The sequence below is a fragment of the Lotus japonicus genome, chromosome 4, assembly GCF_012489685.1.
Source record: "Lotus japonicus ecotype B-129 chromosome 4, LjGifu_v1.2".
NCBI classification, from domain to species: Eukaryota; Viridiplantae; Streptophyta; class Magnoliopsida; order Fabales; family Fabaceae; genus Lotus; species Lotus japonicus.
Window position 1 is genome coordinate 62257615 of NC_080044.1, and position 72089 is coordinate 62329703.

General features: G+C 40.6%; 2 protein-coding genes across 2 annotated transcripts; both read left to right on the top strand.

Moving 5' to 3' along the window:
- Positions 1-30427: 30427 nt before the first annotated feature.
- On the top strand, positions 30428-39126 carry LOC130713121 (uncharacterized). Its single transcript, XM_057562920.1, has 6 exons — positions 30428-30764; positions 31212-31324; positions 32280-32350; positions 36430-37687; positions 37835-38962; positions 39060-39126. The coding sequence occupies exons 4-6, from the start codon at positions 36438-36440 to the stop codon at positions 39124-39126; spliced, it is 2445 nt and encodes an 814-aa protein (XP_057418903.1). The 5' UTR covers positions 30428-30764; positions 31212-31324; positions 32280-32350; positions 36430-36437.
- A 78-nt stretch (positions 39127-39204) lies between these two features.
- Positions 39205-42444, top strand: LOC130713122 (uncharacterized). The gene is made up of 7 exons (XM_057562921.1): positions 39205-40201; positions 40305-40552; positions 40636-40839; positions 40915-41007; positions 41102-41209; positions 41283-41630; positions 42035-42444. Exons 1-7 carry the CDS (start codon positions 39205-39207, stop codon positions 42116-42118), a joined length of 2082 nt encoding a protein of 693 aa, XP_057418904.1. The 3' UTR covers positions 42119-42444.
- Positions 42445-72089: the final 29645 nt, after the last annotated feature.

The following is a 72089-nucleotide window of genomic DNA, read 5'->3' on the forward strand; positions in this document are numbered from 1 at the left end:
AATCTTCTAAATGTCTATTGCTTGGTTACTCTGATCGATCTAAAGGTTTCAGATTTTATAATATTGATGCTAAAATTATTGAAGAATCTATTCATGTTAGATTTGATGATAAGCTTGACTCTGATCAGTCAAAGCTAGTTGAAAAGTTTGCAGATTTGAGTATAAATGTTCCTGATAAAGGCAAAGTTCCAGAGGAAGCTGAGCCAGAGGAAGATGAACCAGAAGAAGCTGGTCCCTCTGATTCACAACCTCAGAAGAAGAGCAGAATCACTACGTCTCATCCTAAGGAATTGATTCTGGGTAACAAAGATGAACCAGTCAGAACCAGATCAGCCTTCAGACCCTCTGAAGAGACTCTGCTCAGTCTGAAAGGATTGGTGTCCTTAATTGAACCTAAGTCAATTGATGAAGCTCTTCAAGACAAGGACTGGATTCAGGCTATGGAAGAAGAACTTAATCAATTCTCCAAGAATGATGTTTGGAGCCTAGTGAAGAAACCTCAAAGCGTTCACGTGATTGGAACCAAATGGGTTTTTAGAAACAAGCTGAATGAGAAAGGAGATGTAGTCAGGTACAAGGCAAGGCTAGTTGTTCAAGGCTACAGTCAGCAAGAAGGAATAGACTATACTGAAACATTTGCTCCGGTAGCAAGACTGGAAGCTATCAGACTACTGATCTCATTCTCAGTGATTCTTCATCAGATGGATGTTAAGAGTGCATTCCTAAATGGTTACATCTCAGAGGAAGTCTATGTTCATCAACCTCCAGGTTTTGAAGATGAGAAGAAACCTGACCATGTTTATAAATTGAAGAAATCTCTCTATGGTCTGAAGCAAGCTCCCAGAGCATGGTATGAGAGACTCAGCTCATTCCTTCTGGAAAATAAGTTTGTTAGGGGTAAAGTAGATACAACTCTCTTTTGCAGAACTTACAAAGATGATATCTTAATTGTGCAAATTTAAGTTGATGATATTATATTTGGATCTGCTAATTCATCTTTATGCAAAGAGTTTTCTGAGATGATGCAGGCTGAATTTGAAATGAGTATGATGGGAGAACTCAAGTACTTTCTGGGTATACAAGTTGATCAAACACCAGAAGGAACTTACATCCATCAGAGCAAGTACACTAAAGAACTTCTGAAGAAGTTCATCATGACAAAATCTACAATTTCTAAGACTCCAATGCATCCTACATGCATCCTGGAGAAAGAAGAAGCAAGTGGTAAAGTTTGTCAGAAGCTCTATCGTGGTATGATAGGATCACTTCTATACTTAACTGCATCTAGGCCAGATATTCTGTTTAGTGTTCATCTATGCGCTCATTTCCAATCAGATCCGAGGGAAACCCACTTAACTGCTGTTAAGAGGATCCTGAGATATCTGAAAGGTACCACTAACCTTGGCTTGATGTATAAGAAACATCAGAGTATAAGCTTTCAGGTTACTGTGATGCTGATTATGTTGGAGATAGAGCTGAGAGAAAAAGCACTTCTGGAAATTGTCAATTTCAGGGAAGTAACTTAGTCTCATGGGCAAGCAAGAGGCAATCAACCATTGCACTATCCACTGCAGAGGCAGAATATATCTCAGCAGCCATTTGCAGCACTCAGATGCTCTGGATGAAACATCAGCTAGAGGATTATCAAATCCTTGAGAGCAACATCTCAATATATTGTGATAACACTGCTGCAATTTCACTGAGTAAGAATCCTATCTTACACTCAAGGGCAAAACACATTGAGGTAAAGTATCATTTTATTAGAGATTATGTTCAGAAGGGCGTACTTCTTCTGAAGTTTGTTGATACTGACCATCAATGGGCAGATATCTTTACAAAGCCCTTAGCAGAGGATAGATTTAATTTCATTCTGATAAATCTGAATATGGACTTTTGTCCAGCATGAAGATGGATCAGAACCTCTGGCTACGATGCTTCTCTATCAGAAGATGTCTAGTTCAGAAGGTAACTCTATCAGAGATTAAGTACCCATTGGTGCTTACTCTGAAGCTGAGACAGTAAACGTGTGTCAGTTGCTATGATACATCGTTCCTTGTGCCCGTGCTGACAATTTGTTGTAATGAGTGTAGATGTGCTTCTCTCCACCGTGTGATATGTGTATTAACTGTTTGTAATGATGTCTTTAATTTTTAACCGTTGATTTTACTTTGCTTTTTAATCAACAACGGTTACCTTCTAAAACCATTACGCACACACGTTTCCCATCACTTTCAGTTTTACTTTCTCTCTCCTGCTTTTGCAAAACCCTTATCTTCTTCAATTCTCTCTCGCTTTCAACTTCTTCTCTTCTACCGAAACCTTCATCCTATGGTGAATCAAGAAAGAGCTGACTCTAGTGATAAGTCTGATTCCGCCGATGGAAGAGTTTTTCCCAAAATGGTTGTGGGTCTTCCAACAGGGCAAGTGGGTCCTGTTCTGCGTCCTCGTTCAACTGAGAGTTCTCAACATGAAGTGCAAGACGCTGGAGATGTTGTACCACTTTCTCAGAGACAATGTGTGGTTACCTGCTGCTTTGCTACTGAAGAACTCCAGGTTCTTACTGAATGGAGATTTGATTTTGATGTCATTGCTGCAAATGGGTTTGAACTGCGTCTTGAGATTCAAGCACAAGGCTGGGAAGGGTATTTTCAAAGGATCAGCGGTCCTGTGTATGATAAGCTTGTGAAGGAATTCTGGAAACACGCAGATTGCAATGAGCACCTAGTGGTATCCTTCATTCTGGGAAAAAGGATCATCATAACTGAGAAAACAATTGCAAGGCTTCTGGGTACAAAATCGAGCAAGGGCTACAGGTTTCAGTTGCAAGAATCAAAGGTCTCAACCAACACCAAGGAGAAAGTCAACATGGCTGTCTACTCTACATGGAAGCTAGGAAAGAATGATTGCAAGACCAAGGAGCTTCACCCTGATTTGAGAATCTGGCACAAGATTCTTCTGCACTGCATCAACCAGAGACCAAAGGGAAGCTCTCCTGATTACATCAACTTCACCCATAAGGTGTTGTTGTTCTTCGTCAAGGACCACAAAAAGGTGTGCCTGCCTTACTTCATCTTTTCTTATCTGAAGGAGTGCATCAAGAAGTCCAGAACCACCTCTTCACCAAAATCTGCCATAAAATACATACCTTTTGGTAGTTTGCTTTCTGACTTCTTTGTGGAAAGCAAATTGGTGCATGCCCTGCGAAGGTTGGGATGTTCTGAAGACTCGACAACAATGGCTGGAGATACTTTCAATGCCACATCCTTGAAAAGAATGGGCATGATCGAAACTAAAGCTGAATCCAGCACTGCTGAAGAAAGGCCAAGGAAAAGGATTCCTCTAAAGGGCTATCCTCTATGGTCCAAGGCTGATGAGCCAGAGGCAATCAGATACTATCTTGAGGATCTGAAGCAGCAAGGCCTTGAGATTGATGTGAACAAATTCTTCAGAAATCTCCCAGAGCCTCCGGACTTTGAGTCCCCAAGGAAGAAGAAGACCAAGAGGAAACAAGTTGAAGCATCTGAGGAGAAGGATCCCTCTGATGGTGATGACAATGATGATGATGATGCTCCACCGCCTAAGAAGAAGGCTAAGAAGGTCAGGATTGCACCTCAAGTAGTTATCATGGAAACTACTCAGGAACAAGCTAGACCTGCACCCTCCATCAGAATCACGAGATCTGCAGCAAGAGCTTCAAGTAAGTTTGCTGCCCTTTCTAATGATGATTTAAATTTGCTTGATGCAACCCTTGATGCAACCAATCCTGAACCATCACCAATTCATCAACAAACCTCTCACCCTTCACCCCCTAGAGACTGTAACACCCCGATTTCCGGGTGTCACTTTAGTAACCAAAAATAAACTTTACGCGGAAAACAGGTAATTTTTTTTCCGCTTGATTCCTTTAAATTAAAGAGATAAAGAAATAAAGACATAACCCATCAACTAAACTAACCGATATACAATATATACACATGTACAGCCTCAGCTGCACTCCACGTCACGCGAACCCGTAGTGACTCCAAAGTAATATGCCCGTAGGCAAATATGTACAACACCAGTAATGTACGCAAAAGTATCAAAATACAATCATCCAAGAGAAATGTCGGCACCCAAAAATGGCCTGAACTAAAGACCCCTATACTCCGACAGACTCTCTGTGATTCCTCATCAAAAGAACCACACAAAAAGCCACACATCGGGAACCTACCCTGTCTCAAAAAGTAAGACGATCAGTGCTCTACACAAAAAATGACGCTAGCCTAACCTACCCTCCCAGCTCATAGCTCCTCCTCCTCCTCATCGCTGCTCGGCGAGTAGCTGTCCCCACTGCTCTCGGAGTCAGAGTCGGAATCCACCGTAATCATCTCGGTGTCCAAGTCCATGACCTCCCTCCTAACTGTCCTGCGCACCGTCCTAGTCGAGCTGGTCTCAACATCCACCTCTCCTGTAAGAACATCCTCCTCCACCACCCAAGGGGTCCACACGGTAGCCGTGCGGTGAAGAGAAAGAAAAGAGACGTGAGGCAGATGGGACTACAGACTCCCTCTTTGGCCGCACAAGCCTAGAGGACGACGCCACGTCGGTAGGATCAATGGCAGTAGCAGGAGGTGACGCAACAGGTGTAGCAGCAGCAGGCTCGATCTCCGCTGGGTCCTCGTCATCAGAAGATGAAGCCGGAGGTGGTGCAGGTGGTCCTCGACCAGTACCTGGTCCACAGTGAACTGAGGGCGGCAAGTCAAAGCTCAGCTCCATACGTCGTAGTACTCCTCTCGTCAAGCGTCCACGCTCATCAGTCCGGTCCTCCATGACCCTTCCCCTGTACGTCGCTCGGTGACCAGCCACATCGATGACCCAAGCGGTGGGGGCATCACGATCCACCAACTCATACCTGATCCCCCCCGAGGGAGAGACCATCGAGAACCAGTCGGCCATCGACATCTGGCAGCAGGCCGACCGCCCAAACACAAACATGAAACCAAAACCAAGGCGCTAGGGTCAACTCACGGAAATAAGTAGATATACACTCAACATGTGACAGGGTATAGATATATATGTTGTTATATATATACGTATAAATAATCCTAGCATGTTATTGGCTCTAACAATGCTTCAATAAATCAAGCAGCATACAACTCCACTCAGAATGAATGTATGCGTGAAATGCAATCAATATGATCCGGATAATTGTGACGCGTTCCCGTTCGCCACAGGTGAAGCATTCCCGTTCTTCACTAGTGAAGCATTCTCGTTCTTCACTCTTGGTGAACCATTCCCGTTATTCACCGTATGATGAACCATTCCCATTATTCATCAATAATGCATTGGTGAACCATTCCCGTTATTCACCAAATGATGCAATGGTGAACCATTCCCGTTATTCACCATATGATGCAATATGGTTAGCCAAACATCGAATCGTCCTCACAACACAAGTGTTTAGCTCAAACCCAATATCAAAACAGACCCAAGAGTTAGTGTCTGTCAATACAACACAACTCGGAGTTAGTGTCGGTCAATACAACACAACTCCAACAACCATAGAACCCAAGGGTTTAGTGTTGGTCAATACAACACAACCCCAACAACAAGAGCACTAAGTGTCGGTCAATACAACACAGCTCCAACAACAAGAGTACTAAGGTACTCGGTGACTTTCAATCATCACCGTGGTTCACCCCCCCGTGGTGTCCACCAAAAATCTCCCAAAACCCACATCAAAAGTCGACTTTTCCCCGTCCTTCAAAATTATTTTCCCCTTTAGTTTTCCTATGCTTAAACGTTAATAAAAATTATTTCGATTCAAATTAGTCAAATTATGATTTTATTTCTCAAAGTCTAAGTTTCCCAAAGTTTCTATTTTTCGAAAGTCTAATCATTCTAAGTTTCCAAAGACCAACCACCCAAAAGAAATTTCCCGGGGAAAGTCTAAGAATACGAACAAATGGCTAAGTCTCAAAGCCCACATTTGAACTTGCCTAGGGTTGTTTATCCAACCCGAAATACCAACTTCAATCAGTTCAGAGGTTCCCCACTCCGAAGTCGCGTCAAAAAGCACAATCCAACAATATCACAAGTTATGGAAAACATCATAACATCACTCATCATCATAATCAACATCAGATAAAGCATAAGTCGAATTTATCGACGCCTATCATGCAATCATAGCTAATAGTAAGTTGCCCTAACCTCGAGCTGCTCCAGTCTCGTGGTTCAAATATCCTTCACACGAATGCTCTGAAGATCCCAAAGTTCCTTCAACTGAACCTCGGAGAAAAGCAAAGCAGAATCCAAACAAAATCGATCAGTTCGATCACAATACAACTCATAAACGATAGACAAAGCATTAAAGCTTCAGAATACATCAGTCGGATGCGAAAAGACAAGTTTTCGAAAACGAAAACTCCCCCCCCCCTCACAACATAGCTCTCGGCCATAAAGGAAAAAGAGCTCCGGCTCTTTTTCTTCGATCTAATCAGTTTACAAGGTAGTTTTAGGGTAAAGCTAAGGCAAAGAAACTGTCGGAAAAATTTTCGGACGATCGGATCGAATTACGGCTATTCAGGGGCGTTTTGGTCCAAAATAAAAGCTCAAAACCTCAAAGTTATCACTTCGGAAAACAAATTTGACAGCAATGATCCTAACGACATCCGTAGCAACAAATCATAAAGGTACGAAGTCAGATTACGACTTTTCGACAGTAAAGTTTCGAAATGTGCGACAAAAGGGGTTTTGAATCAGTTTTTCAGATCCTTGACAACTCGATCCATAACGGCGAATACTGACGAAGGTTTTAGGCTCTTGGGCACGTAGGGAAGATAACCCAACATAGAAATCAGGAAAAACGGACAGTTTTACAAAAAGCTCAAAACTTTGCGCACAGAAACGACTACAGAAATGTAGTAGAAATAGTGATCAGAGGTAAGAATCAAGCTAATTACCTCGATACCTTGAAGTAGGAACGAACTGCACGAAGATCGGTCAAGTTTCGGCGAAAATCTTTTCTCTCCTCTTCTCCCCTAAACTCGCGGCCCCAAGAGAAAGAAATGAGAAGATATTTTGAAATTTTGGCTATTTATAGGAAAGTGAAATCGCGGAAAAATGAAAATTTCGCGATTCCGATTTTTGCAGCACGTTCACCGAAGAATTCTAAGAGAGATTCTGGCATCAGAATTCCAGAACTCAAAACAAATCTCAGACATTTGGGAAAAACGATATCTAAAATCCCAAAAGCGGTGTATGTTAATCTGTCCCGAAAAACTACTTTTTGCTGTGATGGTCAGACGACAAAACTTTGTTCTGGAGAAAGATTGGAAATGTCGAAACAAATCTGGCATCGCGAACGGAAACTTCGTTAGAAGTCCCGAATAGAAAAAGTCTTCATCCAGCGCTTGAATTTAGGGTTTCGAAGCAAAGAAATTAGCGTCGTCGAACATCCGAAAAGTGAATACTATTGTACGTACAGTCCAGGGTTCCGAAATGAAACGCTGGTCGAAGGAAAAATAAAGAGAACCTTTAAATTTTCCAAGGATTCGAAATCTCACCTAATACGTTGCTCTAAAAGCGAAATTAGCCTATTCTGGACACTCTCGCCATAAGGCAGGTGTGCAGACGACTCGCACTAATTCCTACAGTGACTACACAACATTCCTCAAGCAATTCCTGAACTTTCTTCTTCATTAATCTTTCTCAAACAGCAAACTCCTGTCACGCTTACACTGATTCTGCGCGTGAGTCGGAAATTAACTTGTTCTGTAAATCCAGGTCTTACAATACTCCCCTCCAAAAAGAAAGTTTCGTCCTCGAAACTCAGAGTTCTGCGAAAAGTCTGGGGTACAGTTCCTTGATCTTGTCTTCCAATTCCCATGTAGCGTCTCCCGTATCATTATTCCATATCACCTTCACTAACGCAATCTGCTTCCCTCTAAGCTGTTTCACTCTTCTATCCCCAATACTCACTGGCGGTGCCTCAAAAGTCAAATCATCCTTCAGCTCAACGTTGTCTGGCTCGATTACATGAGTTGGGTCTGGAATGTACTTCCTCAACTGGGACACATGAAATACATCATGAATGTTGGAAAGAAACGGTGGTAGTGCAATCTGATATGCAACTGGTCCAACACGTCGAGTGATTTGATAAGGCCCAATAAACTTTGGCGTGAGCTTCCTTGACTTAATAGCTCGTCCAACCCCCGTAGTCTGAGTAACTCGTAGGAACACATGATCGCCCTCTTCAAACTCTAGAGTTCTACGTCTCTGATCAGCATAACTCTTCTGTCTGCTCTGTGAAGCCCTCATCTTCTCTCTGATCTGCTTAACCTTCTCAGTCGTCTGTTGCAGCAATTCTGGCCCAATCAACAAACTCTCCCCATCTTGATACCAACACAACGGTGTCCTACACTTTCGACCATACAAAGCTTCATACGGTGCCATCCCAATGCTCGCATAAAAACTATTGTTGTATGTAAACTCGATCAATGGCAGAAGATCATCCCAGCTTCCTCTGTTATCTAACACACAAGCACGTAGTAGATCCTCTAGCGACTGAATAGTTCTCTCTGTTTGCCCATCAGTTTGTGGATGATACGCCGAACTCAATCTCAGCTTGGTTCCTAACGCGTCATGAAGAGCTCCCCAGAAGTGCGAAGTAAACTTTGGATCCCGATCAGACACAATACTCGTCGGAACTCCATGTAGTCTCACAATCTCCGCCACATAAATCTCAGCCAACTTTTCCACATTGTAGGTAGTCCTCACTGGTAGAAAATGCGCTGACTTAGTCAAACGATCCACAATCACCCAAATCGAATCGTGTCGTTTCTGTGTTCTTGGCAAAGCTACCACAAAATCCATGGATATACTATCCCATTTCCATTCTTCCACGTCTAGACTCTGTAGCATACTAGCAGGTCTTTGATGCTCTACCTTAGCCTTCTGACAAGTCAAACATGCAGCTACATACTCGGCCACTTGTTTCTTTATTCCCGGCCACCAGAAATTCAGTTTCAAGTCTTGATACATCTTTGTCATTCCCGGATGAATACTCCATTTGCTCTTGTGCCCTTCATCCATGATTAGCCTTCTCAATTCTGAATTATTGGGTACACACACTCTGTCCTTGCATCTTAAGATATCATCAGTTCCGATCTTGAATTCCGGGTCTTTCCCTTGAATTACTAAGTTCCTCTTCTCCAGCAGAAACGCATCTTGCAGTTGTTGCTCTCTAATCTCTTCCATCTGTCCACTGGCGATTCTGATCATTCCGAATCTCAACTTTCCCTCAGACGGTGTCACACCTAAACTCATATCTCGAAATTGTTCCAGCAACTCCAACTCTTTAACCATCATTGACGAGACATGCATCTTTCTACTCAAGGCATCAGCAACTACATTCGCCTTTCCAGGGTGATATTGCAGCGTAAACTCATAGTCTTTGATAAACTCCATCCACCATCGTTGCCTCATGTTCAGCTCCTTCTGATCAAACAAGTATTTAAGACTCTTGTGATCGCTAAATATCGTGAAAGTACAACCATAGAGATAATGCCTCCAGATTTTCAGCGAAAACACAATGGCAGCTAACTCCAAATCGTGAGTCGGGTAGTTCTTCTCATGAGTCTTCAATTGTCTCGAAGCATAAGCCACCACCTTTCGATGTTGCATCAGCACACATCCCAAGCCTTGATACGAAGCATCACAATAAACTTCATAAGGTTCCTTGTAAGACCCAAGTTTTTAAGTTATGTCAAGTGAATAAAATCCTATTCACGATTAGGGTTGATGTATCGTGAAGGGAAACCTGAACAAGAGTTGACCAAATGAAATAAATTTATGAAGGAGAAAGTTCAGGAAAAGTCTAAGGATTGTATCAAAATTGATAAAAGGTATAGCACGATCGATTCGCTTAAACCTAGGACAAGAACCTTAGGAAAAGACTAAGTTCCACCCTTGGAACACTATAGGAATAATTCCAAAAATCTTCAAGAGGAATATAAGACTTTCTCTTATTCCTTTTTATAACAATCGTTTCAAGGCGAAACTCTAGGATGTACGAACGTCCGATTCCAATCCTCGGAAGTTTGCCGAAACTAAAACCCTAATAGTTCAAGAACCCTAGAATCAACCGACGATGAAGACTTTTTCTATTCGGAGCTTCAAATGAAGATTCCACCCGCGTACACCCATTTCTCTTGATGATTTCAATCTTTCTTCAGAAGGAAGTTTTCTATTCCGACATTCGATGCAAAATGTAACTTATCGGATAAAATAGTTTTACACCGACTTTGCATTAGTCGCCTAAAATACAAGGAGACCTCTTTTTAGTTTTGGAATTCTTTCGCCAAAACCTATCTTAGAATTCACGGAGAATGAAGCCGGAAAAATCGGAATCGCGAAACTTTCATTTTCCCGCGTTTTTCCATCCTCTATATATAGCAAGAAAGATGAGAAAAATCACAAAATCTTACCCATTTTCTCTCTTGAACCCGCGAGCTTTGGAGGAGGAGGAGGAGAAGATATTTTCTTCATTTCTTGCTTGATCGTTGATTCAACAGTTGCTACTTGAAGGTATCGAGGTATAGTCGCTAATCCTTACCTCTGATCGTCTTTTCCGTAGCTTTTCACTATGTCTTTCTGTGCTCATAGTTTTGATGTTTTTGCAAAACTATCCTGAATACTTCATTTTTCTATCAAAACATCTTCCCTACGTGCTCTTGAGCGTGTTTAGCAAATAATATTACGCCGATCCTCGAAAAACTACCGTCGAGTTTCAATTCTGCTTAAAATACCCATTTTGGGGCAAAGTTCCGTCCTTTGGGCTGAAAACTATCGCCTTAGCTTAGTGCTAGTAGGATTAGTCGTCATAAACGTCGTTGGTGACGTCCCCATCCTATTTGTTTTTCGAAATTTCAGTTTTGAAATTCTGAGCTAAAAATATTGACCAAAATACCCCTGCGACAGTTTTTGATCCGATAATTTTTCCGAGTTTAGAATACCCTTAGTTACGACTAATGATAACCTAGGAACCAAGTTTGATCGAAGAAAAATCGACCCACCTAATTACCAATAGTGGCCGAGAGCTATAGAGGAGGAGGAGGAAAATTTCTTTTTCAAAAACTTGTCCTTTCGCGCTAGATTATCGTACCTCACAGTATGTACTACTTCGTGAAACCTTAGTGAGTATTGATAGCTTAGTTTCCGATAGATTTTGATGGAATTCTGTGGTTTTACTCTAAAGGTTCATTTGAAGAATTTCCCGAGGAACAAGGCTTTGCTTGTGAAGAAGAGTTAGAGGAGAACCCTGGAGAATCTACAGGTGAGGGCTACTCACTGAATCCTTAGTTAATGCTTAGGTGTCGATGCTTTCGACTTGATTTACTGTTTATGCACTTGCTTGTGTTTGACTGGAAAATGTTTTCTGAGGCTTCGGCTGACAATGTAGATGATTCATCTACTGACTGTTTTTGAGATTGACTTACATGCTATGTGCTAAGTGGTTAATCTAGGATGTGTGATATTTGCTTATATGCTAAGTGCTAAGTGGTTATGTTAGGATGTGTTGATATATATATGACTTGTTGATTGACTGTGCTGATTTAACTATGCTTTTTCATATATACTGTGGTTCTGAGGAGTGAGAATAGCGGGCAGGTCATGCCGATTTTTATGAGTGTTTTGAGAGAGTTTGACAGGACGAACGAGGATTCGGGCCTAGTTTTGTTTTAATGGATCGAGACATTCTCTGGGAGTGATTTGGGATTAGGAGATCCTGAAAATTTATAAGATTTGCGATAAGACAAAATGGAATCTATTTTATAAGGAAAACTCATAAGACATTAAACAACCTCTAAATCTTTAAATAATGATAACAATCTCGAAGGAAAGTTTAGGAGTAAAATCTTAGTTTTGGAAAACGAGAAGTGTCGTCGGATCCAAGTGTTGAGAAAAGTATAAGTTTTGAGTATGTCGGTACTCTTGTGCTCTGGGAGCAGTTGTGTTGTTGGGCTATCTGAGAGATAAGCCGGGAAACAGGTAGTTTCCGAGTATGTTGATACTCTTTGCTCGTTGAGAAGTTTTGACCATCGGATGGAGATGAGTCGGATGATTTGGAGATCATCATGAGAGAATGTGTGTTGTTGAAAGAAGTGTCTTTTGTCGCAGGATCGACGTTACCTTAGGGTAAGCTTTTAGAGACAATAACTTAGCTAGAACACGTGGCGACGTGTCGAGTGAGGTCGGAGACGTTGTTTGGCTAATCATTTCGCATTCATGCACCATTAATGAGGTATTAACACGAGACGGACTTCGGACCTCGGTGGATTCCAAAATGGTCATAAGACCCGGATTTCCGCGTAAGAGCGCTTGTAGGCGACTCTTAGTAGCAGACCGAAATTACAGACCTTCGGGTTTACTGCTGATCTGACTACCGTTGTTGTTGGAGTAAGAGGCACGCGAGCCGAAATGGTCCCACCGTGGCTGGTGTTAGGGCTGATCCGTTGATGTCCATCCGTTCCGGAATGCATTTGGTTAACTGGGTTAACCGTCATCTGCATTTCATGCAACATGCATACTGACTTAGTTGCTGAGTGTGATTGATAATTGTTAATCCTATTTGAAGCATGTTAATTGTTATTACTGTCGTTTATATTTATTGTAGAATATACAACCCTAGGATGCTATCTCTAGCTATAAGCCTAAGCGGCTATTCTCTTATCTGTATCTATTGGTGATATTACCTACATAATTCTTTGGAGTTGACCCTCACGTCTTCTGTGTGTGTTTTGGCAGACTACGCCTATTGTCAGATGTCTTTAGCGGATTGGTTCACGATGGTCCACCCTTCGGGGGGGACTAGATATGAGATGATAGATCAGGATGACCCCGGCGTCTGGGTGGTTGACCCCGCTAGCCATCGAGCGACGTACTCGGGGAGGGTCATGGAGGACACTTGATGGAGGGAGTGCTGAGGAGGTGCACTGTCAGTTTCAACTTGCCGCCCGGAGTGCACTGCGGACCAGGTTTAGGAGCACCACCACCACCGTCATCTTCTGATGATGAGGACCCCTCAGAGGAGGAGCCTGTGGGAGTGACTTCTTCAGAGTCCAGTTCACCCACGGTTGCTATCATTGATGATCATGGTTCGGGCCCTAAGCCCGAGAGGCCAGCACCGGAGCGCATCGCGGTTGCGAGAGGAGGACGGGTAGTGTACCTAGACTTGATCGTTCTGGATTCGGATTTAGACGATGATCACGCTAGCATGTAGGATTGAGTGTTAGTGTGAGCTCCTCGAGATAGGATTAGTGTAGGAGTAGAGTCTTAGCTCTGACTGTCATTTGTTTCTTTGGGGACAGGGTAGTTTCCCACCTATAGTTTGTGTGGTTCCTTTACGGGGATCACAGAGAGTTGGTTGGACTTAGGAGGTCTTGTTTCAGGCCGTTGGGCCAACTTATTCTCATTTTTGAAGGTGTGTGTGTTGCGGACACTCAACCTTTCCTTATTGTTTGTACATATTGCCTACGGGCGTTACACTTTTCTACTTTCCGTCACTGGAGGTTACTCCTGACGAGGTTGCTACTTACAGCGGGGCTGTAATTTTATATTGTATATTAGTTCTGATTATCTTTTATTGTTGAGTTTCATTTCTTTCAGTTTATTACTCCTTTATCGAAAAAAAAATATTCACGTTTTTCCGCTTAAGTTTCTTTTTGGTTACTAAAGTGACGCCACCGAAATCGGGGTGTTACATTCCTCCGGTTGTGGCAAAATAAGCACAGGTGACGTCGTCAAACGTTCCTTCAGAGTCTGAAAACTTGATTCACACGCCTCAGTCCATGCAAAAGGTTGATCTTTCCTCGTCAGTTGAGTCAAAGGTCCAACAATCTTGGCAAATCCCTCAATAAAGCGTCTATAATATCCAGCTAAACCCACAAAACTTCTGATTTCTGTCACTGTCTTCGGTTGCTCCCAAGCCAAAACAGTCTCCACTTTCGCTAGATCCACAGCTATGCCTTCCTTGGAGATAACATGGCCTAAGAAATTAACTTCCTCCAGCCAGAATTCACACTTGGAAGGGTTCGCATACAGCTTTTTCTCCCTCAACACTTGTAAAACTTGGCGCAAATGTCCTTCATGTTCCTTCGCGTCCTTTGAATAGATCAGTATGTCATCAATAAACACCACCACAAACCGATCTAAGAATTCATGAAAGATGTGGTTCATGTAATCCATGAAAATAGCAGGTGCATTTGTCACTCCAAACGGCATCACTAGGTACTCGTAGTGTCCGTAACGTGTTCTGAATGCAGTCTTTGGTATATCCTCAGTCTTCACCCTGATCTGATGATAGCCTGACTTCAAGTCTATCTTCGAAAATACGGCAGCCCCTCGTAACTGATCCATCAAATCATCTATCCTCGGCAACGGGTATCGGTTCTTGATCCTCGCCTTGTTCAGTTGTCGATAATCCACACACAATCTCGACCTTCCGTCTTTCTTCTTAACTAAAAGCACTGGCGCTCCCCACGGTGAAACACTTGGTCATATGAATCCTTTTGCCGAAAGATCCTCCAACTGAGATTTCAACTCTACTAACTCCGCAGGTTCCATACGGTAAGGTGCAATCGAAATCGGTCCGGTTCCAGGTACAATGTCGATCACAAACTCTACATCGCGTACAGGCGGTAGTCCAGGTACATCTCCAGGAAAAACATCCGCAAAATCTCGAACCATTGGAACACCATGAATATCCGATTCCTTCTTCCCCTCCAGACTTAGCAATGAAAAGTACCTCTGAGTGCCCTCGTTCAACGATGCACTAATGTGATTAATAGAAAGATACTCGAAAAGATCCGAGTCTGGGAACACCACTTTCTTTCGACTGTGTCCAAAAGACAATGGTAGTGGGATAACCAATCCATCCCTAGGATTACATCTAGGTTTTTAAGGGGTAGACATACTAGGTTGGCATGAAAAGTTCTATCTCTATATACTACTGAACAGTGCATGCATGCGACATTAGCAATTAGGGTCCTAGCAGGTGTAGTTACCATAAGATCAAAACTCAAAGTAGTAATAGGCAGATGCAGTCTTGATACGCAATCCTTAGAGACAAATGAATGAGTTGCACCAGAATCAAAGAGTACGGTTAGAAGATTACCGTCAATTTCACATTCTCCTCTGATTAATCCATCCGCTCCTTCAGCCTCTTCACCATCCATTGTATACACTCTTCCCTTCGCCACTGGGCGCTTCCCACTAACAGCATTCACAGACGGTTCCGCCTTTGGTGCCTTGCAATCCATAGCCAGATGCCCAGATTTATTGCAGTTGTAGCATCTTGGTGGCAACGTGCAATTGTTTGCATAGTGTCCGACCCCTCCACATCGGAAACAAGTCACCTCATGGTTTTGGGTACGGCTTCCCGACCCTCCAGAAGTAGCAGCAGCAGCCATCGATTTGTAAGATCCCGGGGTGAACCCTCTCCCTGCAGGACGTTGATATGGCTTCCTCGCCTGAAACCTTCCCCTACCCTGAAAATTCTGTGGTGTCGACCTCACTGGTCCTCCTGTTCAATCTTCGATTCTTCATCAACTCCACCTCTGTTGCTTTCTCAACCAATGCTTGAAACCTCATGATCCCCAACGGTCTCACTGAGTCCTCAATATCAGGTCTCAGTCCCCTCACAAATCTGTAAGATCAAGGTTTGATCAGTGGTTGCATCTCTATATTTTGATGATTACAATTAAGGTTTGTAATGATGAACAATTGTGGTACCCTAACGTTTGTCATTTTAAGATGTGACAAACATGTTCTGAATCTGACCCAAGCCTATTCGTTCAGAAGAAGAAGAACCAAGGGTTACTAAAAAGAGAGCTCTTTAACCTACCATGTTCGTTCTGAACAGTGGCAAACGTCAGAAGCTCTGAAGATGGGAGCTCTCAAGAAGCTCTGAAGAACTCAAGTCAGAAGTTCTGAAGACCAGATGTTCCAGTGGAACGGTCCAGAAGCAGAAGACTCAAGTTCTGAAGACGTGCAAGAAGTTGGTTCTGAAGACCCAAGCTATTCTAGCTCTGACGATCAGAAGTTCTGAGGAACGTGTTCAGAAGTAGAAGTTGCAAGGTCAGAAGAATCCAAGCTTCAATCTGACGATGATCAGCAGCTTCACCAACGTTCATCTGAAGCTCCTTGATCCCAAGTCAACTGGTGAAAGGACAGGTCGCTATCACAGTACAACGTCGTACATGTCTCAGTCTGTCCGCCACCTACCTTGTATAGCCTAGCAGTCTGATATCACAGAATTGCCACTCCAACGGATAAAACCCTAGCAACGGCTACATCACAAGTCTTGGAGTATATAAAGGCTGAAGAAAGAAGAAAGAAGCTAAGAAACTTTGCTGAAAACATTCAACATATACGAACCATTCTCTTAGCATTATTTCTTCACTGTTCTTAAACATCTGAGTTTACTATTCGCTTGTTAGAAGCACTTATTGTAAACCCGAAACCTTTTACATCACATTGTAAAGTTTATCAAGAGACCAAGGTTGGTCGGATCTTGAGAGGACTGAATCAAGGCTGATTCAGTATTTAGCTAGTCTTAAGAGGATCGGAAGATCAGCTTCTTAAGAGGATACTAGTGAGAAAATCAGTGTATTGTTAGTCACTTAGCAGGTTGCAAAGTGCAGTTGTAACACTCATTGATTTTAGTGGATTGCCTTCATCAGAAGAAGGAAGAAATCACCTTCACATGTGGACTGGATTAGCTTGAGCTTTTATCTCAACTGAACCAGGATAAAATACTTGCGTGCTTTACTTCCTATCATTCAGCACTTAGTTTTTATCTTTGAGTTTTGAAAAAGCTAAAAAGTATACCCGTGATTCAAAAACTCTATTCAAACCCCCCCTTTTCTAGTGTTTTTCGCACCTTCAATTGGCATCAGAGCTCCGGTTCTGATTTTAACACCTAACAGTGTTCAGTGATCCATGTAAGATCAAGTTTTGATCTAGTAGTACAACTCTATGTTTTGATGATTACAAGTTAACCTTTTGATATGAACAATTGTGGTACTCTAACGTGTTTTTCTGAGTGTGCTATTTACAGGCTCTGACCTCAACTCAATCTCACACAAATCAGAAGCACTGTGTATAAAGAGCGACCCAAGCAACGCTTTCGCATTCACCATGTTCAGTATGAACAGTGGAAAAGCTTTAGAAGTTCTGAAGTTATACAAACTCTGATGTGGACTCAGTCACTAGAAGTTCTGAAGATCCAGAAAGTCTGATAACCAAGAAACACTGAAGGCTCAGATATTCTGATGGTGTAGAAGACTCTGAAGATCCAGAAGCTGATTAGTGAAACTCTGATGTCCAGAAGCAAGATACTCTGAAGACCATGTTCTTCCCTCTGAGTTCAGAATCAGAAGAAACAATGGTCAGAGGATCTGAGCTTTCCCTCTGACTCTGATCAACCGGCTTCACAAGTTCCAATATGAAGTATTCCCCTGATCAGAAGTCTCCTAGGTTTAAAGGTCAAGTCGCTATCCAAGTACAAAAGCAACTGTACCTTCCTGACGACCTACCTAACAGTCTCAGACACAGCAGAAGCTGGATTTTCCAGAACTGCCCTCCAACGGTAGCATTTCCCATGCAACGCTCAACCCTAATCCTTGGAGTATATAAAGAGGCTGAAGACTGAAAGAAGCGGCTAGAAGCATTCACATACGCGCAAGACAAATTTAAATTCTTCTAAGCTTTCTTTCATCTGAAATTCATTGAGTTTACTATTAGCTTTTTAGAAGCAAATCTCTTGTAAACAATTCTTTGATAAACAGTTTGTTTAGTTCCTTTAGGAGATCAAGGCTGATCGGATCCTAGAGAAGACTAAGAGAGTGAATCTTAGTGTGAGCTAAGTCAGTGTAATTGTTAGTCACTTGTAGGTTTCAAGTGCAGTTGTAACTCTTACCTGATTAGTGGTGCCTTCATTCTAAGAAGGAAGAAATCACCTTAACGGGTGGACTGGAGTAGCTTGAGTGATTTATCAAGTGAACCAGGATAAAATCCTTGTGTGCTTTTCTATCTCTTATCTTTAGCACTTAAAGTTCTCGAAAGATTTGTCAAAATATTTAAGGTGGAAGCTTTATACTGAAAACGTTATTCAAACCCCCCCTTTCTACCGTTTTTCTTACCTTCAATTGGTATCAGAGCGCAAGTTCTGATTACCACACCTAACAGTGTTCAGTGATCCGGGCCGGTGTGAAAAACAATGGCTGCCACCACCAGTGAAACTCAAAGAGATGGTTACAATGCAAAGCCTCCTATGTTCGACGGTCAAAGGTTCGAATATTGGAAAGATAGACTGGAAAGTTTCTTTCTGGGTTTCGATGCAGATCTCTGGGATATTATTGTGGATGGCTACGAGCGTCCAGTTGATGCAGATGGCAAGAAGATCCCAAGGTCAGAGATGACTGCAGATCAAAAGAAGCTGTGCTCACAACATCACAAAGCAAGAGCAATTCTTCTAAGTGCTATTTCCTATGAAGAGTACCAGAAGATTACAGATCGTGAGTTTGCGAAAGGCATTTTCGAATCTCTGAAGATGTCTCATGAAGGAAACAAGAAAGTCAAAGAATCAAAGGCATTGTCTTTGATCCAAAAGTATGAATCCTTCATCATGGAGCCAAATGAGTCCATTGAAGAAATGTTCTCCAGATTTCAGTTGCTTGTAGCTGGCATACGACCTCTCACCAAGAGCTACACAACAAAAAAACATGTCATAAGGGTCATCAGGTGTCTTCCTGAAAGTTGGATGCCTTTAGTGACTTCAATAGAGCTCACGAGAGACGTTGAGAATATGAGTTTAGAAGAACTCATCAGCATTTTGAAATGCCATGAGCTGAAGCGCTCAGAGATGCAAGATCTGAGGAAAAAGTCCATAGCCTTGAAATCTAAATCTGAAAAGGCTAAGGTTGAGAAGTCAAAAGCTCTTCAAGCTGAAGAAGAGGAATCTGAAGAAGCATCAGAAGATTCTGATGAAGAAGAGCTGACTCTGATCTCCAAGAGACTCAATCGCATCTGGAAGCACAGGCAGAGCAAATACAAAGGCTCTGGAAAGGCAAAAGGAAAGTCTGAATCCTCAGGTCAGAAGAAGTCCTCACTTAAGGAAGTCACATGCTTTGAGTGCAAAGAATCAGGGCACTACAAAAGTGACTGTCCAAAATTGAAGAAGGACAAGAAGCCAAAGAAGCACTTCAAGACAAAGAAGAGTCTGATGGTGACATTTGATGAATCAGAGTCAGAGGATGTTGACTCTGATGGTGAAGTCCAAGGACTCATGGCTATTGTCAAAGACAAGGAAGCAGAGTCAAAGGGAGCTGTTGACTCTGACTCAGAATCAGAAGGAAATCCTAACTCAGACGATGAAAATGAGGTATTCGCTTCTTTCTCTACCTCTGAACTGAAACATGCATTGTCTGATATCATGGATAAGTATAACTCCTTATTGTCTAAGCATAAAAAGCTGAAAAAGAACTTATCTGCTGTTTTCAAGACTCCTTCTGAACATGAGAAAATTATTTCTGATTTGAAAAATGATAATCATGCCTTGATCAATTCTAACTCTGTGCTTAAGAACCAGATTGCTAAGTTAGAAGAAATTGTTGCCTGTGATGCCTCTGATTGTAGAAATGAATCTAAGTATGAAAAGTCTTTTCAAAGATTCCTAGCTAAAAGCGTGGATAGAAGCTTAATGGCTTCAATGATCTATGGCGTAAGCAGAAATGGAATGCATGGCATTGGCTATTCTAAACCAATTAGAAATGAGCCCTCTGTGTCTAAAGCTAAATCCTTGTATGAATGCTTTGTTCCCTCTGGTACCATATTGCCTGATCCTGTACCTGCTAAAGTTGCTAAAAACCCTCTTAAAAAGGGATCCTTCTCTATGACTAAATATCATGCAAATATTCCTTTAAAATATCATGTTGAGACACCCAAGGTGATCAGAACCTCTGGGGTAACTAACAAGAGAGGACCCAGAAAGTGGGTACCTAAGGACAAGATTATCTATGTTGCAGATATCCTTGATAGCTCCACTGAAACACCAATCATGGTATCTGGACAGTGGATGCTCGCGTCACATGACGGGAGAAAGGCGTATGTTCCGAGAGCTGAAACTTAAGCCTGGAGGCGAAGTTGGCTTTGGAGGAAATGAAAAGGGTAAAATTTTTGGTACTGGTACTATTTGTGTAGATAGTAGTCCATGCATTGATAATGTGTTATTGGTAGACGGCTTAACACATAACTTATTGTCTATAAGCCAATTAGCTGACAAGGGCTATGATGTTATATTCAATCAAAAGTCCTGCCGGGCTGTAAGTCAAATCGATGGCTCTGTTCTGTTTAACAGCAAGAGGAAGAACAACATTTATAAGATCAGATTATCTGAGTTGGAGGCTCAGAATGTGAAGTGCCTTCTGTCTGTTAATGAAGAGCAGTGGGTATGGCATAGACGGTTAGGGCATGCCAGTATGAGAAAGATTTCTCAGCTGAGCAAGCTAAACCTTGTCAGGGGCTTACCCAATCTGAAGTTCGCTTCAGACGCTCTTTGTGAAGCATGTTAGAAAGGCAAATTCACAAAAGTCCCTTTCAAGGCAAAGAATGTTGTCTCAACCTCAAGGCCGTTGGAACTTCTGCATATCGACCTTTTTGGACCAGTGAAAACTGAGTCTATAGGTGGCAAGAGATATGGGATGGTTATCGTTGATGACTATAGCCGCTGGACATGGGTAAAGTTTCTAACCCGCAAGGATGAGTCTCATGCTGTGTTCTCTACCTTCATTGCTCAAGTGCAAAACGAGAAGGCTTGTAGGATTGTGCGTGTCAGAAGTGACCATGGTGGAGAGTTTGAGAATGACAAATTTGAGAGTCTGTTTGATTCCTATGGAATTGCACATGATTTCTCTTGTCCCAGAACTCCTCAACAAAATGGTGTTGTTGAGAGGAAGAACAGAACTCTTCAGGAGATGGCTAGAACCATGCTCCAAGAAACTGGCATGGCTAAGCACTTTTGGGCAGAGGCAGTAAATACAGCATGTTACATTCGGAACAGAATCTCTGTGAGACCAATTCTGAATAAGACTCCTTATGAATTGTGGAAGAACATAAAACCCAACATTTCTTATTTTCATCCTTTTGGCTGTGTTTGTTATGTTCTCAATACTAAGGATAGATTGCATAAATTTGATGCTAAGTCTTCTAAGTGTCTATTACTCGGTTACTCTGAGAGATCTAAAGGTTTTAGATTTTATAATACTGATGCTAAGACTATTGAAGAATCTATTCATGTTAGATTTTACGATAAGCTTGACTCTGACCAGTCAAAGCTAGTTGAAAAGTTTGCAGATTTAAGCATTAATGTTTCTGACAAAGGCAAAGCCCCAGAGGAAGTTGAGCCAGAGGAAGATGAACCAGAGGAAGAAGCTGGTCCCTCTAACTCACAAACTCTGAAGAAGAGCAGAATCACTGCAGCTCACCCTAAGGAATTGATTTTGGGCAACAAAGACGAACCAGTCAGAACCAGATCTGCCTTCAGACCCTCTGAAGAGACCTTGCTCAGTCTGAAAGGATTGGTGTCCTTAATTGAACCCAAGTCCATAGATGAAGCTCTTCAGGACAAGGATTGGATTCTGGCCATGGAAGAAGAATTGAATCAATTCTCCAAGAACGATGTTTGGAGCTTAGTGAAGAAGCCTGAGAGTGTCCATGTAATTGGAACAAAATGGGTATTCAGAAACAAGCTGAATGAGAAAGGAGATGTAGTCAGAAACAAGGCAAGGCTAGTTGCTCAAGGCTACAGCCAGCAGGAAGGAATAGACTACACTGAAACATTTGCTCCAGTAGCAAGACTGGAGGCAATCAGACTGTTGATCTCTTTCTCAGTAAATCACAACATAGTTCTACATCAGATGGACGTGAAGAGTGCCTTCCTAAATGGTTATATTTCAGAGGAAGTCTATGTTCATCAACCCCCAGGTTTTGAAGATGAGAAGAAACCGGACCATGTGTTCAAATTGAAGAAATCACTCTACGGTCTGAAGCAAGCTCCCAGAGCATGGTATGAGAGACTCAGCTCATTCCTTCTGGAGAATGAGTTTGTAAGGGGTAAAGTAGATACAACTCTTTTTTGCAAGACTTATAAAGATGATATCTTAATTGTGCAAATTTATGTTGATGATATTATATTTGGTTCTGCTAATCAATCTCTATGCAAAGAATTTTCTGAGATGATGCAGGCTGAATTTGAGATGAGTATGATGGGAGAATTAAAGTACTTTCTGGGAATACAAGTTGATCAGACACCAGAAGGAACATATATCCATCAGAGCAAGTACACTAAAGAACTTCTGAAGAAGTTCAATATGCTGGAATCTACAGTGGCCAAGACTCCAATGCATCCTACATGTATTCTGGAGAAAGAAGATAAAAGTGGTAAAATATGTCAGAAGCTCTATCGTGGCATGATAGGTTCACTTCTATACTTAACTGCATCTAGGCCAGACATACTATTTAGTGTTCATTTATGTGCTCGTTTCCAATCAGATCCAAGGGAAACCCACTTAACTGCTGTTAAGAGGATCCTAAGGTATCTGAAAGGCACCACTAACCTTGGCTTGATGTATAAGAAAACATCAGAGTATAAGCTTTCAGGTTACTGTGATGCTGATTATGCTGGAGATAGAACAGAGAGAAAAAGTACTTCTGGAAATTGTCAATTTCTGGGAAGCAATCTAGTCTCATGGGCAAGCAAGAGGCAATCAACCATTGCACTATCAACTGCAGAGGCAGAATATATCTCAGCAGCAATATGCAGCACTCAGATGCTCTGGATGAAACATCAGCTGGAGGATTATCAGATCCTTGAGAGCAATATCCCAATCTATTGTGATAACACTGCTGCAATCTCATTGAGTAAGAATCCTATCTTGCATTCAAGGGCAAAGCACATTGAGGTAAAGTATCACTTTATTAGAGACTATGTACAGAAGGGCGTACTTCTTCTGAAGTTTGTTGATACTGACCATCAATGGGCAGATATCTTTACAAAGCCCTTAGCAGAGGATAGATTTAATTTTATTCTGAAAAATCTGAACATGGACTTTTGTCCAGAGTGAAGATGGATCAGAACCTCTGACTATGATACTTCTTGATCAGAAGATGTCTAGTCCAGAAGGTAACTCAATCAGAGTGTGTGTACCCACTGGTAATGATTCTGAAGCTGAGACAGCAACACGTGTGTCAGTATTTCTGATGCATAGTTCCTTGTGCCCGTGTGACAGTCTGTTATGATTGCGTGTAGATGTGCTTCTCTCCTGTGTGTGATTTGTGTATTTACTGTTACTATCTATCTTTAATTTTCAACCGTTGATCTTAAATTGCTTTTTGAATCAACAACGGTTATTTGTCAAAACCCACTATACACACACGATCTCTTTCACTTCCGGTTTTTACTCTCTCTCTCTCTGCTATTTCAAAACCGCTTATCCTCGTTTTCTCTCTCGATCTCTCTTCATCTTTCAACCTTCATCTTCTACCTCAAACCTCCAACCGCTTCAAAAATGGTGAGTCAAACCAGAAGAGCTAATGCAGATGCAACCCAGTTCCCTCACATGGTAGTTGGTCTAGCAACGGGTCAAAGGGGCCCTGAGAATCCGACACAAGATCAAGGTCAAGCTCAAGAGCAGATTATTCCAATTGCAGAACGGGGCTGTGCCGTTCATTGCGTTTATGCTCCTGAGGAACTTCAAGTCCTGGTAGAATGGAGATTCGACCTCGACAACCTAGCTACAAATGGGTATGATCTCCGTCCTGAAGTCCAAGTTCAAGGTTGGGGAAATTACTTCAACAGGCTTCGAGGACCGGTGTATGATAAACTGATCAAGGAATTCTGGAAGCACGCCGACTGCGATGATACTCAGGTGGTATCTCACATTCTTGGAAGAAAGATCATCATCACAGAGAAGTCTTTCGTGAATTTGCTGGGTGCAGACACTGCTTTTGGGTATCGTTTCCAATTCACGGAATCGAAGCTGAAACCCAAGACGAAGGATGAGATCAACAAGGCCCTGTACACCAATTACAAACCGGGCAAGACGAATTACAAGGTGATGGACCTTCATCCCAAGCTCAGGATCTGGCACAAAATTTTGCTCCACTGCATAAACCAGAGACCAAAGGGCAGTTCCCCAGACTACATCAACTTCAACCAGAAGGTGATGTTGTTCTTCATCCAAGACCAGAAGAAGATCTGCCTTCCCTACTTCCTGTTCTCCTACTTGAAGGAATGTATCCGGAAGTCTCGTACCACTGCCTCCATCAAGTCAGCGATCAAGTATATTCCCTTCGGGAGACTTTTGTCTGATCTCTTCATTGAGAGTGGCCTCATTCAAGATCTGATAAATGCTGGATGCACAGAGGATCTGACCACCATTGTCAGTGATGTCTTCACTGCAAATTCTCTAAAGAAGATGGGCCTAATCAAGAAGAAGATTGCTCCTTCCCATGAAGACACATCTTCTGAGATCAGAAGTAGAAGGATGCCTCTGAATGACTACCCTCTGTGGACACAGGCAGACAATCCTGACGCCATTAGGTGCTATGTTGAAGACCTAAGGGCTCAAGGATTCGAAATTGATCTCGATGATTTCTTCAGCAGACTGCCGCCAGCTCCAGAGTTTCCTTCTCCTCCCAAGAAGAAAGTTTAGAGGAAGATGATCCTAGAAGAATCTTCTGAGGAATCAGATGTCCCTCTGATCAAAAAGAAGAAGGCTGGTCAATCCAAGAGAAAGCAAGATGAAACCAGCAAGCCCGATGATGGTGATGATGGTGATGATGGTGATAATGAGGATGGTCCTCCTAAGAAGAAGAAGAAGCAGGTCAGAATCGTGGTGAAGCCTACTCGGGTGGAACCAGCTGCTGAAGTGGTCAGAAGGATTGAAACTCCTGCCAGAGTGACAAGATCACCAGCACATTCAAGTAAGTCTGCAATTGCTTCTGATGATGATTTGAATTTATTTGATGCACTCCCCATATCTGCCATGCTCAAACACTCTTCAAATCCCCTCACTCCTATTCCTGAATCCCAACCAGCTGCACAAACCACCTCTCCACCACATTCCCTAAGATCTTCGTTCTTTCAACCTTCCCCTACTGAAGCACCTCTCTGGAATTTGCTCCAGAACCAACCCTCTAGGTCAGAAGAACCAACCTCTCCCATTACCATTCCGTACAACCCATTAACTTCTGAACCCATCATTCATGAACAACCAGAGCCTACCCACACAGAACCTGGACCCAGAACCTCTGATCACTCTGTCCCAAGAGCATCAGAACGACTGGCTCTCAGACCCACGGATACAGACTCTTCCACAGCCCTTACACCTGTATCCTTCCCAACCAATGTTGCTGACTCTTCTCCCTCCAATAACTCTGAATCCATTAGAAAATTCATGGAGGTCAGAAAAGAAAAGGTGTCTACCTTAGAAGAGTATTATCTCACTTGTCCAAGCCCTAGGAGATATCCTGGCCCTAGACCTGAACGTCTAGTTGACCCAGATGAACCTATCTTGGCCAATCCTTTACATGAGGCAGACCCTTTGGCTCAACAAGCTCACCCTGCCCCTGACCAACAAGAGCCTATTCAACCAGAACCTGAACCAGAACAATCTGTGTCTAACCAATCCTCGGTTAGATCACCCCATCCTCTGGTTGAAACTTCAGAACCTCACCTTGGAACCTCTGAACCCCATGCTCAAATGTTTAACATTGGCTCTCCACAAGGTGCCTCTGAAGCTCACAGCAGCAATCACCCAGCCTCTCCTGAAACAAACCTCTCCATAATTCCTTACACTCACCTCCGACCCACATCTCTCTCTGAGTGCATCAATATTTTCTATCATGAAGCCTCTTTGATGCTACGCAATGTGCACGGTCAGACTGACCTAAGTGAGAATGCTGAACATGTGGCTGATGAGTGGAACAATCTGGGCACTTGGCTAGTGGCTCAAGTTCCAATTATGATGCAGCTCCTGCATGCAGAAGGAAGTCAGAGGATTGAGGCTGCAAAGCAAAGGTTTGCTCGAAGGATGGCTCTTCATGAACAAGAACAGAGACATAAGCTTCTTGAAGCTATTGAAGAAGCTAAGAGAAAGAAAGCTCAAGCAGAAGAAGCTGCACGTCAAGCAGCAGCTCAAGCTGAACAAGCCAGATTAGAGGCAGAACGAATTGAAGCTGAGGCTGAAGCTCTTAGATGCCAAGCACTTGCACCAGTAGTGTTTACTTCTGCTGCTTCTGCTTCCATTCCAGCTCCTCAATCTGCTCAGAATGTTCCTTCCGGTTCTACTCAGTCAAGCTCGTCCAGACTCGACATCATGGAACAGCGTCTTGACACTCATGAATCCATGCTAATTGAAATGAAGCACATGATGATGGAACTTCTGCGTCGAACTGATAAACCCTATTTTTAGGATCTCTATGCTTTTCTTTTTCTTTAACGTTGTTTTATTTTTGTTAACTTCTGTTTCTTTTTATTTAATTATTCTACTTTGTTCGTTTGTGGTTATCTATGCATATCTATATATATTTTTGTCACATATGTTTGCAAAAATCTTTTTATTCATAATCTCTTTATGTTTACATCATACATTCTTTCCCTCAAGTCTAGAATGGAGGATCCCTCCTCATTCTTCTGCACTCCTGGCGCTGCTCTGACCTATCCTTCTCCAGACGCTCCAGTACATGCTGGATGTTGTTGAGCCTGTCTTTTAGCTCATCCCTCTCCAGAATCTCTTCTGCAGTCTTGAGCTTCTCTTCCAAGATCTCTTTTTCTTCCAGCAGCTTGAGTTCAAGCCGGCTGAGTTCTTGCACCTCCTCCACGAAGGCAAGAAATTCCCTCAGGTCTCTCTTCAACTCTGGACGCAGGTCCTCCTCCAGCAGTGTCCGTGTCAGCTCCGAGATGGTCGTTGTACCCTCTGGATGCCTGATGTTCAGGAACAAGTCCTCCTCGAAGGCCTTCTTCCTCAGCTCTTCTAGTGCTACGATGTATGATGCCATTTTCTCCTTTCTGAAAATTGTTCGAGTTGTGCAGCTTACCTCTCTCTCTCCCACTCTTTATATAGGCTTCACTTTCTCTCTGAAAGTTAATGCTCCTACAGTTTCTCGAGATTAAATTCTTGGTAACTGACCCTTCTCTTTACTCCCTTGACCGGTGGTAAACGTTCTTCTCTTGCATTAACTCTTCTATTCATTTCGCCTAACTCTGATTCTTGCATCGTTTTCATTTTCTTTAAACTTAGACCTTCTCTAAGGGGGAGTACCTTGTACTTCAAGCTAAGTTTTTCACACCCCAAGCTTTTTGCTTATGACAAAAAGGGGGAGTAAACCCAGTTTTTGATGTGTAAGATGTGTTAGTGTGATTTATTTTTCTTTTGGAGAATTTAAGAGTTCCACCTTCATGACCATAGATGTGTCACTGGGCAAATACAAGGAATACATTTCACTTCTTCTGAAGTGATTCTAAGTTGACTCTGATACCCAAGACTCTGATACCTTGTCCGTGACTCTGATTACTTATGCGCTCTGATTACTCGATTTTCATCTATGTCATAAGTTTTTCACTCTGAACTCTTATATCATTTAGCTCAGAATCTAGACTTTACTAACGTTTTCATCAAGTATTAGATTCAGGGGGAGCTAAGCTCAGAATCAAGCAGTGACTTGAATTCAGAATGAGCAAGATAAACTATTCACATCAGGATAAGTCTTATTCTATATCTCTAAACTCTGAGTGAATTCAGTTTAATGTTTAAGAATTGTTCATCAAAAATCTTAGTTTTGTCATCATCAAAAAGGGGGAGATTGTAAGATCAAGTTTTGATCTAGTAGTACAACTCTATGTTTTGATGATTACAAGTTAACCTTTTGATATGAACAATTGTGGTACTCTAACGTGTTTTTCTGAGTGTGCTATTTACAGGCTCTGACCTCAACTCAATCTCACACAAATCAGAAGCACTGTGTATAAAGAGCGACCCAAGCAACGCTTTCGCATTCACCATGTTCAGTATGAACAGTGGAAAAGCTTCAGAAGTTCTGAAGTTATACAAACTCTGATGTGGACTCAGTCACTAGAAGTTCTGAAGATCCAGAAAGTCTGATAACCAAGAAACACTGAAGGCTCAGATATTCTGATGGTGTAGAAGACTCTGAAGATCCAGAAGCTGATTAGTGAAACTCTGATGTCCAGAAGCAAGATACTCTGAAGACCATGTTCTTCCCTCTGAGTTCAGAATCAGAAGAAACAATGGTCAGAGGATCTGGGCTTTCCCTCTGACTCTGATCAACCGGCTTCACAAGTTCCAATATGAAGTATTCCCCTGATCAGAAGTCTCCTAGGTTTAAAGGTCAAGTCGCTATCCAAGTACAAAAGCAACTGTACCTTCCTGACGACCTACCTAACAGTCTCAGACACAGCAGAAGCTGGATTTTCCAGAACTGCCCTCCAACGGTAGCATTTCCCATGCAACGCTCAACCCTAATCCTTGGAGTATATAAAGAGGCTGAAGACTGAAAGAAGCGGCTAGAAGCATTCACATACGCGCAAGACAAATTTAAATTCTTCTAAGCTTTCTTTCATCTGAAATTCATTGAGTTTACTATTAGCTTTTTAGAAGCAAATCTCTTGTAAACAATTCTTTGATAAACAGTTTGTTTAGTTCCTTTAGGAGATCAAGGCTGATCGGATCCTAGAGAAGACTAAGAGAGTGAATCTTAGTGTGAGCTAAGTCAGTGTAATTGTTAGTCACTTGTAGGTTTCAAGTGCAGTTGTAACTCTTACCTGATTAGTGGATTGCCTTCATTCTAAGAAGGAAGAAATCACCTTAACGGGTGGACTGGAGTAGCTTGAGTGATTTATCAAGTGAACCAGGATAAAATCCTTGTGTGCTTTTCTATCTCTTATCTTTAGCACTTAAAGTTCTCGAAAGATTTGTCAAAATCTTTAAGGTGGAAGCTTTATACTGAAAACGTTATTCAAACCCCCCCTTTCTACCGTTTTTCTTACCTTCAATCCAGAACCTTGGTAAAAAACAAACAATGGCCTAAGCCAATACTTCCGCTGACAACAACAACAACAACAACCAACTCAGAGCACCAATCTTTGATGGTGAAAAGTTTGAGTACTGGAATGATAGAATAGAGTGTTATTTCCTTGGCACTGACCCAGATCTCTGGGATATGGTCATTGAAGGCTATACTGATCCAGTAGATGCTTCAGGAGTGAAGATCCCCCGTTCTGAAATGACTGACGCTCAGAAGAAGCGTTTCAAGGATCATCACAAGGAGAAGTCTATGCTATTCAGCTCAATATCATATATTGAGTATGAGAAGATCTCTGACGAAGAAACTGCTAAATCCATCTTTGACTCCTTGGTCATGACGCATGAAGGAAATGAAGAGGTCAAGGAAACCAAGGCTCTTGCTCTCATACAACAATATGAGCAGTTTAAGATGGAATCTGGTGAAACCATTGAGGAGATGTACTCAAGGTTTCAAACTCTGATTGCTGGAATCAGAGTCTAAACAAGGGCTACTCTACTGGTGATCATGTCAAGAAGATTATCAGAAGTTTGCCTAAGGAGTGGAGAGCGTTTGTCACTTCCCTAAAACTCTCCAGGAATTTGAACTCGTTGAAGTTAGAAGAACTCGTGAGTCATCTCAGAAGCCATGAGATTGAACTCAAAGGGGACAAGCCTCAGAAGAAAGACAAGTCTATTGCTCTTAAGTCAAAGTCTGACAAAGCGAAAGCTTATCAGGAAGAAGAAGAAGATTCCTCTGAAGAGCTATCAGATGCGTCTGGTGATGAAGAACTATCTCTTTTCACAAAGAGGTTAAGCAAACTCTGGAAGAACAGACACAACAAAGGCAAAGGACCAAAGAAAAGTTCAATAAGATATGAATCTTCATCTGGTCAGAAGAAATCATCTGGAAAGGAAGTCACTTGCTTCGAGTGCAAGGAATCTGGACACTACAAGAGTGACTGTCCCAAGTTAAAGAAGGACAAGAGACCAAGAAAAGTTTTCAAGAAGAAGGCTCTTATAACCTTTGATGCAACTGATTCTGATGAAGCTGAGTCAGAAGAAGATGAAGCTTCAGAAGATGACTCAGACTCTGACAATGACGATGAGGTATTCTCTAACTTTTCTACACTACAGCATTTTTCACTTTAGGCCACGCTAATTTCTTCGACGGAGAAAAAACCGTGGCTGAATTAGAGTATAGGCCATGGTTCAAAAGTTGTGAACACATGAAGACCACGACTGAAGAAAACCGTGGCATCTACGTTTTCTACCACGCTTCAATAATTGTGGACGGTTCATGGCTACAACTTTCCAACCGTGGCAACCTAATCCCACAAATATAACCGCGGCATAAAAAAGTCCTAATACTAAAAAATTCCCTTCCGCCAAAATTTTGTGAACCCCGCGCGTGTTTAGAGTTTTGGCACAACTAAAGGATTAATTTTCATTAAAAAAACCTTAAAACTAATTAAAAAATAGAAACCCCCAAACCCCTAACACTACTACACAGTACGTACTATCAGAGAAAGGATTTTGAACCCTAACTTTCTCCTTGGCTGAACATCGTAACCCTCCTCATCTCGGCGACCTCCTCTCTCCGCCGGCGACGGCTTGTACGACCCTCCTCTCTACGCTGCTTAGGTATGTTATTCATATATATTTGCTTGTTCCTATCATATCAAATTTGTGTTCTTGGCCCTTCTTGTTTCATGTGTTATACTATTATGCGACCCTCCTCTCTACGTTGATTACCCATTGGATGGTGCTATCCCTTTGTAGTTGGTTTTCGGTTCTCTTTGGTTCTGTCTTTCTCTGTTTCTGTTCTGTTTCTTCTTTGTTCCTCTCTTTTCCTTTCTATCTTGTTATGTCTTGTTTTCTTGTGAAAAGTTGAAATTTTACTCAAAAGTGATTACTTAGGAAAATTGATTTTTGAAAGGAAAAACTTTGATCCATGGTATCTTGGACTAGATCAATTTTGTCTGTAACTTGTTTTTGAAAGAAAAGTGGTCCTTAACCAATATAATTGTGTGGCCGACTGACTGATCTTCTCTTTTTTGTATGCATATGAAATTCCAATTGTTACTTCAGAACTTTGAGCAGAGGTATCCACATCTTTTTCAACCACTGACCGAGAGCAAGGAGCAAGAAGATTAAGAGAAGGGAACCAGTAGCATCAAGCAAAAATCAGTTTTCTTCAACTGGTACTTCTCTCTTTGTTTATTTCAATCATTAATTGTCTTTTTGCACTTGCTTTCTTATTTATCTGTCAGAATGTGATCTGCAAAAATGAGATGAATTCTATGTTGAGTTTAAATGTTTATAGTAGTGCTGTTCCGTGGGGTGCTGTTGTGACTATCTTGCTGTCCTTTACTTTGTTTTTTCTGTGCGCTGGGGGTATCCTTGCTTCTGAGATTGGACTTGGCAATTCTCAATTTGGTTGGCTTGCTCCCCTTGGATTTGCATTCGTGGACAGTAGCTACAGGACATATTTGTATATCAACAGATTGCTAGGAATTGAACTATTATGTATTGCTAAACCATTTATTATATCTGTGTACATGAGATTTTTAGAACCCTTATTGCTAAACCATTTACTATATTCTTTTTGGCCTTTCAAAAACAATAGTTGCTACCTTTGTGCTACCTTATGCTTGTACTCTTATCTTTCTTTTTCCTGTTTCTGTGTTGAACATGCTCACTTGGGAGGGTCTTTGGTTCCAAGAGTTATTCTATCTATATATATTTCAACTTTCACAAAAAAATGTTTATAGTATCTTATTCTCATTTTGAAAAAAAGACACATTTATCTGTCAGAATGTTTATAGTCCCCAACTGTGATTGTATTATTTTTCTAATATTCATTCCTATTAAGCTATGTTGCTCATGACATGGAACATGCTTGATGAACCAAAATGGACCAGGCCCAGGATGATACCCTTGTGTGAGAGGAAGCTGATCTAGTGGGTATTAACAAACCCAAGAAGCAGCCTAGTGATTTGCTTTTTTGCTCTCTTTTTATGTGATTTCTCCTTGTGCTTTTTATGTTTGGAAGTGAGCTCACTTTTTCATCAGTTATGTGGCTATACTGCTATAGTGATATATATTTGACTTATATTATATGTGAGTTTTAAACTGGTTTCTAATTTTTATTTTCAGGAAGGTTTAGTTTGGGAGTACAAGGGAGATCAAACAAAATTAAGTTTAATTACTCCAACAAATCTTGAGGGGTAAGTTACTCTACTACTTGATTTTGTTTATGCTTAAGTTTGGAACATGACATGGGGTTACATATGCTTTGATCAATATTTGATTGCTTTCTGTAAGACCTGGATTTTCAGAACAAGTTAAGTTTCCGACTCACACGTAGAATCAGTGTAAGCGTGACAGGAGTTTGACATTTGAGAAAGATTAATGAAGAAGAAAGTTCAGGAATTGCTTGAGGAATGTTGCATAGTTGTTTTCGGAGTTAGTGCGAGTCGTCTGCACACCTGCCTTATGGCGAGCGTGTCCAGAATAGGCTATTTCGCTCTTAAAGCAACGTTTTGAGTGAGATTTCGAACTCTCGGAAAATTTCAAGATTCTCTTTATTTTTCCATCGACCAGCGTTTCATTTCGGAACTCTGGACTGTACGCACGATAGGTTTCACTTTTCGGATGTCCGCCGACGCTAATTTCTTTGCTTCGAAACCCTATTTTCGAGCAATGGATGAAGACTTTTTCTATTCGGGACTTCTAACGAAGATTCCGTCCGCGTTGCCAGATTTGTTTCGACGTTTCCAATCTTTCTTCAGTAGGAAGTTTTGTCGTTTGAGCATCACAGCAAAAAGTAGTTTTTCGGGACAGACTAACTTACACCGCTTTTGGCGTTTTGGATATCGTTTTTCCCAAATCCTAGATATTTGTTTTGAGTTCTGGAATTATGATGCCAGAATCTCTCTTAGAATTTCTTGGTGATCGTGCTGCAAAAATCGGAATCGCGAAATTTTCATTTTCCCGCGATTTCGCCCGCCTATAAATAGCGCGAAAAAGCAAAATCCTCCCATTTTGCACCATTGGAGCCGCGAGTTCTTGGGAGAGAAGGGAGGAGAAGATTTTCGCGAAACCTTGACCAATCTTCGTGCAGTTCGTCCCTACTTCTAGGTATCGAGGTAACTAACACGATTCCTACCTCTGATTGTTGTTTCTGTTGCGTTTCTGAAGTCGTTTCTGTGCTCTAAGTTTTGAGCTTTTTCTAAAATTGTCCGATTTCTCTGATTTCTCGCTTGGGTTATGTTCCTTATGTTCCCCTGAGTCTAAAACCTCTGTCAGTAAACTCTGATTGCGATTCAGTTGTCCAGGATCTGAAAAATTGACTCAAAACTCTTTTTGTCTCACATTTCGAAACTTTATTGTCGTAAAGCTATAATCTGACTTCGTGCCTTTAGGATTTGTTGTCACGGATGTCATGAGGATCGTTGCTGTCAAATCTGTTTTCAGAACTGATAACTTTGAAGTTTTGAGCCTTTATTTTGGACCAAAATGCCCCTGGATAGTCGTATTTCGGCCCGATTGTCCGAAAATTGTTCCGGCAGTTTCTTTGCCTTAGTTTTACCCTAAAACTACCTTGTGAATTGACTTGGTCAAAGAAAAAGAGCCGAAGCCCTTTTTCCTTTGTGGCCGTGACCTTGTAGTGTTGGGGAGGGAGTTTTCGTTTTCGAAAACTTGTGTTTTCGTACCCGATTGTCGTCTTCTGAAGCTTTAATGCTTTGTCTATCGTTTATGTGTTGTTTTGCGATCGAACTAATCGATTTTGTTTGAATTCTGCTTTGTTTTTCTCCGAGGTTCAGTTGAAGGAACTTTGGAATATTCAGAGCAACTGTTTGAGGACAACCTTGATTTCGAAGCTGGAACAGCTCGAGGTTAGGGCAACTTACTATTAGCTATGACTGCATGATAGGCGTCGATAAATTCGACTTATGCTTTACTTTGATATTGATTATGATGATGGTTTATTGTTATGAATGTTTTCATAATTTATGATGTTGATGTTGTGTTGGATTGAGCGTTTTGACGCGACTTCGGAGTGGAGATTCATTGATCTTGTGATCTTTGACATTTCGGGTTGGATGAACAACCCTAGGCAAGTCCAAACGAGGGGTTTGAGGCTTAGCCATTTGTTGGGATTCGTTTGAATACTTAGACTTTCCCCGGGAAACTTCTTTTGGAGGGTTTTTGGAAAACTTAGAATGATTAGAATTTCGAAAACTAGAGACTCTGGGAGACTTAGACTTTGAGAAGTAAACTCATAACTTGACTAATTCAATTCGAAACGTTTTTACTAAACGAATAATCATAGGAGAATTAAAGGGGAAAATATTTACGAAAGACGGGGAAAAGTCGGCTTTTGTTGTGGGTTTGGAGAGTTTTGGAATTGGGGAAAGCCACTAAGGTGAGCTATGGTGATGATTGAAAGTCACCGAGTACTCTAGTACTCTTGGGAGTGTTGTTCGAGTCGTGCTGTATTGACCGGCACAGACTCTGGGCTTTGTTTGTGGGTTTTGTGGTGGGAGTTGTGTTGTATTGACCGACACTTACTCCGAGTTGTGTTGTATTGACCGACACTAACTCATGGGTTTGTTGAGATTGGGTTGTGAGCTAAACACTTCCGTGGTAAGGGCGATTCGTTGTTTGGCTAACCATATTGCATCAATCGGGTGAATAACGGGAATGGTTCACCTGTGCATATCATATAGTGAATAACGGGAATGGTTCACCAAGGATGAATAACGGGAATGGTTCATCCAGGATGGATAACGGGAATGGTCCATCCATAGTGAAGAACGGGAAGCTTCACTGAGGCGTGAGACTTCGTGAAAGCATGGAACTTCACTGAAGCGTGAGACTTCGTGAAAGTGAGTAAGCTTCACTGAGGCGTGAGACTTCGTGAAAGCAGAAACTTCACTGAGGCGGGAGACCTCGTGGAGACGGGAACCTTCGCTGAAGCGGGAGACTTTGCGGAGGCGTACACCTTTGCTGAAGCGGGAGACTTTGCGGAGGCGTGCAACTTCACTAAAGCGTGAGACTTCGTGAAGGTGTGGAACTTCATTGAAGCGGGAGACTTCATGAAGGCGCGAAACTTCACTGAAGCGTGAGACTTCGTGAATGCGTGAAAATTCACTGAAGCGTGAGACTTCGTGAATGTGTGAGATTTCACTGAAGCGTGAGACTTTGTGAAAGCGTAAGACCCCATTGAAGCGTGAGACTTCATGGAAGCGTGAGATTTCATCGTCGTTTACCCTAGGGCAACGACAGGGAACATTGGTTTAGTTGGATACGTGTGTGTTGGGAGGACGATACATTGTTTGACTAACCTTATCACCTAACTTCATATGTTGAGATTATGATGATTTGATGTTGATGAACATCGTTAGGTAGTAATGATTGAACTGTGTAGGAGATTCGAGAACATGCTATGTATATACCTTAGAGTAGGCAATACATAACTTATATGTATATATATACAACATATGTATATATCCCCTTTATCACAAGTTGATTGTATATCTATTGTATTCTGTAAGTTGACCCTAGCGCCTTGGCTTTGTTTGTATGTTTGTGTTTGGGCGGTCGGCCTGCTGCCAGGCGTCTGTCAGCCGGTTCGTGATGATTCGTTGTGCGGGAAAGACCCGGAGCGGAACGACTATTACTGAAGCTTTCGACGAGGACCCGGACTTCATGCCTGATCGAGGGAGGGTCGATGATAGTAGTGTGGGGTATGGGTGGTTAGAGTCTTTTGGAGTTGGTTGTTACTGTAATAGCTCTGATTCGTTTTGCTTTTGGGACAGGGTAAGTTCCCGATGCATGGCTTTTTGTGTGGTTCTCTTACGGAGGGATCACAGTGAGTCAGTCGGACCATAGGGGTCTTTGCTTAGGCCATTTTGAGGCCGACTTTCTCCTAGTGGTTTGTAATTATACTTTTTCTCACTCACACTTCTGGATCTGTAAATATTTGCCTACGGGCACACTACTTTGGAGTCACTGCGAGTGTGTGTGACGTGGAAGTGCAGCTGAGGCTGTACATGTTTATATTTGATGTATATCGGTTAGTTTAGTAGTTGGGTTTTGTCTTTACTTCCTTATCGTTTTGATTTAAAGGAAAGAAAACGAAAAAAAATTACCTGTTTTCCGCGTAAAGATTATTTTTGGTTACTAAAGTGACACCTGGAAATCGGGGTGTTACACTTTCGAATTCAAAAGTTGAATTTTATTTAGTGATAGGATGTTAGTCATGCCACTTTTTTATATATTATTTAATTTATTTCATTAGATTAAAAAATGAAGGACAAAGAGTGGACCAAACTTCCAAGGTTTTGTCCAGAGTATATCATGGGCGTTCGTCGATTTTTAGACTTTGCCTACACTAAAGGAAGACCTCAAGGAGATGAGATTTTATGTCCTTGTGCCAAGTGTAGAAATCACTGTTGGACAAAAAGAAATGTGATATTGGATCATTTGGTAGCTAACGGCTTTCTAAAGGGATATGATGTTTGGGTCCACCATGGGGAGCAAATAGAAAGGCCAATGGAAGTTGATGATATTATTGCAGATCAAGAGGACTCACATGACGACATTGGTGGCTTGTTGCACGACACATTTCGAAATGTGGTAGAAGCAGAAGTTAGTGAGGGTCCTAATGAGGATGCTAGAAAGTTCTTCAACTTGGTTAATGAGGCAAAGCAGGAGCTATACCCAGGGTGCAAGGACTTCTCCACCTTGTCATTCATGATTCGACTGTATTTGTTGAAGTGTCTTCATGGGTGGAGCAATGCCTCATTCACCGCCCTCTTAGAACTATTGAAAGAAGCGATGCCTAATTTAAACATTCCTTCATCTTTTAACAAGGCAAAGTCCATGATTAAGGATTTGGGCCTTGATTATAAAAAAATTGATGCATGTCCGAATGATTGCATGTTATATTGGAAAGAGCATGCCAATGACAACTTTTGTTGTGTTTGTGGAGATTCACGGTGGAAGGAAGTTTCCCAAGCAGATTGTGGGTCCGAGCAAACAAAAGATGATTATAAAGTTCCTGCAAAAATTTTGAGACATTTTCTGTTGATTCCTAGACTTCAAAGGTTGTTTATGTGTTCAACGACAGCCGAGTCAATGAGATGGCATGAAGAGGAGCGCTCAAAGGATGGGAAATTGAGACATCCTGCTGATGGTCAAGCATGGAAGGACTTTGATCAGCATCATCTTGATTTTGCTTCAGAGCCTCGCAATGTAAGACTTGGCTTAACCAGTGATGGATTCAATACTATGAGCATAGCTCACAGTACGTGGCCTGTCATGATGATGGTATACAACACTCCACCTTGGCTCTCTATGAAATCTGAGTATACAATGCTTTCATTATTGATTCCTGGACCAAAATCACCAGGAAATGATATTGATGTATACCTTCAGCCACTGATAGAAGAGCTAAAGGAATTGTGGGAGTATGGAGTGCAGACATATGATTCCTCAAAAAATGAAACATTTCAAATGCGTGCAGCTCTTTTGTGGACAATCAGTGATTATCCTGGGTATGCTATGTTGTCAGGTTGGAGCACCAAAGGAAAATTGGCATGTGCATGTTGTAATTACAACACCAATTCAGTCTACCTCAGACACAGTCATAAGATGTGTTATATGAACCACTGTGTGTTTTTGCCAACGCTTCATCCTTGAAGAGATGATGAGAAGTCCTTTAATGGAGAAAAAGAACTTAGGACTCCACCACCCAAGCTAGAAGGTGAAGAAATCCAAGAAATCTTAAAAAAATTCCCAAATGAGTTCGGGAAAAAGAAAAAGAAGAAAGTTGATGGCCCGTGGAAGAAGAGGTCGATATTTTTTGAGTTGCCTTATTGGGCTCAAAATACATTACGTCATAATCTAGATGTAATGCATATTGAAAAAAACATTTGTGATAGTATTCTTGGGACTCTTTTGGACATTCCAGGGAAGACAAAGGATCATGTTAATGCTCGTTACGATCTACAAGATATGGGAATTAGAAAAGAACTACATCCAAGGGAGATTGGTGGAGGTCGTTCAGAGTTTACAAAAGCATGTTTTTCAATGACTTCGGAAGAAAAGTCCATTTTCTGTGGAGTTATAAAGGCTGCTAAATTACCAGATGGGAGTGCATCAAATATTTCGAAGTGTGTGCACATTGTTGATAAGAAAATATCTGGTTACAAGAGTCATGATGCACATTTCATGTTGCATTACTTGTTGCAAATAGCAGTAAGAAGCACAATGCCGAATGCGGTGGCCACACCTCTAATTCGTCTTGGTTCCTTTTTCCGTGCTATATGTCAGAAAGTTATCCAAGTGCAAGATTTGGATTACTTAGAAGCGGAGATTGTAGAGGTGCTTTGTCAGTTGGAGATGATTTTTCCTCCTAGTTTCTTTGACATAATGGTTCACTTACCTATGCATTTGGTTAATGAAGTCAGATACGGTGGTCCCGTTCAATTTAGATGGATGTACCCCACGGAAAGGTACTTGTGTAAACCTAAGACATATGTTCGTAATAGAGCTTATCCAGAAGGTTCTATTGCCGAGGGGTATTTGGCTGAAGAAGTTTTAACTTTTTGCTCAAGATATTTAAATAAAAGTGTAGAGACAAGGTTGAACAAGAAGGGTCGAAATTATGATAATAGTGATTCATGTGAAGTAGATTTTGATGATTACTTTTCAAGTATTGGTCGTCCTTTAGGAGGGGCAGGTAAACCATTTTCTCTAGATTTAAGAACGAAGGCTGATGCACATCGATATCTCTTATTCAACTGCGATGAAGTTCAAAATTACATCAGGTATTTGAATATCTTTTTGTTAGCCTTGATTGCAATTATTATAAAGTAGGTTAAGTTCCTCAATTTCTACTAAATTACATTACATGTTTCTTGACAGCATTTTAGAATTTCATAATGAACTTAAAAGATACACCAACCAAATTAGTATGACAATTAGCATATAGACACATCTTATCTCATCCTTGTTTCTGAAATTTATATTATATAAATACTAATCTACTTTTTTTTATTCTCAACAGAAAATGAATAAACAAGTGAGCTTAATGAAGAGGAAGATGAATGCTATAGACAAGGGTGCAAAAAGTACTTCCAGTTTTCATTTACCGGAAGTGAGATCAAGTGCTGAGCTGCTTAAGCAATTTCGAGTCAAGCAAGAGAAGATAAGTAGTAATCGTGGAGGAGCCAATATGACTTCACCTGAAGTACAAAGTAAGAACCAGAATGAAGAAAAAGGAAGCAACCAGCCTTTATTTGTGCATGGATCACAAGAACAGTTCAAGTTATCCAACTTTGCAGCTAGTGGTTCAGTAAGTTTAAATTCAAATAAGGTGATTCATCCAACTAAAAAGAGGAGTGGTATAGCAGTGATTGAAGGTGATGATTCAAGAAAAAAGCAGCAACTTGTGAAAAATACACTTCCTGCAAATGATGATTCCAAGGCAAAGCAACAACCATTCACAAGGACAGTGGCTGCAAACTGCAATTTAGGGTCAAATCAGCAACCTATGAAAAATGTAGTGCTTTTAAATGACAATTCCAAGGCAAATCAGCAACTCTTTACAAAGACAAAAGCTGCAAATGACAATTCAGGGTCAAGGCAACAACCTATGAAAAAAGTAGCGGCTGAAGGCGAAGATTCAAGGAAGACGCAGCAGCAGCCTATGAAAAATACAGCTCTTGCAAATGACAATTCCAAGGCAAAACAACAGCCTATGAAAAAGCAGCAGCCTATGAAAAATATAGTGATCGGAATTGACAATTCTAAGGAAAAAGAGCAGCATATGGATGGGGTAGTGGCTGAAGATGTTGAGTCAGGAACAATGCAAGAAAGTGCTAGGAAGAAGACCAGAAAAACCCCAATGTGTAGAGCAACCTCAATTGATGAGTTTCTTAAAGAAAATGGAGAAGAAGAAGAAGAAGAAGAAGAAGAAGAGCCAAGAGATGAAAGTTCTGATGATGAAGAATATATCATGAGACAAGAAGAAAATGCACAAGAAGAAGAAGGTGGCGAGACAAATGGTAATAAAATTTGTTTGACTTATAATAATTGTATTGATTTGTTATTCAAGTTATGTATTCCTCTTTTTGTATATTATCTAATAAAAACTTTATGTCAAAATAGGGACAAGTAAGAAAAGAACAAGAGGGCCAACACAAAAGTTAAAAATTCATGCAAGAAATATTGATGATCGTGAAGAAGTTGTCCTCGATAATGATGGAGAGCCAATTGGACCCAATGATCAAACTGTGTTTGACTTGAGTAATTTCCTTGGCACCATTGCAAGGAATTCAGACTTGTGTCCTTTGATTTTTACAAACTTCAAAGTGTTGGTCAAAGAAAATGGAGGTCGTATATGGGATTATGTTAATGTATGACAAATGTAATTTCATTTTAATTTTAACCGATACATAATTATTTATGAAAATTATGAGTAATTCCTTCTTTTTTGCAGGATAAATACATCATTCCAGAAAAAGGAAGAAAAGCCGTATTTTCTCGCATCAATGATGCTTGGAGGCGTTACAAGAGAAATCTCAAAAGGAGCTGTTTTCTAAAGTATTCTACGATGAGGGACAGATTAAAAAACCGCCCCATGGATGTACCTGAAGCTCATTTCAAGAAATTAATAGCTTATTGGAAAAATAGTACTGTTCAGGTAAGATAATTATGTGGTTTATTCTTTTGAACATTCATATTTTACTCTCTAACTTTGTACTTCTACACAATGCAGAGAATTAGCCAAATAAATGCTGCAAATAGAGCAAAGAAAAAGTATATGCATCGTACAGGACCAGTAAATTTTGCTAGGATTCGAGCACAATTGGTAGATTATTTACACATGTTTATGTGTACTATTGTTTATTTTCAGTTTCACAAGCTATAAATGTATCTTAGTGTTTGATATCTAATTATTGTAGCGTGCAAAAAAGGAAAATGATGATGATGTTAGCCAAGCTGAAATGTTCATTATGACCCGTCAAAGCCGAAAAGGAAAACAAGTGGATGAGGAAACACAAACTGCAATTGTATGTTTTTGACATTTTTCTGTTAATTGGGCTAAGCTTCATCTTGAGTTTGACATTTGTTTCTTTTAATTAGGCTATTCTTCAAGATTCCATTCAGAACTCAAATGAATCTGAGACGTTTAAGTCTTTGTTTGGGAAGGAAAAATCTGGTCGAGTTCGCTGCTACGGAAGAACATTAACACCATCCATGATGAAAAAGAATGAAGAAATTTCTGCAATTAAGAAGCAGCATAAAGATGAAGTGAGTGGTATGAAGAGACAAATGGATGGATTGACATTACTTGTAAGGAACATGCTGAAGCTACAACACCCAGATTTAGATGAAGAAGAGATCTCTAATATGATGGAAGCTGCTCTAGGCAATGAAAATAGTGTAGCTCCGCATTCATCTGCATCCACCTATGTTCCCCCTCATGAAAAGGTATACTTGTTTAATTTGCTAAAATTCCTGTTGTTGTTTGCAACGGAACTTTGTTGTGCTTGCTTATTAAGCTTTACTTAATTGTACCATGTTGCAACCCTGCTGTGTTTTGCTCTCTATGCTTGGCAACCTTGTGACTCTCTTTAGAAAATCAGGTCTGTGTTGTAATGTGTTAAATGCTGCTGTTTGGTTCAAGACTGTTTTGTTGTCGCTGCTTCTTTTTTACTGGTTTCTCTGATCTTAGCTTAAGCTCTCGATGCGGTTTGCTGGTATTTTGCTGGTTTTTCTCTGCATTTGTTGGGTTGTCTCATCATGTTGCAAAGGGCTGCCTATATAGTTGTTTCTTTAATTTTGTATGTGTTTCTTTGCCTTCATGCTTTTCTTTTTTTCTTTTTTTGTACTAGCAGAATGGGGAGAATGATGATTTTCATGAAGGAGATGGAGATGAAGGTAGAGAAGGAGAAGGAGAAGGAGAAGAAGAAGATTGATTGCTTTTGGAAGAAATAATAATATTTTGTTATTTTGAAAGGTTGTTTGGAACTTAGGATGACATCTTGAGATTTTATTTTGTTGCTGTTTATAATGAATTGAACATTGGCATGAATTGACTAGAAGCTGTCAAGTTGGACAGGATTAGGCATTGCCATATTTTGGTAGTAGTTTTATAATTTTCTTAGTGTTCTAAATACAATATTCATGTTAATTAAGATTTGGTTTTTGTTTCATTTGAATTAATCAACTTGAAAAAAAGTTGATTGTAGTTATTTTAATTGATGTGTGCATTTGTTATTGTTATAATACTTTATTAAAATAATTATGGAAGCAAACAGATGGTTCCAAAAATGTGGTATAGGTGCAAAATAGTGGCTAAAAAAACATGACAACATTTAATAACCGTGGCATAAAATAAACCGTGGTTTTAAGCTTCTGGAACAACCGTGGCTATAGCTATTGGCCACAGTTAAGAACGAGTGGTGTTAATATAACCGTGGTTCTAGATTTTATGAAAACCCGTGGCAGAAAGATATAAGCCGCGGTTACAAATGGGTGGAGAGAACATAACCGTGGCATTAGGGTTTATGAAAATTCGTGGCAGAACTATATAGGCTGCGGTTACAAATGGGTGGTGAGAACAAAACTGTGGCATTCGAATAGTGTGTAAACTGCGGCTAACATGTCTAATACTACGGTTTATGACACGCGGTATTACATAAACCGTGGCCTTCCATTTTTTAATTAACCGTGGATTAAACTTGGCGGAACCGTGGCACATGAACTTGGCCACGGCCGCATACACTGCGACAAGGAAACCGTGGCAGAACCGTGGCCTAAGCTTTTCGCCACGGTTTTTTCGCATTAGCCCGCGGTTTGCCGTCCGCGGTGGAAGGCCAAAAGTGCTGTAGTGCTATATCTGAGCTAAGAACTGCCTTATCTGAAATAATGAAGAAACATGATGTTCTGCTAAATAAGCACAAAGAGCTTAAAAGGAAATATGCTGTTAAAACCAGTTCTTCAGAAGTTCATGAGAAGTCAGTCTCTGAACTCATGGAAGAAAACTATACTCTTGTTAATGACAATGTTGTTCTTCGTGCTAAAAATGATGTGCTAGAAGACCAACTTGCATCATCTGATGTCAAGTATGAGACAAAATATGAGAAAGAGTTTCAAAAGTTCCTTGCAAAGGGCATAGACAGAAGTATTATGGCTTCAATGATCTATGGCATGAGCATAAATGGGAACAACGGCCTTGGCTACTTTCAATCCATGAAAGATGAGTCATCTGAGCCCAAACGCCGAACCCTTGCATAAGCATTTCGTTCCCCATGGCACTGTTATTCCAGAAAAGGTTACACCAAAGGTGGTTAAGCCAAAGGGAAAGTTTAAACTTGACATGTCTAGATATTATACTCAAGTTCCTCTGCATTATCCTCCTGTTGCACCCAAGGTTCCAAGAACTTCTGGGAAAACTAACAAGAAAGGACCCAAGATATGGGTACCTAAAGCAAAAATTATTCCTGTTGCAGACATCTTATGCAGCTCAGTTAAGACACCTGTCATGGTACCTGGACAGTGGATGCTCGCGACACATGACGGGCACAAAGTCTATATTCCAAGAACTGACACCGCTTAAGTCAGGAGGAGATGTTGGCTTTAGAGGAAACCAGAAGGGAAAAATCATTGGAAAAGGTTCCATAGGAGATGGAAAAATTCCAGTCATCAATGATGTACTTCTGGTGGAAGGATTATTTCACAACTTGCTCTCCATAAGCCAAATTGCTGACAAAGGTTACGATGTGATCTTCAATCAAACAGGATGCAAAGCTGTTAGTCAAACAGATGGATCTGTTTTGTTTTCTAGGAAGAGGAAAAACGATATTTACAAAATCAGATCTTCTGAACTGCTATCTCAGAAGGTCAAGTGTCTCATGTCAGTAAATGATGAGCAGTGGATCTGGCACAGACGCCTAGGGCATGCCAGCCTCAGGAAAATTTCTCAACTTAGCAAGCTAAATCTCGTAAGAGGATTGTCTCGTCTGAAGTATTCATCAGAGGCTCTATGTGAAGCTTGTCAGAAGGGAAAATTCACCAAGAAGCCATTTAAAGCAAAGAATGTGGTATCTACAACAAAACCCCTTGAGCTACTTCACATTGATCTCTTTGGACCAGTGAAAACTGAATCCATTGGAGGAAAGAAGTATGGGTTAGTCATTGTAGATGACTACAGCAGGTGGACATGGGTAAAGTTCCTAAGGCATAAAGATGAAACACACACTACGTTTACCAACATCATCACTCAAGTTCAGAAGGAGTTCCAAACTTCAGTGATCACTGTCAGAAGTGATCATGGTGGAGAATTTGAGAACAAAGCTTTTGAAGAATTGTTCAACTCTCAAGGAATCTCACACAACTTCTCCTGTCCTCGCACTCCCCAACAAAATGGAGTTATTGAAAGAAAGAACAGAACTCTTCAGGAGATGGCTCGCACCATGATGCAAGAATCAAGTATGGCCAAGCACTTCTGGGCAGAAGCAATCAACACTGCCTGCTACATCCAGAACAGAATTTCCATTAGACCAATCCTGGAGAAAACTCCTTATGAGCTATGCAAAGGAAGACAACCTGATATCTCTTACTTCCATCCTTTTGGAAGCTGTTGCTACATGCTCAACACTAAGGAGCAATTAGGTAAATTCGATTCTAAAGCTTTAAAATGTTATTTTCTTGGTTATTCTGAAAGATCTAAAGGTTTTAGAATTTATAATATTATTCATCAAACTGTTGAGGAATCTATCCAGATTAGATTTGATGATAAGCTTGGCTCAGAAAAGTCAAAGCTGTTTGAAAGATTTGCAGATTTAAGCATTGATTGTTCAGAAGCAAATCAACCAATGAAAAGCCCAAAGGATGTTGCTCCAGAGGCAGAAGCATCTGAAGATGCTCCAACAACTTCTGATCAACTTCAGAAGAAGAAAAGAATAGTTGCTTCTCATCCAGAAGAACTGATCATTGGCAACAAAGATGCTCCCGTCAGAACCAGGTCTATGCTCAAACCTTCAGAAGAAACTCTTCTGAGTCTGAAGGGACTTGTTTCTCTCATTGAGCCCAAAACAGTTGATGAAGCTCTTGAAGACAAAGGCTGGATTCTGGCAATGCAAGAAGAGCTAGATCAGTTCACCAAGAATGATGTATGGACCTTAATGCCCAAACCCAAAGATTTCCATGTCATAGGAACCAAGTGGGTATTCAGAAACAAGCTGAATGAAAAAGGAGAAGTAACAAGAAACAAGGCAAGACTGGTGGCTCAAGGCTACAGTCAACAAGAAGGAATTGATTTCACTGAGACCTTTGCTCCTGTAGCAAGGCTTGAAGCTAGAAGGCTACTGATCTCCTTCTCAGTAAATCACAACATCATTCTCCATCAGATGGACGTCAAAAGTGCCTTCCTCAATGGCTACATTTCGGAGGAAGTGTATGTCAAGCAACCTCCTGGCTTTGAAGATGACAAACATCCAGAGCATGTCTACAAGCTCAAGAAGTCACTCTATGGATTGAAACAAGCTCCCAGAGCGTGGTACGAAGGGCTCAGCTCCTTTCTTCTACATAATGAGTTTGTAAGGGGTAAAGGTGACAATACTCTTTTCTGCAGAACCTATAAGAATGACATTCTTATAGTTCAGATTTATGTTGATGATATCATTTTTTGTTCTGCTAATCCCTCCTTGTGCAAGGAATTTTCTAAGTTAATGCAGGCTGAATTTGAAATGAGCATGATGGGAGAATTAAATACTTCCTGGGAATTCAAATAGATCCACGACCAGGAGTCACCTATATCCATCAGAAGAAGTACACCTTGGAACTTCTGAAGAAGTTCAACATGAGTGACTGCAACATTTCTAAGACTCCAATGCACCCAACATGCATTCTTGAGAAAGAGGAAGTTTCCTCTAAGATTTGCCAGAAGCTCTATCGTGGAATGATAGGCTCTCTCCTTTACTTAACTGCCTCTAGACCTGATATATTGTTTAGTGTGCATCTCTGTGCTAGATTCCAATCAAATACTAGAGAGACTCACTTAACTGCTGTTAAGAGGATCCTCAAATATCTGAAAGGAACCACTAACCTTGGCTTGATGTATAGAAAAACATCAGAGTATACACTTTCAGGTTTTTGTGATGCTGACTTTGCTGGAGATAGAGTGGAAAGGAAAAGCACTTCTGGAAGCTGCCATTTCCTTGGATCAAATCTTGTATCTTGGTCAAGCAAAAGACAGAACACAATTACTCTATCAACTGCTGAAGCAGAGTATGTGTCAGCTGCCACTTGCTGTACACAAACCATATGGATGAAGAACCATCTAGAGGACTATGGCTTGTCTATGAAGAAAGTTCCTATCTACTGTGACAACACAGCTGCTATCTCACTCAGCAAGAATCCCATTCTACATTCAAGAGCAAAGCATATAGAGGTAAAGTATCACTATATTCGTGATCATGTTCATAAGGGCACTCTATCATTAGAGTATGTTGATACTGACCATCAGTGGGCAGATATTTTTACTAAGCCCTTAGCAGAAGATAGGTTTTTATTTATTCTTGAAAACCTGAACATGGATTTTTGTCCAGAGTAAGGTCTTCTTCAGAACTTCTGACTCTGGTACCTCTGAAGTCATCAGATGTTACCTCTTCAGAAGTTACTCGATCAGAAGCACTTCACCCACCGGTTAAACTTCTGTGGTAGAACAATACACGTGTCACATCATTTGTGACATAGTTCCTTGAGTCGCGTGGTATATCTGCTATAATGATGATGCCTACTCTCCTCTACTATGCTATTTTCAGACTATCTATTTTATAACCGTTGATTTTGCCTTTAATCTCTTAAAACTGTCAACGGTTACCATTAAACACACTATATGCACTGTCACACACGATCTTCCACTCACTTACACTTACGGTTTTGAAACTATTCGTGTGCATTGCATTCATTCATACTTCTCCCTCCAACATTTCCCCCTTCTCTCTGAACCCTAAACCTCATTCTCTGAGAATCATGGGCAAATCGAGGAAACCCAAGGTAAATATTTCTGCTTCTTCCAAACAAACTGCCGAAGAACAAGAGAATCAAAGATTTGAAGAAGCACAGAAGATTCTGAATGCACCAAATGTAGTCACTTGTGCCAAGAAAGTAGAAGAACTGAATGTGTGCTGTGAAGCAAGAGTTGATTTTGACAATCTGGCTCAACATGGGTTTGACATAAGGGACCAAGTCAACTTGCAAGGGTGGTCTGGCTACTTCAACAGGCTCTGTGGTCCGATCTATCACAAATTGGTTGTCGAGTTCTGGAAAAACGCAGTTTGCAATGACTACTACGTCGTCTCTCATGTGCTGGACAAGAAAATTGTGATCTCTGAAGAATCCATTGCAAAGCTGCTGGGTATGGAGTTCCAGCAAGGAAAAAGGATTAAAAATGTTGATGCAAATGTTCCTGGGATGAGGAACGTGGTCAACAAGGCGCTTTATGATAACTGGTCTCAGGAGAAAACCAAGTATAACATAAAGGACTTGAAGTCTCAGATGAAGATTTGGCAGAAGATCTTCATTCACTGCATTCACCCCAGAACTGGAGGAACTGATTACCTGAATGCAACTCAAAAGGTAATCATGTACTACATTTCCATAGGTGAGCCTATATGTCTGTCATTCCTGCTCTTCAATTATCTAAAGGAATGCGTTGAGAAATCTAGGACCACAACTGGTTCTGAGAACAAGAGGTTCATTTCCTACATTCCATATGGAAGGTTGCTGTCAGACATTTTCGTCCAGAATAAGCTTGTCAAGACCCTGTCAGACTTTGGACTTCATGAAGATCTGGCCATGTCTATTGGCGATGCTCTCAATGCAACAAAGCTGAAGAAAATGCAAATCATTGAGAAAGTTCAAGTCGTTCCCAGAGAAGACACTTCTGATGAAGTTCGTCAGAGGAACTATCCTATTGATGATTTTCCCCTTTGGTCCAAAAAGGATAATCCAGCATGCATTCTGGAATATGTGAGAATGCTCAGAAGACAAGGAGATCCTATCACTCTTGAGGAGTTTGTCAAAACACTTCCTGAAAGTCCTCCTAAGTTATCAACAAGGAAATCAAGGAGGGCAACAAGCAGCAAGCCTTCAGATCCTAAGGGCAAAGGCATTCTGACAGAGGAACCTGCAAAGAAGAAAGCTGCATCCAAGACTGTGATCATCAGGGAACCCTCTCCTGAAAGACCTTCCAAGAGAACCCTTGTTCAACCACGTCAATTGTCTGAATCTGAAAGCTCTGAAGACACATGGGAAGATTCCTCAAGCGAGGAAACTGAAGATGATGATATTCCTGTGGCTAAGAGAAGAAAAGTTACTCTTGAGGAAGAGGAAGATGAGCAGGATGACCATGAGATCATCCAGAATGTGATTCAGGTTATAAGGGAATCTTCTGACGCTGAAGAATCAACTGATTCTGATGCTGTTCCCTTAGTGAAGAGAAGGAAGCTTCCTCTGAGGGGTCCACTTCAACAGAAAGAGGCAGAAGCAGAGCAAGCATCTGAACCTGCTTCAGAAGCACAACGGGAAAGAAGATCTAAACGCACTTCTGATCCAGCAAGGGCTGCAAATCTTACCACAACCACATCCATCAGAAGTTCAAGTAAGGTAATTACTGAAAGCATTAACTCTGATTCTGCTTTAGTAGTTATTCCTGAACAACCCCTGCCTATATCTACCTCCATGCCTACCTCAAACCAAACAGCACCCACTCAACCTGAAACACAAGCTGAAACACAAGCTGAACCTCAAGCTCCTAAATCAACCATCCAAACAGCTACCACATCCATCCCTTCCATTCCAATATACACCTCTTCCACATCCATCCCAACTGAACCAGTACCTCCTTTCAATTCCTTCATTCAAGGTATTGTTCAAAGTGAGGCTACCCTGAGAACCTTGGTTCAACAATTCACTCCCAAGCCTGCATCCACTTCACACACCTTCCTCATAACCCAAACTGGTGAGATCCCTGCTGAGACAGAAAAGGAGGATGATGATGTTCAGATCCTTGTACCGCCTTTCAATGTGAAGCCTCTTCAACAAGTAGCTTCCAACTTTGAAGATCAGCTTCAAGAGGTTCCTGAGACATCCTATGTGTCCCTGTCCAACTACTCTGCAGTCAACTCCCAGGATCTGAGTTTCACCTCACCTGAGAAGACTGTTACCTCAAGGCAAAGGCCAGATACAATCTCTGAAGCTAAGCACATGGATGAATCCGATCACTCAGGCATAGAGAAGGACCATGAGATTGAGTCCACTCCTTCAGAACAACTCAAACCTGATAGCTCAAACGCTTCAAGCTCCAATGCTGTCAGAACTCCTCAGCCTGTTCTGACCTTCGCCACCTCCTTCCAACCCCAGAATCTTACTCAACTCATTCAAGGATTCTCTGAAGAGGCCACCAGAAGACTGAATTGGCTGTATCAGGTAACTGATAATCAGTTTGATGCCTCTCTGGTTGATGGTCTATGGTCTGCCTTTGAAAGATGGTCAGAAGGCAAAGTTCATGAACTTCAGAAGCAACTTAGCAGGGAGAAACGACTAAGAGTTCATGAGCATCTGAGAGGGCCTATGAGCAAAGGCAAAGAGTACTGCACTGGGTTTGTGAACCCTTGAGAAGAGCTATGGCTGAAAGACCATGTGTTGTCTCTGAATGTACCTCAGAAGATGCTGGAATGCATTCAGCAGAGGTTGAAGAAGAAAGCTCTGACGGTATAGTCATTCTGGAAGATGCAGATATTAATGAAGTTGTGCAGCAAGGGCCAATTCAAGTTGATACTGCAATGTCTTTAGAAGCTGAAGTTGCTACTCACACACAAGCTCCAGAAGTTCCTACCTCAGCTCCAGCTCCAGAAGTTGCCATTCTTGCTGCCCGGATTGACAGGATTCAGGATGATCAGCAAAGGTTATTTCAGATGGTTGAGCAACAAGGACATGTTCAGAATGAGCAAAGCAAGCAAATTCAAGAGTCCTCAAGAAAAATGGAAGCAATCATGAAGTATTTAATGGACAACCTTCCCTCCACTTCCAAGCCTTGAATACCTCACTTCTATCATGCATGCATTTATTTATTATGACTGAATTTATTTCATGTTGACTGTGTTAATTTTTCATTCTCTGATTCAATGCACCGTTCATTTAGTAACTCACATGCTTTTATGATTGATAAGTTTTATGCATGTTTTTCTGTTACTTTTCTTCTTTATATTCACTGCGTTCATCTTCTCCTTCACCATTCAATCCCATTCTCCTCCATTCATATCCATTCTCCTCTCTTCTACATCAAAATGACTACTGTCGATTTGATTTCTGGACTCAAGACTATGGTATTCGACCAAGTCTTTCCATGGAGTGTCAATCTATCTTCTTCTCAGATCTCTCTCGCTCTTGAGAAGATTGAGACTCTTCTGAAATGCTGGCTCATTTCTCATCAGACTCACTGTCTTCAGAACCTTCAAGAAGTTCTGAATGACCTCCTCCGTCTGACCACTCGCCGGAAGAACGTTGAAGATCAGTTCCAGGGCATTTGTATGCTTCTGGAATATGAAGAAGATCACACTGAAGCGGATCAAGAGGCTGTCCAGGAGAATGTTGCCTTGAAGGAAGAACTGGCTACTCAGTTAGCCTCAATTGATCAGGACATTCGTCCCCTCCACCTTCAACTTCTCTCCATGAAGAATTCTCGAGCCTTCCTATTTATCTAGGATTAGTCTTCTTCATTCCTCTCACTCCTCTGTACTTCTTCTCCGTTCAGTAATAATAACATTTCTTATTTGCCTCACCCTCTTGTTATTGTTATTGTTGATTTTGTTTTTCACTCTTTTTGATTATGACAAAAAGGGGGAGTACATAAAATGGTTTTGATAAATGGTTTTGATAAATTTTTATATTATATAAAACCAGTAGAGGAGAACAAGTATCAATACTTATAGCACATAGATATTGTCAAGCGTCTCAGATAAGGAATACATTTTGTTCAAATCTTGCTTCTGACGCCTTATTCCAATTATATCTGAACAAGACTCTATGTTATTATGTGATATACGCTAAGTTCTGGACCATCACTTCTGATGAGTATACATCCCTTCAAGCGTAAATTCTGATCACATAACCAGACTCCGAATCTAGACTATTCACCAATTCATTAAGTCATAGATTCAGGGGGAGTCAGGGGAAGACCCTAGCTCAGAATCAGGTGTCATCCCAGATTCAGAAAGAGCAATGCAAACCGTTACACAAGGATAAGTTTAATCTCTGATCCTTTCCTTCCTGTGTATTCAGTTTATTGTGTAAAAATTGTTCATCAAAATACTTGTTTTGTCATCATCAAAAAGGGGGAGATTGTAAGATCAAGGTTTGATCATGGTTGCATCTCTATATTTTGATGATTACAATTAAGGTTTGTGATGATGAACAATTGTGGTACCCTAACGTTTGTCTTTTTAAGATGTGACAAACAGGTTCTGAATCTGACTCAAGCCTATTCGTTCAGAAGAAGAAGAACCAAGGGTTACTAAAAAGAGAGCTCTTTAACCTACCATGTTCGTTCTGAACAGTGGCAAATACTTCAGAAGCTTTGAAGATGGAAGCTCTCAAGAAGCTCTGAAGAACTCAAGTCAGAAGTTCTGAAGACCAGATGTTCCAGTGGAACGGTCCAGAAGCAGAAGACTCAAGTTCTGAAGACGTGCAAGAAGTTGGTTCTGAAGACCCAAGCTATTCTAACTCTGACGATCAGAAGTTCTGAGGAACGTGTTCAGAAGCAGAAGTTGCAAGGTCAGAAGAATCCAAGCTTCAATCTGACGATGATCAGCAGCTTCACCAACGTTCATCTGAAGCTCTTTGATCCCAAGTCAACTGGTGAAAGGACAGGTCGCTATCACAGTACAACGTCGTACATGTCTCAGTCTGTCCGCCACCTACCTTGTACAGCCTAGCAGTCTGATATAACAGAATTGTCACTCCAACGGATAAAACCCTAGCAACGGCTACATCACAAGTCTTGGAGTATATAAAGGCTGAAGAAAGAAGAAAGAAGCTAAGAAACTTTGCTGAAAACATTCAACATATACGAACCATTCTCTTAGCATTATTTCTTCACTGTTCTTAAACATCTGAGTTTACTGCTTGTTAGAAGCACTTATTGTAAACCCGAAACCTTTTACATCACATTGTAAAGTTTATCAAGAGACCAAGGTTGGTCGGATCTTGAGAGGACTGAATCAAGGCTGATTCAGTATTTAGCTAGTCTTAAGAGGATCGGAAGATCAGCTTCTTAAGAGGATACTAGTGAGAAAATCAGTGTATTGTTAGTCACTTAGCAGGTTGCAAAGTGCAGTTGTAACACTCATTGATTTTAGTGGATTGCCTTCATCAGAAGAAGGAAGAAATCACCTTCACAGGTGGACTGGATTAGCTTGAGCTTTTATCTCAAGTGAACCAGGATAAAATACTTGCGTGCTTTACTTCCTATCATTCAGCACTTAGTTTTTATCTTTGAGTTTTGAAAAAGCTAAAAAGTATACCCGTGATTCAAAAACTCTATTCAAACCCCCCCCCCTTTCTAGTGTTTTTCGCACCTTCAAAATCGATTGCACATGTAGGGCTCATCAACTTGGTCACGGAAAAATCGAAAATGTTTTGCCAGAGACTCCAACTTAGCAGCATATTCCGGAATGGTCATGCTCCCTTGTTTAAGAGTCAGAAACTATGATTCAGGCTCGTCACGAGCACTGTCAGGAAAATACTTCTCGAGAAAAGCAGTTGAAAAGAATTCTAGTTCACCTCAACATGATTTGCTTCCATTATCCCTCTGGCGCCTCTCCACCAATACTCAGCATCTCCCAACAACAGAAAGGTTTCCATCCCCACCTTGGCTCCCTCAGCAGTCTGTAACACACCAAAGATCTTTTCTATTTCCTCAATCCTGAGATCCGCTTTGTCCGGGTCAGTACCTCCCGAAAACTTAGGTGGATCCTGTCTCCTGAAATCATTCAAACCTTTGTTCTGATCCAGAGTCGCCTCCCTCTGACGCTGGTGTTGATCACGCGCTTCCTCCGCAGCACGCCTCAGGGCATTGTCATTCGTGGGCCATAGTGGCCATCATCTCAGCTAGTTGATTCGTGTTCACCATCGTCCGTTACCCCCAAGAAAACTATTAGTCCTAATCGTAGGATAGCACCAAAACTATTCCATTTGATTAAGTAACAATGCAATCAATTAGAACGAAAAATCGTTCTGCAGACAATCAATTTTCACTCTTTGCAGAGTCACACAACCTAGCACAGAAGACCTATTCCCCAAAGACTCCCAAAAGACTCAACTAAGCTCTAATACCACAATGTAACACCCCGATTTCCGGGTGTCACTTTAGTAACCAAAAATAAACTTTACGCGGAAAACAGGTAATTTTTTTTTCGCTTGATTCCTTTAAATTAAAGCGATAAAGAAATAAAGACATAACCCATCAACTAAACTAACCGATATACAATATATACACATGTACAGCCTCAGCTGCACTCCACGTCACGCGAATCCGTAGTGACTCCAAAGTAATATGCCCGTAGGCAAATATGTACAACACCAGTAATGTACGCAAAAGTATCAAAATACAATCATCCAAGAGAAATGTCGGCACCCAAAAATGGCCTGAACAAAAGACCCCTATACTCCGACAGACTCTCTGTGATTCCTCATCAAAAGAACCACACAAAAAGCCACACATCGGGAACCTACCCTGTCCCAAAAAGTAAGACGATCAGAGCTCTACACAAAAAATGACGCTAGCCTAACCTACCCTCCCAGCTCATAGCTCCTCCTCCTCCTCATCGCTGCTCGGCGAGTAGCTGTCCCCACTGCTCTCGGAGTCAGAGTCGGAATCCACCGTAATCATCTCGGTGTCCAAGTCCATGACCTCCCTCCTAACTGTCCTGCGCACCGTCCTAGTCGAGCCGGTCTCAACATCCACCTCTCCTGTAAGAACATCCTCCTCCACCACCCTAACCAAGGGGTCCACACGGTAGCCGTGCGGTGAAGAGAAAGAAAAGAGACGTGAGGCAGATGGGACTACAGACTCCCTCTTTGGCCGCACAAGCCTAGAGGACGACGCCACGTCGGTAGGATCAATGGCAGTAGCAGGAGGTGGCGCAACAGGTGTAGCAGCAGCAGGATCGATCTCCGCTGGGTCCTCGTCATCAGAAGATGAAGCCGGAGGTGGTGCAGGTGGTCCTCGACCAGTACCTGGTCCACAGTGAACTGAGGGCGGCAAATCAAAGCTCAGCTCCATACGTCGTAGTACTCCTCTCGTCAAGCGTCCACGCTCATCAGTCCGGTCCTCCATGACCCTTCCCCTGTACGTCGCTCAGTGACCAGCCACATCGATCACCCAAGCGGTGGGGGCATCACGATCCACCAACTCATAGTTGATCCCCCCCGAGGGAGAGACCATTGAGAACCAGTCGGCCATCGACATCTGGCAGCAGGCCGACCGCCCAAACACAAACATGAAACCAAAGCCAAGGCGCTAGGGTCAACTCACGGAAATAAGTAGATATACACTCAACATGTGACAGGGTATAGATATATATGTTGTTATATATATACGTATAAATAATCCTAGCATGTTATTGGCTCTAACAATGCTTCAATAAATCAAGCAGCATACAACTCCAGTCAGAATGAATGTATGCGTGAAATGCAATCAATATGATCCAAATAATTGTGACGCGTTCCCGTTTGCCACAGGTGAAGCATTCCCGTTCTTCACTAGTGAAGCATTCCCGTTCTTCACTCTTGGTGAACCATTCCCGTTATTCACCGTATGATGAACCATTCCCGTTATTCATCAATAATGCATTGGTGAACCATTCCCGTTATTCACCAAATGATGCAATGGTGAACCATTCCCGTTATTCACCATATGATGCAACATGGTTAGCCAAACATCGAATCGTCCTCACAACACAAGTGTTTAGCTCAAACCCAATATCAAAACAAACCCAAGAGTTAGTGTCGGTCAATACAACACAACTCGGAGTTAGTGTCGGTCAATACAACACAACTCCAACAACCATAGAACCCAAGGGTTTAGTGTCGGTCAATACAACACAACCCCAACAACAAGAGCACTAAGTGTCGGTCAATACAACACAGCTCATCCAACAAGAGTACTAAGGTACTCGGTGACTTTCAATCATCACCGTGGTTCACCCCCCCCCGTGGTGTCCACCAAAAATCTCCCAAAACCCACATCAAAAGTCGACTTTTCCCCGTCCTTCAAAATTATTTTCCCCTTTAGTTTTCCTATGCTTAAACGTTAATAAAAATTATTTCGATTCAAATTAGTCAAATTATGAGTTTATTTCTCAAAGTCTAAGTTTCCCAAAGTTTCTATTTTTCGAAAGTCTAATCATTCTAAGTTTCCAAAGACCAACCACCCAAAAGAAATTTCCCGGGGAAAGTCTATGAATACGAACAAATGGCTAAGTCTCAAACCCCACATTTGAACTTGCCTATGGTTGTTTACCCAACCCGAAATACCAACTTCAATCAGTACAGAGGTTCCCCACTCCGAAGTCGCGTCAAAAAGCACAATCCAACAATATCACAAGTTATGGAAAACATCATAACATCACTCATCATCATAATCAACATCAGATAAAGCATAAGTCGAATTTATCGACGCCTATCATGCAGTCATAGCTAATAGTAAGTTGCCCTAACCTCGAGCTGCTCCAGTCTCGTGGTTCAAATATCCTTCACACGAATGCTCTGAAGATCCCAAAGTTCCTTCAACTGAACCTCGGAGAAAAGCAAAGCAGAATCCAAACAAAATCGATCAGTTCGATCACAATACAACTCATACACGATAGAAAAAGCATTAAAGCTTCATAATACATCAGTCGGATGCGAAAAGACAAGTTTTCGAAAACGAAAACTCCCCCCCCCCTCACAACATAGCTCTCGGCCATAAAGGAAAAAGAGCTCCGGCTCTTTTTCTTCGATCTAATCAGTTTAAAAGGTAGTTTTAGGGTAAAGCTAAGGCAAAGAAACTGTCGGAAAAATTTTCGGACTATCGGATCGAAATACGGCTATTCAGGGGCGTTTTGGTCCAAAATAAAAGCTCAAAACCTCAAAGTTATCACTTCGGAAAACAAATTTGACAGCAATGATCCTAACGACATGCGTAGCAACAAATCCTAAAGGCACGAAGTCATATTACGACTTTTCGACAGTAAAGTTTCGAAATGTGCGACAAAAGGGGTTTTGAATCAGTTTTTCAGATCCTTGACAACTCGATCCATAACGGCTAATACTGACGAAGGTTTTAGGCTCTTGGGCACGTAGGGAAGATAACCCAACAGAGAAATCAGGAAAAACGGACAGTTTTACAAAAAGCTCAAAACTTTGAGCACAGAAACGACTACAGAAAAGCAGTAGAAACAGTGATCAGAGGTAAGAATCAAGCTAGTTACCTCGATACCTTGAAGTAGGAACGAATTGCACGAAGATCGGTCAAGTTTCAGCGAAAATCTTTTCTCTCCTCTTCTCCCCTAAACTCGCGGCCCCAAGAGAAAGAAATGAGAAGATATTTTGAAATTTTGGCTATTTATAGGAAAGTGAAATCGCGGAAAAATGAAAATTTCGCGATTCCGATTTTTGCAGCACGTTCACCGAAGAATTCTAAGAGAGATTCTGGCGTCAGAATTCCAGAACTCAAAACAAATCTCAGACATTTGGGAAAAACGATATCTAAAATCCCAAAAGCGGTGTAAGTTAATCTGTCCCGAAAAACTACTTTTTGCTGTGATGGTCAGACGACAAAACTTTGTTCTGGAGAAAGATTGGAAATGTCGAAACAAATTTGGCAACGAGAACGGAAACTTCGTTAAAATTCCCGAATAGAAAAAGTCTTCATCCAGCGCTTGAATTTAGGGTTTCGAAGCAAAGAAATTAGCGTCGTCGAACATCCGAAAAGTGAATACTATCGTGCGTACAGTCCAGGGTTCCGAAATGAAACGCTGGTTGAAGGAAAAATAAAGAGAACCTTTAAATTTTCCAAGGATTCGAAATCTCACCTAATACGTTGCTCTAAAAGCGAAATTAGCCTATTCTGGACACTCTCGCCATAAGGCAGGTGTGCAGACGACTCGCACTAATTCCTACATCGACTACACAACATTCCTCAAGCAATTCCTGAACTTTCTTCTTCATTAATCTTTCTCAAACAGCAAACTCCTGTCACGCTTACACTGATTCTGCGCGTGAGTCGAAAATTAACTTGTTCTGTAAATCTAGGTCTTACAGAGACTCCTTCTTTCAACCTACCATTGAGGAAGAACCCCTCTAGAAAATGCTTCAAGCCAACAAACCCTCTGAACAACAAACCTTTGCACCACAAGCCTCTGAACAACACACCACAAGCCTCTGAACCTCAAGACTCTGATAAAACCACTACCAATCCACAATCACGTCATCCATCTGATCGTGACAAACTCTCTCCTACTCCATCTGTATCCTTTCCCACAAATGTTCCATTTTCTTCTCCATCCAACAAGTCAGAAGCCTCTAGGTAATTCTTTTAAATTGCTAGAGAAATGCTCTCTGAAATCCCTTAGCATTTCATCAATGTTCCTAGTCCTCGCTGCTACCCTAGACCTAGGCCAGAACCTCTGGTTCCTCCTGATTTCCCCATCCAGGCAATTCCTCTTGCCTCAATGCCTCCTCCTCCTCCTCCTCATCCTCTTTCTCCTCTTCAAGAGTATGCTGAGTCAGTCTCCAACCATTCACCAGATAACACACAAAATCTTGAGACTGAAACTCTTCAACTAAACCCTGAGACCAATAACTCTGCACCTCAGACTCTGCAGATTGGCTCTCTCTCTCTGAAGTTGCCAGCAACAACCATTCCTCATCACCTGAACCAAACCTTTCCCTTATTCCCTACACTTACTCTGGACCAACCACCCTCCTTGACTACATCAATGCATTTAATCATGAAGCATCATTAAGGATCAGCAATGTGCATGGTCGCACTGACCTAAGTGCAAGTCCAGACCTGGTTGTTGAAGAATGGGAACGTCTATGTTCTTGGATGGTTGACCAAGTTCCTCTGATGATGGGGTTTCTCAACTCTGAGAAGGCAAAATGTGTTGAAGCTGCTACTCAACGTCTCAGACGAAGAGAACTTCTGGCTAAACAGAAGATAAGGGAACAGCTCTACTCTGCTATTGAAGAAGCACGAAAGAAGAAAGAACAAGAAGAAGAAGCTGCAAGGATTGAAGAAGAGAAACGTGAAGCTGCAAGGTTGCAACCTCTAGAACAAGCTGCTCAACTTCAAGCTGAAGCTGAGGCTCTCAGAAATCAAGCTTTTAGCATTATTCCAGTTGCTTCTGCATCAGGTCAAGCTTCTCACTCTGATCAAGCTACAACATCTGTTCCACCTCAGTCAGATCCTAGGATTGATCTCATTGAACAACGCCTTGACTCTCATGATGCCATTCTTAAAGACCTAAAGCAGATTTGCACAAAGCTTCTACGGAGAACACCCAATCCTTAGCTTTTAGGAACTCTCTCTTCTTATATGTTTTTATTTCTTTGTTTTAATTTTCTTTCTTTTTAAACTATGTTTTCTTCACTCTGCTTTTTATGTTATGTTTTTCTATTACATTTCCCATTATGTGCTGCATATTAGTTGTTCATCATAAAATGTTTTAAAATTAACCAACAAACAACCGTTTTTTTATTAATGGCAATATCATACATTTGCATCGTTACAATTAAAAAGGAGGATTTCTCCTCAAGTTCCTACATTCTCTACGCATCGCTGCTTTCTCTAGCTCCAGACGATGCTGCTCATATTCCAGACGATTCAAGGTCAGACGAAGCTCCTGCTTCTCAGGACCCTCTGCCATGGACACCAGTGCGTCCCCCACTTCCTGTCTCCTCACCTTGTTATCCAGCTCCCGCTGGAAGAGGTCCTGTAGCTCCTCTACAAAGGCAAGGAAGCCTCTGAGGATTGTGTCCATTTCTGGACTCTGATCCATTCCCAATAGCCGGTTGGTCAGATCATATACTGTTGGCTCTTCCGGATGGCGCACGTTAAAGAACAAACTCTCATCAAATGCCTTCCTCCTCAGCTCTTTGATACAATCTATGTAGGAAGCCATTGCTAGTTGTGTTCTTCTGTATCTGGGATGTGTAGACTGTTATGCTTTAACCGCTATTTATAAGCTCAATTCAGTCTCCAGACGTTAATGCTGAAGCAGTTTCTCGAGGATAAGTTATTGGTAACTGAAGCTTATCTTTACTCCATTGGCCGGTGGTAAACGTTCTGCATATGCATTAACTCATTTCATTAATTAGCTAATTTTTTTTATATATCATTATTTCCTTCTCCATCTTTTTGAAACTTAGACCTTCTCTACGGGGGTGTACCTTGTACTTCAAGCTAAGGTTTTCACACCCCAAGCTTTTTGCTTATGACAAAAAGGGGGAGTATAACCCAGTTTTTTATGTGTAAGCTGTGTTAGTGTGATTTCTTTTTCTTTTGGAGAATTTACGAGTTCCACCTTTATGACCATAGATGTGTCACTGGGCAAATACAAGGAATACATTTTCACTTCTTCTCAAGTGATATTGGTTGACTCTGATACCTTACTCTGCTCATGACTCTGAATACTTATGCGCTCTGATTATTTCATTTCATCTATGTCATGCGTTTTCACTCTGAACTCTTCTATTATTTAAGCTCAGAATCTAGATATCACTAATGTTTTCATTAAGTCTTAGATTCAGGGGGAGCTAAGCTCAGAATCAAACTGTGACTTGGATTTAGAATGAGCAAAATAAACCATTCACATCATGATAAGTCTATTTCTATTCTTTTTACTTTGAGTGAATTCAGTTTATTGTTTAAGAATTGTTCATCAAAATACTTGGTTTTGTCATCATCAAAAAGGGGGAGATTGTAAATTCAAGTTTTGAACATGTTGTACAACTCTATGTTTTGATGATTACAAGTTAACGTTTTAGTATGAACAATTATGGTACTCTAACGTGTTTTCTGAGTGTGTTCACGACAGGCTCTGACCTTGATATAATCTCACACAAATCAGAAGCACTTTGCTTAAAGAGTGACCCTAGCAACGCTTTCGCAATCTCTATGTTCAAACTGAACAGTAGAAAAGCTTCAGAAGATCTGAAGATAGTCAAGCTCTAATGTGGACTCAGCTCACTTGAAGTTCTGAAGATCCAGACATTCTGATAACCCAGACACTCTAAAGGCTCAGAAGCTATGATGGTTTAGAAGACTCTGAAGATCCAGAAGCTGAAAAGTGAAGTCTCTGAAGTCGAGAAGCAAACTGGCTCTGAAGACCAAGTACTTATGCTCTGAGTTTAGAATCAGAAGCTACAACGGTCAGAGGATCCATGCTTCCCTCTGACTCTGATCAACAAGCTTCACAAGTTCCAACACGAAGCATTCCTCAGATTAGAAGTCCACAAGGTTAAAGAACACGTCACTATCCAAAGTACAAAAGCAGTGTACTATCCTGACGACCTAACCTAACATTCTCAGCCACAGCAGAAGCTGGAAATCCCAGATCTTCCCTCTGTAACACCCCCTTTTTCCCATTGTTTTATTTAAAAACGTTTATCAGAGTTTAAAAACATATCAAGGGAGTATTTCACTTCTTCACGAAAACTCATTAAAATTAACATTGATTGTGTTTGAAAGTTTATAAGTTCATATGCTTTCCAAAGAATGAATTATTTCTGCCAATAAAATTTCTAAACCAGCCAGATAATTCTAAGATGCATAAAATCACTTATCTAAATAGGTTTATCTTCCTTGATATTCCAATAAAATTCATCACACTCAAAACTGAATTTCATAGGCACTTCGGACACCAACAGTACGACATCGCCATAATTTAGAAAATTATTCAACAACTTCCATAAGGAGAGGTTATAAAATCCTCTCAACCGAAATGTAAAAGTAACGTAAAGTATCTACCCAGTGTTACATTACAGAGCAAGACACTTATTTTATTATTATAATAATAGTAATAATAATAATAATAATAATAATAATAATAATAATAATAATAATAATAATAGCATAAACTAAGACTCTCCGAAGCTACTCCTCATGAGCCACGTCTCTACCTCCAGTACCTGAGCGATGTCGCATAGAACATCATTCCAACAGAAGGGTAAGAAATTACATTGTATAAAATATAGCATAACAAAGAGCAGGTAAACAATTCAGATTCTGCTTTATAAACTCTTGAACTTTTCTTTAAAATCTTAGTGATTATAATATTTGCTTTCAAGACAGTTTCACAATTCTTATTAATGTTTCGGAAAATTATAAGATTTAAGAAGAATAATAATTCGACTTTACCACAACAACAAAACAATTCACCAACAAATCACCAAACACATAAAACCACTGAAAACGTGAAACTTAGTGTGTGAGACTCTAATGTATGCATGTGGTACCAATTGTTAACCTTAGCGGTATCACCGCGTCCACTCCAGACAGTTAACCACCAATGAAGTCCACTCCAGACTTCCAGAACCACGCCAGTTCTGGGACAAACCTCAGTTTTCCGATGAAAACCGACACGTTGCCTCTTTACTAAATGAAGTGTATTTTGTGCAAAAACTCATAAATTAAAACATGCAATTTGAGACCACTCCAGCCCCAAATATATAACATATTTTCTCACCAAATTCCATAACGGAAATCACACCAAAATTGCACAAAATAACACTTCAATATAATTATCAAATCATTCACTATTCCACCAACATACTAGCAACACAAAATCATCAAATGTTTCACATCAATTACCAGAATCAGTTTCAGAATCAATTCCATAAATAAGCAGAAACATAGCAAACTTGCATATAATTCTGGTACTAAATGAGCAGTCCAAAAATTATGAAAATTTTACCAAACATAGCCTTATACGTTAGCTTTTATATAAAATTGGTTTCACCCAATTTGGAATTCTGTAGAGAGAGTTATGCTCTCTACAGCACATGCTGTTAGGGTGTCTGCGAGTAGAAATAGAGTTAACTTGCAGATAATTCTGGTATTGAACCAGCAACCCAAAAATTACGAAAATATTACCCAATATAACCCTATGTGTTAGCTTTCATACAAAATTTGTTTCACTCAATTCGGAATTCTTTAGAGAGAGTTATGCTCTCTACAACACAGGCTGCTAGGGTGTCTGCGGGCAGAAACAGAATGAACTTGCAAATGATTCTGGTATTGAACCAGCAATCGAAAAATTATGCAAATATTACCCAACATAGCCCTATGAGTTAGCTTTCATACAAAATTGGTTTCACCCAATTTGGAATTCTGTAGAGAGAGTTATGCTCTCTACAACACAGACTGTTAGGGTATCTGCGGGCAGAACAGAACAGAACCCAATTTTCCCCAGAACCTCAATTTCGCTCAAAATCAATTTTGCTCACCACATGTTAACACTCAACACAGTCTCTCAGTTCTGAATTTTCCAAGAACATGGGGGTTCCTTCATGTTAAACTCAACCTCTGTTATTCTACAATTATACAAGGTAAATTCAAACCCTTACCTTCTATGACACCGGTACAAAGCCTCCTTGACCCTTTTCTTATTGAAGATCAAATTCTAGGTTTTCTCCACCTTTTCTCCTCTCCTTCACCTTTCACGTGTTTCTTTTCTTCTCCTCTGCTAACTTCTCCAATTCTCAAATTCTGATTTCTCTCTTTCTAATTCACTCATATCCCTTAAATAGTCATACTAATGGGCCCCACTCCCAACTACTCACTTAAAACCTAAAACCCTTATTTATCTATATCACATAATAACTTAATTATCTAATAAAATCACTTAATGACCTTATCATCTAATTAAATCACATAATCACATAATTATCTAATTAAATCGCATAAATTATCAAAATACCATATAACATAATAATAATTAAGATAAAATAATAAATAACCTAATAACGAAAAGTGGGGTGTTACAACTCTCCCCCACTTAAGAATTTTCGCCCTCGAAAATTTCCTTAAACGAACAACTCGGGACCATTGTCCTGAGAATTCCAAAACAGTACCGATTGTGTCATAAACACATATCGAATACAAAAGGAATTAAACACGTTAATAAACATGCTGATAAACCTAGTCTACTAATCACCGACCATGCTCTGATACCACTAATGTAACACCCCCCTTTTCCCATTGTTTTATTTAAAAACGTTTATCAGAGGTTAAAAACATATCAAGGGAGTATTACACTTCTTCACGAAAACTCATTAAAATTAACACTGATTGTGTTTGAAAATTTATAAGTTCATATGCTTTCCAAAGAATGAATTATTTCTGCCAATAAAATTTCTGAACCAGCCAGATAATTCTAAGATGCATAAAATCACTTATCTAAATAGGTTTATCTTCCTTGATATTCCAAAAAAATTCATCACACTCAAAACTGAATTTCATAGGCACTTCGGTCACCAACAGTACGACATCGCCATAATTTAGAAAATTATTCAACAACTTCCATAAGGAGAGGTTATAAAATCCTCTCAACCGAAATGTAAAAGTAACGTAAAGTATCTACCCAGTGTTACATTACAGAGCAAGACACTTATTTTATTATTATAATAATAATAATAATAATAATAATAATAATAATAATAATAATAATAATAATAATAATAGCATAAACTAAGACTCTCCGAAGCTATTCCTCATGAGCCACATCTCTACCTCCAGTACCTGAGCGATGTCGCATAGAACATCATTCCAACAGAAGGGTAAGAAATTACATTGTATAAAATATAGCATAACAAAGAGCAGGTAAACAATTCAGATTCTGCTTTATAAACTCTTGAACTTTTCTTTAAAATCTTAGTGATTATAATATTTGCTTTCAAGACAGTTTCACAATTCTTATTAATGTTTCGGAAAATTATAAGATTTAAGAAGAATAATAATTCGACTTTACCACAACAACAAAACAATTCACCAACAAATCACCAAGCACATAAAACCACTGAAAACGTGAAACTTAGTGTGTGAGACTCTAATGTATGCATGTGGTACCAATTGTTAACCTTAGCGGTATCACCGCGTCCACTCCAGACAGTTAACCACCAATGAAGTCCACTCCAGACTTCCAGAACCACGCCAGTTCTGGGACAAACCTCACATAATCACATAATTATCCAATTAAATCGCATAAATTATCAAAATACCATATAGCATAATAATAATTAAGATAAAATAATAAATAACCTAATAACGAAAAGTGGGGTGTTACACCCTCCAACGGTAGCATTCCCATGCAATGTTCAAACCCTAATCCTTGGAGTATATATAGAGGCTGAAGACTGAAATATGCTGTCGAAGAAACTTATACGCGCAAGCTATATTCAAATCTTCTTAGAAATCTTTCTTCATCGAATTCATTGTGTTTACTACAAGCTTTTCAGAAGCAATCTCATTGTAAACACTATTTTTTAAACAGTTGTTTATTTTTACCTTTAGGAGATCAAGGTTGATTGGATCCTAGAGAAGACTAAGAGAGTGAATCTTAGTGTGAGCTAAGTCAGTGTATTGTTAGTCACTTGTAGGTTTCAAGTGCAGTTGTAACAAATCTCTGATTAGTGAATTGCCTTCATTCTAAGAAGGAAGAAATCACCTTCACGGGTGGACTGGACTAGCTTGAGTGATTCATCAAGTGAACCAGGATAAAATCCTTGTGTGCTTTTCTCATCTCTTATCTTAAGCACTTTACTTATGTTTCGAAAGATTTGTTAAAATCTTAAGTGGGAAGTTTTATTCTGAAAACGCTATTCAAACCCCCCCCCCTTTTCTATCGTTTTTCATACCTTCAATCTTTGCCCATCAAACATAGGAGGCTTTGCACTGTAGACATCTTTTTGTGTTTCAATGGTGGCAGCCATTTTAGTTTTTCACACTGGCCCGGATCACTGAACACTGTTAGGTGTGGTAATCAGAACTTGCGCTCTGATACCAATTGAAGGTATGAAAAAACGATAGAAAGGGGGGTTTGAATAGCGTTTTGTATCTAAAAACTTAACCCACTTGAGATTTAAAAAATCTCTTCAATCACCAATGATAAAAGTGCAGATATAAGAGATAAGGAAAGCACACAGATGATTTTATCCTGGTTCACTTGATAAATCCCTCAAGCTAATCCAGTCCTCCCGTTAAGGTGATTTCTTCCTTCTTAGAATGAAGGCAATCCACTAATCAGAGTTTTGTTACAACTGCACTTGCTACCTGCAAAGTGACTAACAATACACAGACTTAGCTATCACTAAGATTCACTCTCTTAGTCTTCTTTAGGATCCGATCAACCTTGATCTCCTAAAGGTAAAACAAAAAACTGTTTGAAGGTTTTGGGTTTACAAATAAATGCTTCTTAGAAAGCTAATAGTAAACACACTTAGTTCTATTTGAAGAAAGATTGCTAAGAAGATTTGAAATATTTCTTGCGCCTGAACAAGTTTCTTAGTCGGCTTCTTTCAATCTTCGGCCTCTTTATATACTCTAAGGATTAGGGTTTGAACGTTGCATGGAGATGCTACCGTTGGAGGGCAGATCTGGAATTTCCAGGTTCTACTGTGGCTGAATCAGTAAGGTAAGGTCGTCAGGAATGGTACAATTGCTTTTTACTTTGGATAGCGACATGACCTTTATCCTTGTTGACTTCTGATCAGAGTAATGCTTCATCTTGGAACTTGTGAAGCTTGATCATCAGAGTCAGAGGGAAGCTTGGATCCTCTGACCTTTGTACCTTCTGCTTCTGGACTCAGAGGAGAAGTACTTGGTCTTCAGAGCCAGCTTACTCTTGGACTTCAGAGTCTTAACTACTCAGCTTCAGATGCTTCCGAGCTTCTGATCCTTCAGAGCGTCAGATCCTTCAGAGCATCTGATCCTTCAGAGCTTCTAGTGAGCTGAATCCATATCAGAGCTTTATGATCTTCAGATCTTCTGAAGCTTGATCTATTGTTCAGATGAGCATAGTACGTGCGAAAGCGTTGCAGAGGATACTCTTTGAGCATTGTGCTTCTGAATCATGTGAGATAGGTCCAGAGTCTTGGCCTGTCATTTGAACACTCAGAAAACAACGTTATAGTACCATAATTGTTCATACTCAATAGTTAACTTGTAATCATCAAAACATAGAGTTGTACTCCTAGATCAAAACTTGATCTTACAACAGTTGTCTTAGTGCTGCTAGTTCTTAGTATTCTTAGTCACTAAGCAAGGTGTGCTAGTGCAGTTGTAACAATATTTGAATAGTGGATTGCCTTCATTCTAAGAAGGAAGAAATAACCTTAACGGGTGGACTGGATTAGCTTGAGTGATTCATCAAGTGAACCAGGATAAAATCCTTGTGTGCTTTTCTCTATCCCTCTTCTTTAGCACTTTATATTCTTTCACGGAAAAGATTGATTTTATCTTCGAGAGAAAGCGGTTAATCTTCAAAAACCTATTCAAACCCCCTTTCTAGTGTTTTTCATACCTTCAATTGGTATCAGAGCGTAAGTTCTGATTACCACACTTAACAGTGTTCAGAGATCCGGACCGGTGTGAAAAACTCAAATGGCGACCACCACCAACGATGCTCAAAAAGATCACTACAGTGCTAAACCACCTATCTTCGATGGAGAAAAGTTTGATTACTGGAAAGATAGAATCGAAAGTTACTTTCTTGGCTTTGATGCTGATCTCTAGGATCATATTGTTGATGGCTACACTCGTCCAGTTGATGAAGCTGAAGTGAAGCTTACTAAAGATAAGATGACTGATCACCAAAAGAAAATGTACAAGGATCATCACAGAGCAAGAACTATCTTTCTGAGTGCTATCTCATATGATGAATATGAGAAGATCACTAACCGTGACTCTGCAAAGGCCATCTTTGATTCTTTGAAGATGTCTCATGAAGGAAATGAGGAATTCAAGGAGACAAAGGCGTTGTCTCTAATCAAAAAGTATGAAGCCTTCATGATGGAACCTGATGAATCCATAGGTGCCATGTTTTCAAGATTCCAGATGATTATTGCTGGGATTAGAGTGCTTGACAAAGGCTACACCACTGCTGATCATGTAAAGAGGATCCTCAGAGGTCTTCCTGAGAAGTGGATGCCCTTGGTGACGTCTCTGAAGTTGTCTGGAGACATCAAAAAGATGAGTCTGGAAGAACTCATCAGCATTCTGAAGAGTTATGAGATAGATCGTGCTGACCACGTCATTTAGAAGAAGCAGAAATCCACAGCTCTGAAGTCATACTCTGAGAAGGCTAAGGCGCTTCAAGCTGAACAAGTTTAGAAGAATCTTCTAAAGATTCCGATGAAGATGAGCTTCCATTGATTTCTAAAAGGATCAATCACCTTTGGAAACATAGGAAAAGCAAATTCAGAGGATCACCAAAAGCCAAAGGAAAACAAGAGTCTTCATCTGGTCAACACAAATCATCACCTAAAGAGGTTACATGCTTTGAATGCAAGGATCCAGGACACTACAAGAGTGATTGTCCTAAGCTGAAGAAAGACAAGAAGCCTAAGAAACACTTCAAGGCTAGGAAAGGTCTCATGGTAACTCTTGATGATTCAGACTCAGAAGAAGTGGACTCTGATGGTGAAGTCGTTGAAGGACTCATGGCCATTCTCAAAGACAAGGAAGTATAGTCAAAAGCCGAATCAGACGCTGATCCAACATTAGAAGCTGAGTCAGACTCTGAAGATGAAAATGAGGTATTCGCATCTTTCTCATTGCCTAAACTTAAATCTGCTTTAGCTGAAATTATGAGTAAACATGATTCTCTTTTGACTAAGCATAAAAGGTTGAAAAATTATTTTCTTGATGCTTCTGATATCTCTGCTAGATATAAGAAAACCATTTCAGAATTAAATGAAAACAACTTCTCTCTAGTTAATTCTAACTTTGTTCTTAAGAATCAAATTTCTAAGTTAGGAGAAATTATTACATCCAGCACTTCTGATGATAAAAATGAGACCAAATATGAAAAATCCTTTCAGAGGTTCCTAGCTAAAAGCGTAGATAGAAGTCTAATGGCTTCAATGATCTATGGCGTCAGCAGAAATGGAATGAATGGTATTGGCTATTCTAGACCCAATAGAAATGAGCCTCCTATGCCTAAATCTAAATCTCTTTATGAACATTTTGTTCCCTCTGGCACCATTATACCTGAACCCTTACCTTCTGAAGTTGCTTTACCTATTAAGAAAGGAACATTTTCTATGTTAAAATATCATGCTCAGATTCCATTGCATTAGCCTGTTGAAAGACCCAAAGTTGTCAGGACTTATGGGGTAACTAACAAGAAAGTACCCAGAAAGTGGGTACCTAAGGAAAAGATTATATATGTTGCAGATATCCTTGATAGCTCCACTGAGATTCCAATCATGGTATCTGGACAGTGGATGCTCGCGTCACATGACGGGAGAAAAGCGTATGTTCCAAGACCTAAAACTTAAGCGTGGAGGTGAAGTTGGTTTTGGAGGCAACGAGAAGGGTAAGATTGTTGGTTCTGGAACCATAGGTATTGGTAAAGGGTCCATGCATTGATAATGTTTTATTAGTTGACGGTTTAATGCATAATTTATTGTCAATAAGTCAATTAGCTGACAAGGGTTATGACGTTATTTTCAATCAAAAGTCTTGTAGGGCTTACCCACTCTGAAGTATTCTTCAGATGCTCTTTGTGAAGCATGTCAGAAAGGAAAATTTACAAAAGTCCCTTTCAAGGGAAAGAATGTTGTTTCCACCTCAAGGCCGTTGGAACTTCTTCATATTGACCTATTTGGACTGGTGAAAACTGAGTCTATAGGTGGCAAGAAATATGGGATGGTCATTGTTGACGACTTTAGCCACTGGACATGGGTAAAATTCTTAAGACACAAGGATGAGTCACATTCTGTGTTCTCTACCTTTGTTGCTCAAGTGCAAAACGAGAAGGGTTGCAGAATTGTCCGTGTCAGGAGTGATCATGGTGGAGAGTTTGAGAATGAGGAGTTTGAGAAAATCTTTGATACCTATGAGATATCACATGATTTCTATTGTCCTAGAACTCCTCAGCAGAATGGCGCTGTGGAAAGGAAGAACAGAACTCTTCAAGAGATGGCAAGAACCATGATCAAAGAAACTGACATGGCAAAGCACTTCTGGGCTGAGGCAGTAAACACAGCATGTTATATTTAGAACAGAATCTCCATAAGACCAATTATGAATAAGACTCCTTATGTATTGTGGAAGAATATAAAGCCCAACATTTCTTACTTTCATCCTTTTGGTTGTGTTTGCTATATGTTGAATTCTAAGGATAGATTGCATAAATTTGATTCTAAGTCTTTGAAATGCTATCTGCTAGGATTTTCTGAACGTTCTAAGGGTTATAGAGTTTATAATATTGAATCTAAGACTATTGAAGAATCTATTCATGTTAGATTTGATGATAAGCTTGACTCTGACAAGTCAAAGCTAGCTGAAAGGTTTGCAGATATGAATATAACCATCTTAGAAAAAGACAAAGAATTAGAAGTTGGTGATTCAGAAGCAACTACATCAGAGGATGCGGCTACAACCTCTGATCCACCACGTCAAAGGAAGAGTAGAGTAATTGCCTCTCATCCTGAAGAATTGATTTTGGGGAACAAAGATGAACCAGTCAGAACCAGATCTGCTTCCAAACCCTCTAAAGAGACTCTCTTAAGCTTAATGGGTTTAGTCTCTCTGTTCGAACCAACTTCTATTGATCAAGCTCTTCAAGATAAAGATTGGATTCTGGCTATGGAAGAAGAATTGAATCAATTCACCAAGAATGACATTTGGAACCTCGTCAAGAAACCTAAAGATACCCATGTCATTGGAACCTAGTGGGAAATCAGAAACAAACTCAATGAGAAGGGAGAAGTAGTCAGAAACAAGGAAATGCTTGTTGCTCAGGGCTAGAGTCAACAAGAAGGCATAGATTACACTGAAACCTTTGCTCCTGTAGCAAGGTTAGAAGCTATAAGGTTGTTGATCTCATTCTATGTAAATCACAACATTGTTCTTCATCAAATGGATGTCAAGAGCGCGTTTCTCAACGGCTACATTTCTGAAGAAGTGTATGTGCATCAACCCCCTAGGTTTGAAGATGCTCAACATCTTGACCATGTCTTCAAGTTAAAGAAATCTCTCTATGGCTTAAAGCAAACTCCAAGAGCATGGTACGAGAGACTAGTACCTTCCTTCTGGAAAATGGGTTCGTAAGGGGTAAAGTGGATACAACTCTTTTTGCAAATCTTACAATAATGATATTCTGATTGTGCAAATCTATGATGATGATATTATATTTGGTTCTGCTAATCCCTCTCTTTGCAAAGAATTTTCTAAGTTAATGCAGGCTGAATTTGAAATGAGTATGATGGAGAACTCAAATACTTTATGGGAATTCAAGTAGATTAACAACCAAAGGCAACGTACATTCATCAAAGTAAATATACTAAAGAACTTCTGAAGAAGTTCAATATGTCAGAATGTACTCCTGCTAAAACACCAATGCATCCTACATGCATTCTGGAGGTAGAAGACACAAGCTCAAAGGTTTGTCAGAAGCTCTATCGTGGTATGATAGGTTGTCTTCTCTATCTGACTGCATCCAGGCCGCATATTCTTTTCAGAGTTCATTTATGTGCTCGGTTCCAATCAGATCCTAGAGAAACTCACTTAACTGCTGTGAAGAGAATTCTCAAATATCTAAAAGGCTCTACTAACCTAGGCTTGATGTATAAAAAGACATCAGAGTATAAGCTTTCAGGTTACTGTGACGTTGACTATGCTGGAGATAGAACCGAAAGGATAAGCACTTCTAGAAATTGTCAATTTCTGGGAAGCAACTTAGTCTCATGGGCAAGCAAGAGGCAATCTACAATTGCTCTACCTACTGCAGAGGCAGAATATATATCAGCTGCTATTTGCAGCACTCAGTTGCTATGGATAAAACATCAGCTGGAATATTATCAAATCTTTGAAAGCAATATTCCTATTTATTGTGACAACACGGCTGCTATTTCTCTAAGTAAGAATCTTATCTTACACTCAAGGGCCAAGCACATTGAGGTAAAGTATCACTTTATTAGAGATTATGTTCAGAAGGGCGTACTTCTTCTGAAGTTTGTAGATAATGAACATCAATGGGCAGATATATTCACAAAGCCCTTAGCAGAGGATAGATTTAAGTTTATTCTGAAAAATCTGAATATGGACCTCTGTCCAGCATGAAGATAGATCAGAACCTCTGACTATGATGCTTCTCTATCAGAAGTTGTCTAGTTCAGAAGGTAATTTAATCAGAAGATGGGTACCCATTGGTATTCTTTCTGAGATAAGACATTAAACGCGTGTCAGATTTATTCTGATACCTTGTTCATTGTGCCTATCGGGAATTTCTGTTGTAATGATTCATATCTACTTGATTCTCCACCGCTTGTTAATAGTACTTATTGCTTATTATTACCACATTAATTTCCAACCGTTGATTTTCACTTTTTCCTTTGTATTCTCAACCACTCAGCGGTTACTTTTTAAAAATCACTATCTACCCATGTTCTCACACACGTTTCCATCACTTCACTAACTTACATTTTTTTTAAACTGCTAAGTGAATTTCTTTTCTCTTCGTTCTCTCTCTTGTTCATAATCCCTCTAAACCCAAGCCTTCATCATGTCTCAATTCAACTCTTCTGATCCTCAAGAGCAAGCCGCACTTGAATATTTTGCTGAGCACATGGCTAAAGAGCAAGCAAAAAATGCTGCAAGTGAAAGACCCTCTA

What these genes read in the sequence shown, in the direction of transcription:
- LOC130713121 (XM_057562920.1), top strand. Translation starts at nt 36,438, where the DNA reads ATGAAGGACAAAGAGTGGACCAAACTTCCAAGGTTTTGTCCAGAGTAT. An exon ending in ACAATCAGTGATTATCCTGG is followed by an intron (nt 37,688 to 37,834) that starts GTATGCTATGTT and finishes TCATCCTTGAAG; the next exon opens with AGATGATGAGAAGTCCTTTA. An exon ending in GAAGTTCAAAATTACATCAG is followed by an intron (nt 38,963 to 39,059) that starts GTATTTGAATAT and finishes GTTTCTTGACAG; the next exon opens with CATTTTAGAATTTCATAATG.
- LOC130713122 (XM_057562921.1), top strand. Translation starts at nt 39,205, where the DNA reads ATGAATAAACAAGTGAGCTTAATGAAGAGGAAGATGAATGCTATAGAC. An exon ending in GGAAAAATAGTACTGTTCAG is followed by an intron (nt 40,840 to 40,914) that starts GTAAGATAATTA and finishes TACACAATGCAG; the next exon opens with AGAATTAGCCAAATAAATGC. An exon ending in AGGAAACACAAACTGCAATT is followed by an intron (nt 41,210 to 41,282) that starts GTATGTTTTTGA and finishes TCTTTTAATTAG; the next exon opens with GCTATTCTTCAAGATTCCAT.